The sequence below is a fragment of the Malus domestica genome, chromosome 04, assembly GCF_042453785.1.
Source record: "Malus domestica chromosome 04, GDT2T_hap1".
Taxonomy (NCBI): Eukaryota; Viridiplantae; Streptophyta; class Magnoliopsida; order Rosales; family Rosaceae; genus Malus; species Malus domestica.
The window spans coordinates 20,133,676-20,205,764 of record NC_091664.1 but is presented as its reverse complement, the minus strand read 5'-3'; the positions used below and the strand labels follow the sequence as shown (position 1 = coordinate 20,205,764).

The 72,089-nt window shown below is 36.5% G+C and overlaps 5 protein-coding genes and 1 pseudogene across 12 annotated transcripts; 3 read left to right on the top strand and 3 right to left on the bottom strand.

Moving 5' to 3' along the window:
• Positions 1-11,073: 11,073 nt before the first annotated feature.
• On the top strand, positions 11,074-15,718 carry LOC103433373 (ras-related protein RABE1a). The gene is made up of 8 exons (XM_008371624.3): positions 11,074-11,505; positions 13,070-13,142; positions 13,238-13,338; positions 14,267-14,332; positions 14,621-14,718; positions 14,804-14,866; positions 14,957-15,049; positions 15,431-15,718. Exons 1-8 carry the CDS (start codon positions 11,433-11,435, stop codon positions 15,509-15,511), a joined length of 648 nt encoding a protein of 215 aa, XP_008369846.1. The 5' UTR covers positions 11,074-11,432; the 3' UTR covers positions 15,512-15,718.
• A 7,354-nt stretch (positions 15,719-23,072) lies between these two features.
• Positions 23,073-26,209, top strand: LOC103433374 (WAT1-related protein At2g37460). 2 transcript variants are annotated; one of them, XM_008371625.4, is made up of 8 exons: positions 23,073-23,379; positions 23,602-23,842; positions 23,933-23,995; positions 24,081-24,197; positions 24,313-24,550; positions 24,702-24,863; positions 25,504-25,655; positions 25,765-26,209. In XM_008371625.4, the coding sequence occupies exons 2-8, from the start codon at positions 23,652-23,654 to the stop codon at positions 25,931-25,933; spliced, it is 1,092 nt and encodes a 363-aa protein (XP_008369847.1). In that variant the 5' UTR covers positions 23,073-23,379; positions 23,602-23,651; the 3' UTR covers positions 25,934-26,209. The 2 variants fall into 2 exon arrangements, with proteins under 2 accessions (XP_008369847.1, XP_008369848.1); XM_008371626.4 differs by having other exon boundaries at positions 23,326-23,495.
• Positions 26,210-26,214: 5 nt separating this feature from the next.
• LOC103433376 (uncharacterized) lies at positions 26,215-29,543 on the bottom strand. 5 transcript variants are annotated; one of them, XM_008371627.4, is made up of 6 exons: positions 29,111-29,543; positions 28,637-28,797; positions 27,095-28,354; positions 26,946-27,014; positions 26,661-26,859; positions 26,215-26,557 (listed from the first exon to the last, which is right to left on the bottom strand). In XM_008371627.4, the coding sequence occupies exons 2-6, from the start codon at positions 28,637-28,639 to the stop codon at positions 26,487-26,489; spliced, it is 1,602 nt and encodes a 533-aa protein (XP_008369849.3). In that variant the 5' UTR covers positions 28,640-28,797; positions 29,111-29,543; the 3' UTR covers positions 26,215-26,486. The 5 variants fall into 5 exon arrangements, with proteins under 5 accessions (XP_008369849.3, XP_017187109.3, XP_017187108.3 ...); XM_017331620.3 differs by having other exon boundaries at positions 27,095-28,345; positions 29,111-29,375; XM_017331619.3 differs by having other exon boundaries at positions 29,068-29,369.
• A 415-nt stretch (positions 29,544-29,958) lies between these two features.
• On the top strand, positions 29,959-30,078 carry LOC114824636 (5S ribosomal RNA; annotated as a pseudogene).
• Positions 30,079-33,684: 3,606 nt separating this feature from the next.
• LOC103433377 (type I inositol polyphosphate 5-phosphatase 8) lies at positions 33,685-40,945 on the bottom strand. 3 transcript variants are annotated; one of them, XM_070820609.1, is made up of 11 exons: positions 40,600-40,945; positions 39,431-39,511; positions 39,224-39,308; positions 39,059-39,127; positions 38,587-38,671; positions 37,772-37,876; positions 36,685-37,168; positions 36,252-36,448; positions 36,022-36,133; positions 35,771-35,919; positions 33,685-34,613 (listed from the first exon to the last, which is right to left on the bottom strand). In XM_070820609.1, exons 2-11 carry the CDS (start codon positions 39,458-39,460, stop codon positions 34,382-34,384), a joined length of 1,548 nt encoding a protein of 515 aa, XP_070676710.1. In that variant the 5' UTR covers positions 39,461-39,511; positions 40,600-40,945; the 3' UTR covers positions 33,685-34,381. The 3 variants fall into 3 exon arrangements, with proteins under 3 accessions (XP_070676710.1, XP_008369851.3, XP_070676709.1); XM_008371629.4 differs by having other exon boundaries at positions 40,496-40,944; XM_070820608.1 differs by lacking the exon at positions 40,600-40,945 and adding an exon at positions 40,022-40,470.
• A 19,419-nt stretch (positions 40,946-60,364) lies between these two features.
• LOC139195049 (uncharacterized) lies at positions 60,365-61,650 on the bottom strand. The gene is made up of 5 exons (XM_070820229.1): positions 61,552-61,650; positions 61,437-61,447; positions 61,077-61,354; positions 60,915-60,969; positions 60,365-60,692 (listed from the first exon to the last, which is right to left on the bottom strand). The coding sequence occupies exons 1-5, from the start codon at positions 61,648-61,650 to the stop codon at positions 60,365-60,367; spliced, it is 771 nt and encodes a 256-aa protein (XP_070676330.1).
• Between the last annotated feature and the right edge of the window lie 10,439 nt (positions 61,651-72,089).

Below are 72,089 nucleotides of genomic sequence, written 5' to 3'. Positions count from 1 at the left end.
CTACTAGGCTAGTAAGGCCTTATAAGATGCAGAGACACGATACTCCAACATTGAGAAATTGGCTCTAGCATTGGTTATGTCTGCTCGAAAACTTCACCCTTACTTCCAAGCACACTCAATCATCGTGCTTACCAATCATCCTCCTTGACAGATACTCCAAAGTCCTGACACTTCCGGGTGAATGATCAAATGGGCGATAACATTGGGTGAGTTTGACATCTCTTACCAACCAAAGCCAACTGAGAAGGGGCCAAGCAGTGGCAGACTTCATCGTCGACTTCACATATCTTGTTGACATTGTTTCTACGCCTAAAGAAGTAGTTTCATTACTCTCGGAAGCTCATAAAATAGAACTAACAACCCCAACATGGAGTCTATATGTTGATGGCTCGTCCAACCAACAAGGTTGTGGAGCAGGACTAGTCCTTACGGCTCTTGACAAAGTGGCGATGGAGTATGCTCTTCATTTCAAATTCAAGGCGTCGAACAATGAGGCCGAGTATGAAGCCCTCATAGCAGGCTTATGTTTGGCCAAACACCTTGGGGGTTAAACGAATTGATATTTTCAGTGACTCCCAATTGGTGGTTAACCAGGTCACCAACAACTTTGACGCTAAGGATAGCTCCATGGCAGCATATGTGGCACAAATACAATTATTGCTCTAACACTTCCACTACCAAATCACCCAAATTCCTCGAGCAGCAAACAGTCATGCAGATGTTTTGGCTTGCCTCGCCTCAATGGTGGAAGACAAGATTGGGAGAAAAATTCAGGTTGAATTGTTAGCAGCACCAAGCATCATCGCTGTGGAAGTGTGCAACTTATAACAGGGGGATAGTTGGATTACCCCGATTTATAGATTCCTTGCTCATGGCACCCTTCCAAATGACAAAGTCCAAGCTAAGCAGATTCGATACAAGGCTACCCGTTACTTGATCATTAATGACCAACTCTACAAACGGGGTTTTAACCTACCATACCTAAGATGTCTTACGCCTGCAGAGGTGGAAACTGTCCTTCAGGAAATACATGAAGGAGTCTGCGGAGATCATGCTGGATCTTGATCCTTAGCACACAAGGCTTTTCGCCAAGGATATTACTGGCTAATACTCCACCAAGATGCCATCAGAATATCCCGCTCATGTGATAAGTGTCAACCATGGTCTAAAATATCCATAATATCCTGATATTTCCATCAAAATTTCCATGTTTTTGGACTACCGATATTTCCGATATCATCGATATTTTAGACCTTGTTAAGTCACTCATGTATCTTACCATGCAATGTATAAAGTGTAAAATATTATACTAATTCATTATATATAAATGATTATGGTGTGTTTACACTTCTTTCATTAATTACTACATATTTTCTACACTCACAATGTTTGCCAACTCGCTATATAATCAACTTAAATAAGTTATATCTATCATGCAATGCATTTCCTTCCAATTTTTTTGTGATAAACTAATAGATAATTGACTAAATAAACATTGTGCAAAGTTTCAATAAAAATTTCCAAGTTTTTCTTACAATTTCCGTCGTTTTTATTCAAGTTTTATCGATATCTATAATATCCCGATATTTCCATCGAAATTTTCGTGTTTTTGAACTACCGATATTTCCAATATCATCGATATTTAATACCTTGGTGTCAACGCTATGCAACTATTCCCCACTCCCCTCTCGAGCTGCTCACTCCTATGATCAGCCTTTGGCCCTTCGCCCAATGGGGACTTGATTTGATCGGCCCAATGCCTGCAGGGAAGGGCAATGTCCGCTAAGCAATCGTTGCAGTTGACTACTTCACAAAGTCGGCCGAAGTAAAACCCTTGGTAACCATTACTGAGGCAAAAATAGAAGACTTCGTATGGAAGAACATCCTTTACAGATTTGGCATTCCCAATGCGATAGTCACTGACAACGGGCGACAGTTCGACAACAATAAGTTCAGAATGTTATGCTCTAAGTTCAACATCAACTTATGTTTTGCCTCTCTAGCTCATCCCCAGTCTAACGGACAAGTTGAAGCCATCAACAAAATAATCAAGCGAACTTTGAAAACCAGCTTGGACAAGGCTAAAGGTTGTTGGCCAAAATTTGTACCCCAAGTTCTTTGGTCATACCGCACTTCATATCGAACATCAACAGGAGAAACCCCATTCTCACTTGCCTTTGGTACAGAGGCAGTTGTCCTGGTTGAGCTTGAGCAAGCAACGTTCCGAGTCCAGAACTACGTGCAAAGCGAAAATGACAAACAACTTACCCTCAACTTAGATCTAGTCGAGGAACACAGAAACCTGGCTCACTTGAGGAATGTCGCCTACAAGCAGCGCATCTCCAACTACTATGACTCAAAGGTCAAACCTCGTTCTTTCAAAGTGGGGGACTAGGTATTGAAAAAGAGATTACTCAACGATAGAGTCCTGAGTGAATGAACACTTAGTCCAAACTGGGATGGACCGTTTGAAGTTGTTGGCATTAGTCACCTTGGCTCCTACAAGCTTAGAAGCTCCGATGGCAAGACCCTTGGCCATCCATGGAACGCTGATCACTTGAAGTACTATTACAAGTAAACTCACATTGTACAAGTGTTAAGCTTCAGCCGTTCAACATCCTATGTAACGAAGACTATTTGGCATGAATTCAATAAAGAGGTGATTTAGACAACTCGGTCCTAACCTTCTTACATTCCTAGCAATGAAACACTCGGGTTCAAAGCTTCAACATGAATGCTTCCAACAGGAAATCAAGTCTAAGTATATGTCAACAATACTATACAAATAAACAAACAGTACTGGACAGAACTAGTACATCAAAGTTATGGCTTATATCTAAATAAAGGATTTGCTCAAACATAGCCAAGCATTCATCAATGATAGTGCAAATACTTGGTAATTAACAACAAACTAGTACATCCAGAGTATATGGCACATGCCACACAAACAACAAACTAGTACATCCAAAGTACATGGCACAAGCCACACAAATAACAAACTACTACATCCAGAGTACATGGCACATGCCACACAAATAACAAACTAGTACATCAAGAGTACATGGAAATTATTGACATACCTAAAACTACTTGGTTGCATGGCAACCTTCAAGTCCTTCCAATGAATGCTGCCAACCTCTTCCTTGTACTTTTTCTTACGGCTACAGCTAGGGCCACCTTCTTGGTCAGTAGACTCCATGGTTGGAGGAAATATGGGATTGATGGTAAGAAGAGGAGGCAACAGTCGTCTCTCCTCCCCTGCAACTATGGCAGCAGCACACCCGATGGCCTCAGTTTCAGCCTTCTTTGAGGCAGCAATCTTGATGACCTCTTCTTGCGACTAAGGTTTAAGGGTTGGCCGCACCCGGTGCTTACGAGCTCCCTTGTGAAACAAAATGTCGTCTACGGGAACTAACATGGGTGATTTCCCTTTCTTGGGCTAGTCTCCCCTTTCTTGCCCACTTTCTCCACTGAACAAGAAAAATCAAAGTAAGGAATGCAACTTTGTAAAAGAAAGAGGGGGCGAAATGAAAGACACAACTTACTTGCTCGTCTCTGGCACTCCGACACTAGGGGCTCGAAACCGTACTTTCGAAATAAGGGTCGTAGCTTGCCAAATGTCTATCCTCTTTGGGCACCCTCAACACCTTCTCTACGTCAGCTAGCTTCTGTCCAGACAGCTTGATGGTCCCTCGCGTCACTGCATGAAGAAAAAAATGTTAAAAGCAAGAGAAAATCACAACAAATAGCAAATAATGCAAACAATGGATACATTACAACCTACAGTCTGGAAGTGAGTAGGAACACACCACTCAGGCGTGACACCTTTAGCATAATACCACAAATCATAGTATGTAACATATCAAAGAACAACGAAGCACAATGTTATTCTCAAGTCACATTAATCAATTACTCTAATCATAATAATCTCAATCATACCCAACATCATTCCACAATCACATCAATTAATTAATCATGAATCAAAGATACATGATCTTAGCATTTAATTGTTTAATCAATGAATGCAGTAACATATCATTTCACAAATTTAACCAAGGAACTCTAACAACTCTGAAGCTATCTCGATCCAAACTCAATAAAATCCAAGGTGAACACGATCCCAGACCATCTCTCAACGAAATCACGAAGTATGAGGGATTCCAGACCAGCTCTTAATGGAATCCAAGTGGATACGATTTCGAACCATCACTCAACGGAATCGCGAAGCACAATGGATAACCACCACTAAATGAAACCCAAGTTAGATACGATTCTGAAACATCACTCAACAGAATCACGGAGTAGAAGGGATTTCGGACCATCTCTCAATGGAATCCGAGTAGATATGATTCCGGACCATCACTCAACGGAATCGCGAAGTAGAAGAGATTCCGGACCATCTCTCAATAGAATCCGAGTAGATATGATTCTGGACCATCATTCAATGGAATCGCGGAGTAGAAGGGATTCCAGACCATCACTCAACGGAATCCAAACCAGGATACGATTCCGGACCATCACTCAACGAAATCCAGACCAGGATACAATTCTGGACCATTACTCAACGGAATCGCGGAGTAAAATGTGTAACACCAATCAATGAAACAATACATGGATCAAATTCTTCAAGGTACAAAGACTTAATGAAACGAGAATGAAATAATGACACGAGGGTTGAAACATGTTTCAAAGTAACAAACCCCATAATAATGGGTTAATGGTCCACTACTAGCCCTCGCATTTCATCACATCAATCCAATCATACAATACAAACCATATTTCCAATGCACAAGTCAAATCATACTTAATGAAAATAGATCAATGACCAAAAATAAAATAACACTTCAATAGAATTCACATTTAATTAACATGGATCTATGGCATATATATATATATATATATATATATATATATAATTCACATTTCAATATGAAATTCAAATCACTTTTCCACAAATAATACCCATCCATGAATCAAATCACATTTAATAAAAATAGATCGATGGCCAATTATAAAAGAATCACATTTAATAGAAAACACATTTACAAAACCATGTCATAACCACAAATGATATTAATACCATCACTCAATTAGTAGTCAAGAAGATTAGAAAGGAATTTGGAAAGAAACTAGGTGTGGCAAAAATAGTACTCTGCTTCTCCACAAAATCTGCAGAAAACAGCACCATTGGACCAAGTTTAGGCTCCCTTTGGAACATTCAAAACTAAACTAAATCATGTAATATTATATGGGTTTTGAAGCTTGTGTTCTATACTTTAAAAGAATACAAAGTTTGTAGAAAACGGAGCTCTAAATTGGAAGTTATGCCAAAAGAAAAGCGGAGTCTTGAAACTGGACACCCAATTTTCTGTTGCTGTTTGGCAGCTCGCGACCCAAGTTTAAATAAGGTTTTGATCAACCAAAACTCAATGGATCTGAGTGAAAACAATTGGGTTACGACTATGAACATATGTAGAAATTCAGAGCCAAAGAAGGCTACTCAAAACTTGAGTTTTCTTTGCAAAGAAATCAATTTTCTGTAGCTCACGTAATAGCCCACTTCCAATTCACATAACAAATCCCAAAATACTTCCAAGTAGTCCAGAAGTCATGTATACAACATCCAAAACTAACATGACTCAAAATTAACAAGAAATTGACCCTTTGAACCAAACCCTTGATCAAGAAATTTGATCTACACACCCAATCTGAAATACCCAACTCTAATTCATGTTTAGACTAGTTCATTGAATGGTAGAAAACCCTAAACAAAACCAAGAACTCGAAATATATCATGGCAGTTTCAATTCAAATATATATGTAGCAAGTGTCAACAACACCGACTAAAACCAAAAAAGAAATTGAAGTAAAAGAACCTCATGTTCATTCATTGAATCTGATCAACATACACCACACACAAACGTAGAACAACAAATATTGTAGGACATGTGGAATTAACCCATGGATATCAAACACATTTTAAAGCCTTCCATCTGTTATGCTACTCACCATTTATATGTATAATCTCTTGGTAGTCTTGCTAAACTGAAGGGCATCAGAGTGATTGGACCAACATGGAGTCCATCGAATCTGCATCGGCATCAATCGAAAGGTGAGAGCATGTGAACTGAGAGAGAGAGACTCTTCCCCCTTCCCCGGAAGAACAGAGATTAGAGAGAGTCATTCCCTCTTTTTTTTTCCTTTCCGTCCACTCCCCCTCATTCCTTCTCGATAGTTCTCCTTTTCTCTCCTTTTTCTGATGGTCCCTTGCCTTTCCCTCTCTTTTTCTCATTGGGCCTCCTTCCCACAAAGTGGGATTTTAATTAATTAAAAACTATAGTTTAGTAAATGATTTCAAATGTCCATAACTATACCGTTATAATCCGAACTCGCAAATAGTTTTCGCCCATACGTTCGTGGTTTCAAGATCTATTCGAAAACGTTACTTGTGACCTCGAAAGGTCAACGAATTTTAAATAATTATTTTCTAAACTTCACTTTTGGTAACTAATTTAATTGAAATCTAAATTCAATAAATTAATATAAATTTTCAAAAAATAATATAAAATCTCAATAATGCAAATACGTAGATTATATTAGTGAAATCCGGAAACGGGATTTCACATTATTCCCCCCTAAAAAGAGTTCGTCCTCGAAATTTCCATTATCAAATCACTATCCACAAATGCAACAATTCAAGAAAATAGTAATGCACAAACAGGTTCAGATTTCAGCCATAACCAGATTGAGCTAACTCAAGTTCAACCACATTGTACGTCAACTCACAAATACAATCATCGTCATCCCATTGCACAATCACAAAGAATGCCACTATTAACAAGAATTCACCAATATATTCATGATTCTGGCAACCAAACCAATCAAATTTGTAATTACAAACTTTCCCCATCATTCCATTTATAGTGAATAAAGTCATAACCTCAGCCTATGAGTTTAGTCAAGCTCAAAATAAATAAATCAACGAAAATCATCATGATTCTCACCCATATACTTAGATTACCAGCAACATTTATTAGCAGAATAATTATAAGAATTTATAGCCATACACATTGGCAAAATAATTATTAAACATCAAGTTGCAATCCTTATTGGCTAAATAAATACTAGCATAATAACCACAGTCATTGGTAAAACCACTTACCATCATTAACTATACACAGTCGTTATCACGATTTTTTTTTTCAAAATTTCTAGCCACACTCGCTAGCAATACCAACCTTAGAAAATTTTTGCCATATTTATCATTAGCAAAACAAATATCATATATTCCAGCCATAACCTTCATTGGACAAATAGATATCAGAATTCCAAGCCAAACCATCAGAATTGGCAAATCAAATATCATAATTTCCACCCAAAAGCATTGGAAATTCAAATCACAGTTACTCACCACTATATATTAAACCAATCATAGCCTCGGGTTGTGCTTTCATTCTCGTTTGTAAAATCATCGTGACTTTTATAAATACTAAAATTTCCAACCATAATTATCATGGCCATAAGATTTTAAAATTTCTAGTCATAATCATCATTGGCAAAACAATGATTTCATCACCTTTTTCTTTTATCCCCATAAGTAACTAGTAGATTGGAAAAGATTGTAATATACCAGGCCAATACACATCACACATATTTATCACTTTAATAATTCATTCTCACAGCTCACACATGGAGCTTCTTCCCGGAAACATTGGGTCCTTGTGCCCACCCATCCATTGCTCACATTCCACGGGTCATTTTACCCATTCCAACAGTCCTCCACATTCCACGACCTTTTCGCCCGAATCAACATCCACAATATTTTCCACCTTATTCAACATTTCTCAATTGCACAGATATAATACGACTTTTCTATATACTTATCACAATTACACAATCATCTTAACATTCAAAAATTTCAGATTGCATAACATAATATCAACCTAATTAAAGATTCATACCAGATTTTAATCAAACACTCATCTTTAAAGCTATAATATGAAATATGATATTTTAAAAAAAATTTCTTCTCCCATTCAATCATACGAACACAACCATTTCACAATCATCCATATCCATGATTTAAATGAAAGGCATTCTAACTACTATTTGAAAGTAATAATGATGCATGTGAATTTCACACCACATTTCTAGGATTAAATAAAAATTAACCAGACCACTTATTCACATACTATCAACATTCATCAACTGAAACTCTGCTTCGGAATAAATTAGCACAATACATGAGCTTAACACAACGATACCAACTAAGAGCAATGTCACATAACAACACAATGCTTCAAACCAACAAGATCAAACACTTATGTAGCGTCCCGTCAAAGTTACACATGACATTACCCAAAAAACATTCCTACACTAATGTAAAGGTAAGAGGACCTAATACCTAAGCTCTGATACCATAAAAGTTGTCACGCCCCGATCCCGACATACGTCTAGGATCGACAAGTGACGTTACCAAATACTCATATCTCTTACATACCCCATCTCCAGAATGTGGCAAATCACAACTCAAGAATCAAATTGCAAAGTAATTTTTCGTTTACTTTATGGCTGCATCTAACCTCTTCGTTAGACTGCCTACGTACCCTCAATAGGGATCAAGCCATTCGTAGTTCCATAATCGTCAACTCTAATCTTTCCGTAAAATACTTCTAACAGAAAATCATAAGGCACCATATTACACATCAACCTTACGTCAACAACAATTATCATCTTTCATACACGCATGTAACCCATTCTCACACAGATGCTTTCCAATTCATCCATCATATAAATCACCCTGTTTCACATAATACCGGAAATCATAGTATGTAACATATCAAAGAACCAACAAAGCACAATGTTATTCCCAACTCACATTAATCAATTACTCTAATCATAATAATCTCAATCATACCCAACGTCATTCCACAATCACATCAATTAATTAATCATGAATCAAAGATACATGATCTTAGCATTTAATTGTTTAATCAATGAATGCAGTAACATATCATTTCACAAATTTAACCAAGGAACTCTAACAACTCTGAAGCTATCTCGATCCAAACTCAATAAAATCCAAGGTGAACACGATCCCGGACCATCTCTCAACGAAATCACAAAGTATGAGGGATTCCGGACCAGCTCTTAATGGAATACAAGTGGATACGATTCCGGACCATCACTCAACGGAATCGCGGAGCACAATGGATAACCATTAGATACGATTCTGAAACATCACTCAACGGAATCGCGGAGTAGAAGGGATTCCGGACCATCTCTCAACGGAATCCGAGTAGATACGACCATCACTCAACGGAATCCGAGTAGATACGATTCTGGACCATCACTCAACGGAATTGCAAAGTAGAAGGGATTTCGGACCATCTCTCAACGGAATCCAAGTAGATACGATTCTGGACCATCATTCAACAGAATCGCGGAGTAGAAAAGATTCCAGGCCATCACTCAACGGAATCCAAACCAGGATACGATTCTGGACCATCACTCAATGGAATCCAGATCAGGATACAATTCCGGACCATCACTCAACGGAATCGCGGAGTAGAATGTGTAACACCAATCAATGAAACAATACATGGATCAAGTTCTTCAAGGTACAAAGACTCAACGAAACGAGAATGAAATAATGATACGAGGGTTGAAACATGTTTCGAAGTAACAAACCTTATAACAATGGGTTAATGTTCTACTACTAGCCCTCGCATTTCATCACATCAATCCAATTATACAATACAAACCATATACCACACACAAACGTAGAACAACAGATATTGTAGGACATGTGGAATTAACCCATGGATATCAAACACATTTTATAGCCTTCCGTCTGTTATGCTACTCACCATTTATATGTATAATCTCTTGGTAGTCTTGCTAAACTGAAAGGCATCAGAGTGATTGGACCAACATGGAGTCCATCGAATCTACATCAGCATCAATCGAAAGGTGAGAGTGTGTGAACCGAGAGAGAGACTCATCCCCTTTCCCCGGAAGAACAGAGATCAGAGAGAGTCCTTCCCTCTTCTTTTTTTTTTTTAATTTTTTTTTCTTTTCCGTCCACTCCCCCTCATTCCTTCTCAATAGTTCTCCTTCTCTCTCCTTTTTCTGATGGTCCCTTGCCTTTCCCTCTCTTCTTCTCATTGGGCCTCCTTCCCACAAAATGGGATTTTAATTAATTAAAAACTATTGTTTAGTAAATGATTTCAAATGTCAATAACTATACCGTTAGAATCCGGACTCGCAAACGGCTTTCGTCCATACGTTCGTGGTTTCAAGATCTATTCAAAAACGTTACTTGTGACCTCGAAAGGTCAACGAATTTTAAATAATTATTTTCTAAACTTCACTCTTGGTAACTAATTTAATTGAAATCTAAATTCAATAAATTAATATAAATTTTTAAAAAATAATATAAAATCTCAATAATGCAAATACGTAGATTATAACAGTGAAATCCAAAAACGGAATTTCACAATATAGTTATTGGACTCACTTAAAACTACTAAACCATACCTAACCGGTAAAATTTTATGTTTCAAGTTTCAAATTTTCACACCTGCACCCATGGACCGTGCATGGCCTAACCAAGAGACATGGATGACGCAACTGACGATATGGCAACCAAATATCAACGTCATTTTAACGTTATATTGATGTATTAATACCAATTATTAACATCATATCACCAATGTTAATCAAATATCAGTGTAATATCTTTTTATATTAGCAACGTTACCATAACGTTGATACTCAGTAACACTGTCATGGTATGCTTGACTAGCATCACTATACAAATCATGTGCAACTCACATATAAAAGGAAGAAAATATTTTTTTCTTCCACACTAAACCTGAAAAAGTGAATGTGAAATCAATAAATTAAACACATGAAACTCAGATTTTTATAGTAAATTAAGAAATTTAAATGTGATACCAATACACTCATAAGTTCAATATATTAAACTTATAAACGTGAAATCAACGTATTGAATTCACACTAGTATATCAGTAATACTATATATGTCGATTATCAAATTCAACTTGCCTCGGACTCACTTAAAACCACTGAAAAATTCTAACAATTTCACAACATCTCCGACGCTCATCACGAGTACAATCGCGTGCTTCACATCCTCTCAGATCTCGTTCCCGTATAATCCAACGGCCAGGAACTCTGTTGCCCCACCACAATAAAAACAAATAAAAAAACAAAAAATCAACGGCCGACTGGTGCTGCTGAGTCTGCTGACGTAACAAGGACTCCGCTTCCGCTTCCCTCCTCTTTTCTCTCACATCTCCTTAGATCTCTCTCTCTCTCTCTCTCTCTCTCTCCTGATCTGGTATTTCTCTTCCTCCTCGAATCAAATCTCTCCTTTTTATTATTTTTGTGGCTTTGGGATCCTTGCCATGGCTGCTCCACCTGCCAGAGCTCGAGCCGATTACGATTACCTCATTAAGCTCCTCCTGATCGGCGACAGCGGTATGATTTTCCGTTTATACCCTCTCCAAATTTCTCATCTCCTGGACTGGAATCTGTTATTGCGGAGTCGTTTGATCGTATATTGTTTGGGAATTTTACGTTCTAATCTTAGGGTTGATTTAGGGCAAATGACGCGCATATTTAGGATATTTTGTGATTTCGATTTCTGTTTGGTAGATCGTATTTTGTTGCTGTTAATTCCAGGTACATGATTGATGTGCGTAATAATTGTAGGTGAAAGATTTAGGCTGCGATTTGGTTAGCCTCTTCGTTCGATTAGGCGGCTGAAATGGTTAGATTTGTGATTGATTTAGTTAGCTGAAGTTGTAGTTTAGCTTCCTTGGAGCTGCATTTCATGTGTTATTTGTATTTCAGGTGTATTCCGTATGCATTTTCAGAATAAATAGTTTCATTGTATTCGGGGGACTACAAGAGTTTGGAGCATATGCTCGGGTTTTTGTATTAAGCGAATGTCGCTATCTAAGGACTCCACTTAGCACAATTTATTTGATAATGAGATTGTTACCAGTGCATTATTCTTAGCAAAGTGTTGCTACCTTGAACTTCACCATTGGGGAGTCTCCAATAGTTGAGCCTAAATCTGTTACCTGTTTAATCATGTGGTGCCTTAAACATGTATATGCTGGTTCATTGATTTTCCCAAGGTGTCGTTCCGTTGAACTCCTTGGACATTACCAAATTTAAGGGACTGTTTGTTGCATTCAGTTGGGTAGTTCTATTTACTATCATCTGGCAACCAATGATTTGATTGTTTCAAGTGCCTTTCAAGGGTTACTAGGATCAAATGATTTACTTTCCGAATAGGTGGTCTGAGTTGTTAGATTTGCGATTGATTTGGTTAATTGAAGTTCTAAGTTAGCTTTTCTTTTAGTCAAAATTTCATGTGGTATCTTTATTTTGAGGTATATTCCATATGCATTTTCAAAGTAATCCTGTTGGGACTAATGGAGTTTGAAGCTATGTTTGCGTCAATCTATATAATGAATGCTGCTTTCTTAGGAGTCCACTTAGCATAATTCCTTTGATAATGTGTTCGTGGTTGTATGGAAATTTTCATCAGTGCATTATTTTTAGCAAGTTTGCAAGGTTGAACTTTACCACCGGGTGACTCCTTTTAGGGGACCACACCTTGAGTAGTCTCCAATTGGCCAACATATGCATATTTGAGAAACCGGTTCAATCTAAAAATATAAACTAATGGTTGAAACGCACTAGCTGTGTGAAGTAGTTTTGTAAACATGTATTTGTTAGTTCATTGATATTTCCCAAGGTGTCCTTCCATCTGACACCTTGGACTTCTTTGTTTTTCAAATTTAAGAGAATGTTTGTTGCGTTGGGTTGGTTAGTTCTATTTAATATCATCAGGCAACCAATGATTTTATTGTTTTCAAATGCCTTTCAAGGGTTACTAGGATCCGATGACATATCTTTATTGATTAAGGATGTCGAGCATGTCCACAATTCTGTTTTATGTTTCCTTGTATACCACATCCATTAGTTTGAGTTTAATTCCTTCTGTTTTCTTTGTTATGCGACTTTGCAGGTGTGGGTAAGAGTTGCCTTCTTCTGCGTTTCTCTGATGGGTCCTTTACAACTAGTTTCATTACAACCATTGGGTAAGAATTATTTGTGCTTGAATGTGCTTGAGGTTTCGTTATTTCTTCTTTCTGCAGTGGTTTCTGAATCTTGCCAAGTTGTAATTCTTTGACAGTATTGATTTCAAGATAAGGACCATAGAGCTTGATGGGAAACGAATTAAATTGCAAATTTGGGATACTGCTGGTCAAGAACGGTTTCGAACAATTACAACTGGTTAGTTCTGTGGCTTCAAAGTGTTTTTTCATTGAATTTGAATGTTTAACCATGTCCAACTTTCTCCTAAATGGAAGTTTGATTATATGCTGCTTACAGCTGTGTTTGCAAGCTTGTTGATCAGTTATGCATCTTCACGAAGGAGCATGTTTTAACGAAAATTGCATCTTGATGTTTCTAAGTTAGAAGAACAAACTATCTTCAAGCTCAGATGGGCTTGTATCTGGTTCGGAAATTCAATTGGAGCTGTAAATTTGATCAAGTTAATTGTTAAAGAGTAGGTTGGAAGCTGTTACTACTAGTGTCCCCTGTCAAAAAAGGGGCATGGTGTCTCTATAGTCTTGTGTGTTTACAGTGATACTATGTTTGGATTGACTCCACTGGGATCAGTGTTTTGTTAGGTGTGCACCAATCTGTTGGCAAGACCGCTAGCAAAAAAACTTAATACTCTCACTAAGTGGGTTTTTGGTCTAAATTTAAGATATTTCCATATTTGTTATATTGCTGGCTTGTGGCAATCTGAATGTGAAGGGTCTTGTATGATTCCAGGGCTTCTCTGTTGCCTTCTTGCTACAGTTGTGAGACATGCACGGAAGAACTATGTAAACATGATGGTTAGGGCCATTTCAATATGTTGGTTGTAGGCCTTATTTTTCTTTCAGTTTTTAATTTTTGTGGGTCACACTGGTGTGCACATTAAATGGTCAGAGTTGGAATTGGACCTTAGCTCATTTAGTTTATGCAGCAGCTCTTACTTTTGTCTTATGAGTCCTAATTTTTGGTCGCCCATTTGAGTGCGGCTCCAAAATACTTCTAAAGCTGTTAATGATGTTGAGATGTCATATTACTTTTAGATTGATAGTTTTTGGAATCTTGCCTTCATTTCCTAAGAATTTTGATAACCTTATTAATTATTCCGTCTCTGCAGCTTACTACCGTGGAGCCATGGGTATTTTGCTCGTGTATGATGTCACTGATGAGTCATCGTTTAACAGTAACTTCTTCATCACTTACATCACCCTATGCTTACATTCATCATGTGTCCACTCCCTAGCTTTCTAGATCTCTATTGATCTAGGTTTTGTTAAAATGATGACAGTATATTTCTCCTTTTCCAAAAAAAAAAAAAAAAAAAAAAAAAAATTGAAAAAAGACGGTATATTTCTCCTGATATTAGGGTTGTACACACTGTTGGAATTTATTTTAATTTCTTAGGGTCTTTTTACGTTTTTTGGTTATTACATCTGCATGGTAATCAAGCTATATTTCTACCTGTATGCAGACATTAGGAATTGGATTCGTAACATAGAACAGCATGCTTCTGACAATGTCAACAAGATCCTTGTGGGTAACAAGGCTGACATGGATGAAAGCAAAAGGGTTTGTTCCCATCCCCTCTTTGTATGTTTCTTGAGAGTGATTCAGGGTTCTTCAATCTTGTCTTGACAAAAATGACTTCTCTCAGGCTGTCCCAACTTCAAAGGGTCAAGCACTTGCTGACGAATATGGAATCAAATTCTTTGAGACTGTGAGTTTCTCTTGGTGTCTTCTAACTTACAAAGTAGTTGATTTTTTCCCATTTTGCTGAAAAGATGCTGTGTATTACTGTGTATTACAGAGTGCAAAGACGAATTTGAATGTGGAGGAGGTCTTCTTTTCAATAGCTAGGGATATCAAGCAAAGACTCGCCGATACTGACTCGAGGGCTGAGGTATAATGTCCATGTCACTTATATTGCTGCATTTCCCTCCTGATACATACGTAGCTTGTTTCCTTTCTATAACTAAATTATTGGTATTGGTCTCATCTTTTTAACATAATACTTCAAATATACTTTTTTTTTTTTTTTTTTTTTCTCTAGAAACACTTTCTGTTTAGTACTTAAACGGAAAAGAATGTCTTTTCTGGCTTAAAGAAGCTCTTTCTGTTCAATAATTAAATCAAAGTTGGTAGTGGGCGCATAGATCAGTTGGTTGTCGGTCACCCCCAAAAGTGCCGAATTTGTTTCTTCATTATTGAGCCTTTGCTACCAACTAGAGTTGAGTGGCACTGGCAACCGTTTGATTAAACCCAATTTGTTGGATTTTGGCAGCCTCAGACAATCAAGATTAATCAACCAGACCAGGGAGCTGGGGCTGCTCAAGCTGCCCAAAAATCAGCGTGTTGCGGTTGAAAACTGTGGCGAACATGATATGATGGGTAAATGTTCAAGGCAAACGCAACCACCGCGCTGGGGAGAAAAACTGATTTGTCACAACTATGTTACTTGTGCTTGTATCGCTTTCTTTTATCATTATTTGATAATTACTACTGATTTGGGTGCGAATGGTAGATCCTCATATTTTGGCAAGTCAATTATATATTAGTTGATTTTTCATGAGCTTTCTCTTTCTCCTTTCGCGCTCATTCCTTTATTTTCCTGGAGAAACCATGACGGAAATTGACTACCCTTTGTTTTAAAGTTTTGGTGCGAAGATATCCTTACGACTCCCTGTCTTTCTTTCTTAGAAAGCGAGATACATTTTGACTGAATTTGAGCATTATCTGTAGGGGTAGTCGACACACTTATTTTCACTTCTCACATATTTATCTTAATTTTTGCTGGTAGATTGAATAATTTGAAGAAGATCAATGGCAAAAAAATTAACAAGGGTGTGAGGGAGGTAAAAATAGGGGTGTGAATAGCACTATACTATTTATAGGGTTAGGATTTGGGGCATAGGTTTTTTATACATATTTCGACACGATTTTTGTGAGACCCATTTCGTAATGTATTTCAACGATTTAATCATTTATCTTTTATATCATACCTCAAAAGTCATGCTTACCGTTGGATTAAATTTAGTGTTTCTTTGTAGAATCCATCAATTCCAAATGAATATCTTAATGGTTTTGGATTTGTCTAATTTTTTTTATGAGGACGATTTATGAATGATGTACTAAAATAAAAGGGATTTAGATCGTTGAAATACATTACGTAGTGGGCCCTACAAAATGAGTGTCAAAAGTACGTGTTTTCGGATCTCAACTCTTTTTTATATGTTGTACGAGTGTGGACAACTAACATATGTTTTCATGCTGGTAGTGGTTGTTCTAAACCATTGATATTCGTGGAAGCGAATCCGACGCCAATCAATGGTTTATAGTCATGTACCAGCATGGACAACTAACGACTAAGATTAGCATTTCTCAATTATACTTAATGCTAGTTAGTATTTTGTTCTGGCCGCAAGTAGCGTAGGTGCGAAGTGGGGAGTCAAGGTAGGGTTTTGATTAGCAATCGTGGATCACGCTATGAGCCTGTGAAAGAAGGTACAAGGTGAGACTAGGTCGTCGTAATACTATTCCACATTGTCTTGTTTCAAATGTCCTTTCAAGACGAAGATCAATCTCCTCATCTTATCCCAGTGTCAACATCTCTATGTTTTCTTGTCTGAAATGCTCCATAAATTGCCGTATTTCAGTCACTTCACCGTGCCGTGCTGTGGCGTTAGACTGTTCTGGGTGCATTTGGCATGAAACACACACACACATGTTTTCTCTTTAATCTGTTTGGCCAAAGCTGGCATGGCATGGCATCAAATTAGCTTTACTTGATTTGGAAGATTTTAGGACTTTGGGGTTCCTGTCCTGATGTGTTGCCCATAGACGATAGAGCTAGCTAATAGATTTCCACTACACCGTAAAGCTGCATTATTTATTTTTTCACAAGTTGACCAAAAGATGCAATTGCTGATAATTTCATGGGCCATGGCCATTACCAGAAAAGCAAATAAAGTATAACAAAGAAAAAGGAGAAAACTACTTGAATAAAAAAAAATAAAGACGGAGAAATGCATTCCATTATTCATTCAGCGAGTGCTTACAAGGGCAATAAGTGAGTGTTTTTGCTTACTTTGGCAATGTGTGATTGGCGGAAGTTGATTTTTTTTTTTTTTTTTTTTTTTGCGGACACGAATTGACTAAAAAAAAAAAAACACAAGAAGACGAGGACATGAGCTGTTGTTGTTAGGGTAGAGAATTACCGAGGAAATATGATCTAAGTGATGTCCCTCATTTTTTTCCAGTAAGTCGTGGTACTACGTCCGTCGTCGTCATGGCGTGTCAATTATACAAAAATGTGTATAAATTGTGTCATTGGGAAAAAAGCACTCCAATAGTGTACAATGAGTGAACTCTTTGCCATGGCCTTTTTCAAAGTTATCATTTTTCTATCTTAAAAATCTCTTTTGGAAGTTTGACCATTAGGCTTTGTGGTTATCCTCAACCCTCACTTTCAAGACCTGCTTAAATAATTTACGTAAGCACCGACCAAAAGCAAAACCATTTTTTCACCTTTCATGTACGTAAGATTTGTCTACATGCTAAGGGCAATTGCTGTGTTTGTTTTTTAAAAACTCATTTGCTTTAAGAATAATCAACTGTAAAATAAAACAGTTGAACATTATTTAATATAAAATAACATAATTGTATATAATGACAAAAAATGGATATAATAATATAGGTGGTGGCAACAACAACATTGGCAGGGGCATGTGGCGGTGATGACTACGACAATGGGGGTATGGTGTTGGTACCAATAACATGGTGTGGTGCATATGTGAAAATGGTGCTAGAGTCAAAGACACAAGTGATGGTGGTTATGGTGGCAGTTACTGTGGTGGGTGTGGTGGTGGTGGTGGTGACGGTTGTAGTTGTGGTAATGGTGCTGGTGACGATGGTGGTCGTAGTAGTGGTAACAACGATGGTAGTAATGACGGTAATGATGTAAGGTTAATAGATGTAGTGATAGGCGGTCAATTTGTTCTCTAATGGAGAGAATGTGTGTAGAAAAGATAAATAATGTAATTTTTAAAAATTAATGAGGACATTACATGAATTTAAAGTATTCATTAAAGGTTCCACTCTGCTTTATATAAACGCAGCTTTTAAAAGTAATCTACAAGCTACTTGTAAAAACTACTATCTGGAGGTTGTTGCTTTAAAAATAAGTAGAATATTTTATTTTTATCAAACCCTTTTTATTGCTTAATTTTAAAGTAAAGCAAGTTTGGTGAAAAAGAACAATACCAAACGGACCTAAGTGATCTGTTGTATTGTCAGTAAATATATATTCCCATGTGGAGAAAACTTTCGAGTAATGGGTCATATGCTTATTAAGTGGATAAATGTTTTGTCCTGTCGGTAACATATCTCCTTTTATCTCCAAAACTCATTTCATCACTAGAGAATATCCATGTATATGACGGTGACACAATGAGATATATACCCCCTCATTTACAGATGTATGTAGTATATATATTGATCATACCAGGTAAATATCTTACAATGCAAGAATGGATTTGGTGTGTTGCTTGTAACTTGTAGCTTGCCTATCAAGCTGTTTAGATTTCCTTGTAACCTTACTTATCTTAGGTTTGTTGTGGTTCTAATATTATATGAAAAGTAAAAAAAATTGAGGTTTTACTATAAAATTAATTGGTAATATGGGAAGTAACCTAACTTACTTATAAGCCATGCAAGATCCCTCCTCTATTAACCTGGGATTTATTCTCAACATCTTGTATAAATTTTGTGTAATTGCTCAATGAACGATTGGCCTAATCAGTTAGTAGCTCGGATTATCCTATCATCTCATTCTCATTACTCTTTCTCATTCTCATTATTCTTTCACATATTCTTCTAATTGATCAATTACATGGACCAATCACATGAATATTGTAGACACAAGAAGATATATTCCGATTATATTTTGAGCGGATTCTCTCCATAATGTGAAATGGTCACGTGATATTCCCAGTTATAGGACAAATTCACTCCATTACGTGGCATGTTTAATAGAGAGCAAGGCTTTTCATGGCTGTGGTTTTCTCCTCGAGGGTGGGTATTTATTCAGAAATTAGACAATTTTTCCTCAGTGGGATTTACCCAAGGTAATAGCAATCACGTTGTTGTGGCTCACTCTTACTCAGATTCCACTGCCCACTTCTGTCATTTCTTCTTTGGCCCATATTCTGGATGGATGCTGTCATATATTCATATATCGTGGCACTTGTGAATGGAAAGATGAAAAATTAAAGTTGCAGTGGTACTCTCTCATATGTCTGGTCTTGTAGGGATTCTAATGCTGGTCTGCCTGCCATCAAATTCCAACCGATTCTTCGTTGCCTACTCAGATGCCACCCATGTTTAATTCCCCACTTTTCAACCACAAATATACTGATCACTCATGAGCTTGTTATTCTTTGATCTCTATGAACAAACCCTACTGGAAAAATTAGGAGGAAATTCTTTTCTATATTGAGAAAATCACTTTGCTAGTGGGTGTATTTACATCAAACAGAATCAATCATATATCACCAAATTGGGATATAAATCTAACAATCATGTTCTCCTGCACCTTATGGTCTAGGAAAATTGTAGTCACCTACCGTTCGATCTAATTCAATGGATGAGGTCATTAACTTTTGTTGTTTTCCTTTCTCTTGCACCATTGGATTAGATCAAATGGTAGGTGATGACAATTTCCTTGAATCATAGAGTCCAGAAGAACCTGACTTATAAATCTAATTCAATTGCTGATTAATTTACGTCTTCTTGTGTCAACTTGTATTCAAGTTTTGTTATGAAGAATGTTACGCATTCATATACTAGTGTAGTTGGAGTCTTGGAGGTGCTATGGGACAAGCAGAAAATTTGAACTTAGAATCTCATTTTAATCCAAAGAATGAGGCCATTTAACTTTTATTGTTTTATTTTCTCCTTCACTGTTGAATTATATCAAACGGTATGTTAGCATAATTTTCTTGGATCACAGTGTTGTGATTATTGTGTTTAAGAATGGGAAAAACAGAACAAAACTTGAAAAATCGAAAACAAAATACTAAGACAAATCACACCAAGAATTAACGTCGTTTGGCTATATGTGCCTATGTCCATGGGGCAGAAACAACAATCTTTTACGATATCGATAATGAGTACAACAGATAATCTTGCCAAATCTCTAGAATTAATACTTGACGAAAAACCTAAAAGAACAAGAACAAAAAAATACACTCTTTATCTTTTTTTCTTTTCTCTCGCACACACTTTGCTTTTCTCTCACTCTGAATCCTTGAGTGCTATACAACTTATTGTTTTGCTCCAATTCAAAACTAGTGCAATAGCCCCTTTATATAAACATATAAAGGTCTTTTTCAGTAAGGATTACTAATTCTAATTGGAATCTAGTTATGAATCCTTCTCCAATTGAGAAACTAACTCCAATTGGAAAAACAATATAAATTGGGCAATTTATATTAGGTAAACAATTTAAACTGGGTAAACAAACTTCAATTAGGTAAACAACTTCAACTCGGGAAACAACTTCAATTGGGAAAACAATTCCAATTGAGAAAACCACTCCAATTGGGAAAACCACTTCAATTGGGCAAACCACTATATCTTCTAAGTCTATAATTCCTAATAGACTTAGGACAACTCATCATGGGCGGGAAAATCCCAATAATCACCCCTCTAGACCATGAGGAAGGTGTCACAAAATAGGATTGCTCTCCTCTTGGCCAAGCACCATTGACCAAACTTATCATAATCAGGCTCTCCCAATTGAACTACTCATGATTAGACTCTCCCTAATCGAACTACTCATAACCAAGCTCCCCCTAATTGAACTACTTATGACCAGACTACCTTTGATTGAACTCTTTTTTAACCAAGATCCTCTTGATTAAACTTCTCTTGACTAGGCTTCCCCTGATCGCAACACCCATGAACAGACTCCCCTGATCGAACATCTCTTGACCAGGCTCCCCCTGATCAGAACTATCATCATCATTGGCAAAGGCAATTATAGACATCTTTGCCAGAAAACATCGCTCATCTTCATCTTGGTCCAATCATCATTAGACATACTCTTAACACCTTCAGTAAAGCATGTCTTCCTCTTGATTTCCACGTAACCCATTTAAAGTAGGTCGCAACCTCCATTTTAAACGAATATCAGCCAAACCAGGCTCATATATCACTTGTTGTGAATGTTGTGTTTAAGAATGCAAAAAACAAAACAAAATTCAAGAAATCGAAAACAAAATAACCAAGATAAATTACACCAAGAATTAACGTGGTTTGACTATATGTGCCTAAGTCCATAGTGCAGCAACAACAATAATTCACTCTATCAATAGTGAGTACAACGGATAATCTTGCCAAATTTCTTGAATTAAGACTTGACGAAAAATCTGAAAGAACAAGAACAAGAAATACACTCTTTATCTCTTTTCTTTTCTCTTGCACACACTTTGCTTTTCTTTCACTTCGACTCCTTGAGTGGTATACAACTTATTGTTTTACTCTAATTCAAAACTAGTACAATAGCCCATTTATATAAACATATAAAGGTCTTCTTCAGTAAGAATACTAATACTAATTGGAATCTAGTTATGAATCATTCTCCAATTGAGAAACTAACTCTAATTGGGAAAATAATAAATTGGGTAGACAATTTAAATTGGGTAAACAAACTTCAATTGGGTAAACAAATTCAATTGGGGAAATATCTCCAATTGAGAAAACCACTCTAATTGGAAAAACCACTTTAATTGGGAAAACCATTAAATCTTCTAAGTCTATAATTCATAATATACTTAAGACAATTCATTATGAAGTGTAAAAACCGAACACATAGAGTCCAAAATAACGGAGTTGGATCTATTCAACTGTTGATGATTTTATGTCACCTTGTGTCGAATCGTATTCCATCATAGATTGATATTGTTAGAAATGCTCTGACATAAGCAGAAGATTTGAACCTAAAATCTATTGTATGTATGTCAATTGGCCACAGTGCATATACCTGAGCATCATACACAGTACTCCCCATAATTGTTGAGTGGCACAAGGACCCACATTCTCTAAACTAAATGATCTAATGGGTTCCAGATAGGAGTTTGTTTAGCCATTTAGCTTAATAATAGTAGTGCCCAGTCTACAGATGAATCATGCTAAAGCACAAGGAAACAAGCCCATTGATTAAAGTTTGTAAAAAACAATGAATAGTGGGAACTTTGGATGTTCATAGTTTTTTACTGTAAAACTGGCCTTTTCTTCGGTTACCAATATTTCACACATTATTAAACATTATGAAATAATTAAACTGATATATATATATATATATACACACACTCATAGTGCTACCTCCAACTGAGTAATGCGAGCACATCTCATGTTTTCACCAACTTTCGTTGTCAAATAATGTGTTTGTCCACCATTTATTCAAATCTAATTCCGCTCTAATTTTTATTTACTTTTGATAAGTAAGATATTGACATGTGTACAGACACATCATCAGATGAATAACCTTGGTGAAAATAGTTGGCGCATCTAGTGTTAGTAGCTCAAAATTTATGCGATCGAGGAACAAATTCGAGACCATTACATAGGTTAGATTGAGAATCAACCATCCTGGGTATACCATAATAGGGGAATCCAATCGAATAATGTTTTCACCAACTTTCGTTATCAAATAATGTGTTTGTCCACCATTTATTCAAATCTAATCCCGCTCTAATTTTTATTTACTTTGGACAAGTAAGATATTGACATGCGTACAGACACATCATTGGATGAATAAACTTGGTGAAAACAGTTGGTGCATCTAATGTTAGTAGCTCAGAATTTACATGATCGAGGAACAAATTCGAGACCATTACATAGGTTAGATTGAGAATCAACCATCCGAGGTATACCAGAATAGGGGAATCCAAACGAAATGAATTCTGTTACACTTTTTCTTCAGTCATTTTAACGTAAAAGCAAAAGGTGATTGTGTGTTTTCAAGTGCGCAACTATACTTTCGCTTTTTTGATCTAATAATTCATGTAGAGATGGGGGGAATTTGCGTACACGGATTCAACAGTAGGGTTCATCGAACTATCTAAAACCACTTTCCCTAGACATCTATAAAAAAAAGAACTCCACTTGATCAGCAGTGACCCAAAACCCATGCAAAGATACCTTAATACTTAATTCGAGGGCACTAACAAGGTATCTTTAAGCTGTATTATTTGTTCAATTAGTAGTTCCTAAGTAAATCACAAAAACTCACTCATATCGAATATGAGGCGAAAAAGGGTTTTCGACAAATATTGACATTTCAATAGGTTAGTAGATTCCCTGTATTTTTAAGTCCCTGGGAATCTTTAGGGTTTGTGTGAACTAAAGTTTCTATATAAAAAGGAACATAGTTTCATAAGTTTTTTCATGCAGGAGAAGAGAAGTGTGTGCATATATTTTACAGTTGAAGTTTCCAGAGCACAATGAGCATAGTCGAAACAATGAAGGCTGCCAAGCCTTTCTTTGCTGTTGTTTTCTTGCAATTTGGGCTTGCCGGCATGGATATTCTCTCTAAGGCAGCACTAAACCAGGGGATGAGTAACTACGTGCTCGTTGTCTACCGCCACGTTGTTGCCACTGCTGTCGTTGCTCCTTTCGCCGTCATACTGGACAAGTCTCTCTCTCATGCACCCAAAACTCCAACTTAGAAGTTGTGTAATTGTGTGACTCTCGTTACTGAAGGGTGTTTGTTTTTCTTGAGCAGAAAAGTGAGACCGAAGATGACGCTTTCGATCTTCATCAAGATAATGCTGCTCGCTTTGCTGGAGTAACGCTTCTAATTGCTTTCTTGTTGTGCAAGGTTTCTCCTAATTTCTTGTAAATCATTATATATCTATCTATCTCTTTGGCAGGCCAGTTCTGGACCAAAATCTGTACTTTATGGGAATGAAGTACACAACAGCAACGTTTGCAGCAGCTATGTGCAATATTCTTCCCGCCCTTACTTTTGTAATGGCTTGGGTTCTTAGGTAACGTACGCTAATATGCACAAAGTATCTCTTTTTCGCCGAGATTATTTTTGTGAAATGTCTAGTTATTTTCGGGTTGGGATACACATAACAACTCGTTGTCTTTTACTCTCAGGCTTGAGAAAGTGAATTTGAAAAGCATCCGGAGCCAAAGTAAGTTGGTTGGAACTGTAGCAACCGTTGCAGGTGCCATGATCATGACCCTCGTAAAGGGTCCACTTTTGCATTTATTTTGGACCAGAGCTAGCCATGAACAGCATACAAGTGCCGCTACTAGCCTCCAAGATTCGATCAAGGGTTCCCTAATGATCACAGTCGGCTGCTTCTGCTGGGCTTGTTTCATGATTCTGCAGGTTACTGGTTCATAAATTTAAGTTTCCTTACATGTTACGATTGGTTGATGGTACTAAAATACATGATGGGTATAGTACGTTGAAAAATATCGAACGTGCATTATTTGACGAGAATCTTCTTAAAAATACGGTGAAAATTTTGTCTCTGCAGGCAATCACACTGAAAACGTACCCAGCTGAGCTCTCCCTTTCGGCTTGGATATGTGCGTTGGGCACACTGGAAGGAACTGCTGTAGCATTGGTGATGGAAAGGGGAAATGCTGCCGTCTGGTCGATAAAATGGGATACAAAATTATTGGCAGCTAGTTACAGTGTAAGAAAAATTCACTTCTAATTGAATTAGAGAAATTCTCTCCTGTGCTCATGGGTTGCGTATGACCCATATGTCAATACGTATTTTTACCATTTTGACAATATAATGACAATACAATAACGATACAATATTTATAATAATTCGGAATACGTCAATACGGCTCATGCACCCACAACCTGTGTGTGCAGGAGAAAATTTTGAATTGTATTAAATCCCCATCTGAGTTTTGTGTTTTACCAACTTAACAAGTGAAGGGCTGAGGACTGAGGGGTGAGGAGAAACTGGTTCTCATCTCATGCCAATTAGTATTCTTTGTTTGTATATTATATAAAAATGTCCTTTTGGAGAATTTACATAATCTCTATTACTAATCCACTCGTTTTTGCTCAATCCCCCATTGTAGTTTTTATACAGGCAAAGTTGCATTAGACGAGGGCTCTCAATTTAAATCTTTCACGGCCCTCCCTAAAACATTGGACCTTCAAATAATACACCTTATATAAACCATGGTTTAGTGTTGATTAGTTGTATGTCTAGTGTTCTTCTAGCCTTTTTTTTCTTCCCAAAGTTTGTAATTGTTGTATTTGTGCATATTTCCCTAAATTCTTATGGTCTTTATATTTACCCAATATCCATGCAGGGAATATTCTGTTCAGGACTAGCTTATTACATTCAAGGAGTAGTAATGAAATACAGAGGCCCTGTGTTTGTGACAGCATTCAGTCCCCTGAGCATGGTTATTGTTGCTGTCATGAGCTCCTTCATCCTGCGTGAGCAAATGTTTCTTGGAAGGTAATCCATCATGTAATCCTTCACAAATTACCACACTCCTGCATGCTTTATGTGTCAACTTTTTTAACAAAACGATACTCTAAACTACTATGATTTGACCATTTTACAGGCTGCTGGGTGCTGTGGTCATAATCGCAGGCCTATATCTCGTTGTCTGGGGTAAAGCCAAAGATTACGAGTCCCCGGAAAAAACAATCGAAGATGAATTAACGGCAACGAAGCAAGCACAAGATGAAAAAGCTCTTGAGGCCATCACAATCGCACCATCTTGCAAATGAAATGCAAGGAGATGGAAAAGAAAACATGACAAAAGGAATCCAATATCTATATATCTCTCATACGAACATATTCTAAACAAATTTCACCGAGCGATGTGAACCTTGGAGATCGGTTAGCAAAGTTGGTCACTAATTCAGGCCCTGCTTGTGACTAGTGTTTAATCGGTCATGCCGAAGACCAATTTTCTTGTAGTAATGTTTTAGGTTTCTCTTTGGTCTATCTATTTACATCAGTTTGCATAATAACAATAAGAATGACAAAAAATCTTTCAGAAAGCAAGTACTAAATTATCTTAAAATTTCATTTCCTTCAAGACTGTTACAAAATACAAACTGCAACCCGTCATCATATGTCAAACGACTAAAAACGGAGGTTCTATTCTGGGCGTAAGGTTCGTCTCAAAGATTTACAAGAACTACTTGTCCTTGACATAACTACCCTGAGCCATTGCGTTAGTGAGGAAGTCACCGTCAGTGAGTAGCAAGTAACAGCCAAAAACGATTACTTGTATTCACAAAACAAAAGATGGTCCTGCCTCCGAACAAGCTTGCTTCATGAAAGTTGCTTTCCCTCTTCCTTGCCATATATACGCTGAAGTTCACGTGTTGCTGCCAAAAAGGATTCTGACATGGAGAAAGAGGAGCAAACATGAGAAGAAAACATTCGTAGCATAAAACAAGCATACCAGGAAAATGGGAAAATTTGGAGTGTCAAATGGTGTATCACCTTTCCAAAGGTGGAAGGATTTCTGATTGATAGGCGAACCAGTAATAGTCTGAATAACTTCAAACAGCATGTTCTGCGGTGTGCTCCTGAGCTCTTGAACAATCCCATATATAGTTTTGCCATTCTCAAAATATATGTGATTATTCGGGTGTTTTGTTTTGCAATCAGCGTGACGCTCAAATTCATATGCATTGATTACCTAATAAGCATTGTTGATTCGAATGGATCACCAAATTGGCCTTCAATATGAAAAAAGAAATAAATAAAAAAACAGAACAAACTTGCCTTTGAGAAGTTGCACGACTGACAGCCACATAGATACCCAGAACCTTTGATCACACCCTGCAGCTCCTTCTAAAATGCATATGAAGAATATATGTGTCACCAAAGATAGCCTAACCTGGAAATGAATGCATGAGGACAAGGATTTTTACCTCCCGTGACCAGGCCGTATATTTTACAGGAACTCCATCCAGCATACCTGTTGACAGTAAACTTCGAACATTTGATGGGAAGTTGTTCGGGGGAACCTTCTTAGACGTTTTATGTTCAACTTTCTTTTTCAAAACATTTTCATTTCCAGCAGTTATATGAGGTATATTAACAAGTACACAGGACTTTGATTTGCCCAACTCTCTCTCATTCACAGCTTCTGTTTTAAAAAAAGGTTGACCCATCAGAAGCTCATAACCAGAGATTGCAGAGGTATTTGCATCATCATCATCACATCTGCCAAAGGATATGATAGTACTCTCCCGCTTATCATAAGAGTGACCAATCGATAACATATTGTTGTCACCCTTGCTGTAGGCATGACCAACGGATATAGTACTCTCTTCCCCTTTATTGTAGAAATGACCCGTTGACATGGTACTTTCCTCTGCGTTGTTGTAGGTTTGGCCGATAGAAATGATATTATTGTCACTTTTGTTGAATGTCTGACGCACTGATAGGGTGTTATTGCTCTCCTTGTATGATTGACCAATCGACATGCTTTCATCCCCCTTGTTAAAGGGTTGCCCAATTGAAATGAAGCCGTTATCTGCCCTGCTGTAGGTATCACTCATGGATATGAAGTTGTCATCCCCCTTCTTATAAATGAGGCCCGTGGATGCTGAGTTGTCGTCAGCCTTGTAAGCGTGAGCCGCCAACACAGCATCATTATCTGCCTGATCATAAGCTTGTCTGATTGAAACAGGCATGACATTCTCAGAGTCCCTTACCTCGCTAACTTTGACTTTTCTAAATCCACCGTAGTTAGGACTGGATCTAGGATCTTCTAGTGTATTGGACATAGATAGACCAAATGAGTAGTCATTCCCAAATAAATCCTCACTAACTTTTCTAGCCAAATTCATCTTTTCCGTTCCAACAGACGGAATGCTCCTTTCATCAAAATTCACAGCACGGTCTGTTTCAGAATCAAATAGCCTTTCAGTGAAATGGCCAGAGAATGATTGAAAACTAGGAACATTTCCCCACGGAGAAACATTTGCAGTTAACATTCCCGAATACAGATTGTTGTGCGGAACTTCAACCGCCTGTTTCTTGTTGGGGAACAGTACTTCAGGACCATCCATGAACCACTGATGAGAACGCTTAGGCTCAATTCTAGAAGAATTATCATACAGCGCCTCACCTTTGTTTAAACACCCAGTACCCTTTGCCATCCAAAGTCCCTGATTCTGAAAAGACTGTCACAAATACTACTCAGAAAGACGACTTCACTACGTAACTAATTTACATATACGAAAATAAGCAAATTCAAATCTCTATTTTGGTTTTAAATACCAAACTAATACTAACAACCTTAAATCAAAAGCGAAACACATCAACCAGCTATGAGAACTAAAACTTAGAACACATATGCATTCGAAAACCTAGCATCCAAACCAATAACAAAAGCACATTGCTAAAAACACATGCAAAGATCTAATCTCGGAAGCCAAACTTCGTTAAAGAGACATCAAACCTACCATTTCTGTTGATTCACTGCAAACTCCACTCCGCCGGGGCTTTTGCAATTGCCAGGGACCTGGTTGAACAACTATTTACACTCCTATCTACAAATCTCCTTCCACCCACGATGCACATTGACATTCCAATTCCAAGATTAAACTTTCTGCCCTTAATTTATCTGCCAAACAAGATTAAACAAATAAGTAAATCTGTAAACCCAATTAATTAAGTATAAACACAATTAATTAATGATCCACTACAAATATCAGTCATGCTCTGTTTGGCAACCGAGAAAATGTCGAAAACGAAGCGAAAATCGAACCTCTAAATGCAAAGATTATCACTTTTTGAAAACCCAGAATCGAAAATCGCTTATTTAATAGCAATGCAACCAAACAGGGACTTAACAGCTAAACAGGAAGCGAAGCTCTTAACCCTAAGACCCTACTCTGTAACGCATCATCAAAAGCAGCGGTATTTTCAATGAAAACCTGACAGTGGGATCCGTAGATGGTGAACGATGAACTTCCCGGCGCCTAAGTGGCCGGAGAACACGCCGGATAATGTACGGACGGAGATCTTGGTGAGATCTGACAGTGAGAGGGACTTGGATTTTGCAGTCGAGTGAACAAAAGAATACAAGATGATGTGAGTGACCTGCCGGATCACTATGCGTGGAAATTGCATCGGGGCCGTACACGTGGCATTGGGACACGAACCGTTCTGAAACGGTTGGACTGAGCTGCAGTTAGAACTTGGAAGTTAGAAGTGTTTGAACAACTTATATTGTACGAGTAAATCATTATTTTTACACCTAAATTTTTTTTATGATGTTAAGAATACAAGAATACTTGCAAGTTTTTTTTTTTATATATATAGCATTGTATGCATTATAACAATATCCCATAGCAACAATAGGTGCGTACCATGATATGACGATGTCTTGAGTTATACATAACATCTGTCCATATCTCATTAGATTTGTAAGAAAAAAGGTTGTCCCACCTAGGGGAAATATATTCTTTTGCATTTTTGGGAATTATTTAATTTTATGGGAGGAAAAATACTTTGGTGAGTGGTAGCACTATATGACTATGCACCTTAAAATAGACATTCCAGCTTTGATTGGAATTGGAAGCATCTCCTCCATTACTTTAGATAATTGTTGATGAAATTGAAACATCTAACTCTACCTACTATATTAAGGCTTAAGGGGGAATATGAAGCTTATAATTGGTGGCTAATGAAAGGGTATGACCCTAAGTATAACAGGAAAGATTTTTCAGTGTGCCGAGAACACGGTCTGGTACATCAAATGTAATAATATAATTGGTTGGAAACTTGGAAAAAGAAAATTTTCACATGCACCGGATTCCATCAGAACTCCGAAGTTAAATGAGTTTGGGCGAGAGTAGTACTAGGATGGGTGACCTTCTGGGAAGTCTTCGTGTTGCATCCCCCTGCCTTTTAACTCCACATGTGTAAGTTTATCTTACATTGCCGGTCCCAAACCCGGATAAAAGAAGAGAGGAGGGCGTCAGGTAGTCGACAACTAGCACTCCTAGGTTACGTCGAATCCTTATGAAAATGAATCCAGAACGAAATCGCGCTAAAGCTAGGGCGTCACCAGTAAGTGGCGCGCTGTGTGGCCCGAACACAATGATAAATGAGCAAGGGTCACTATATCTCCATCGGCACCCAGATGCAGTGTTAAATGAGCAAGAAGGTCATAGAAACTTCTTTTTGAACGACTCCACTCAAAGTTGTTTGGAAGCATATGCTCCTATCAATTTTACACAGGACACACAAAAGAAGTACTTGAATCCTATTAAACGAGGAAGGGTGAAGAAGCTAGGACAGAAGGGTAGAGTTCAAGAGAGTAGAATGTGTTTATGAACGTGGAATATAGGAACCTTAACGGGAAAATCTATGGAAGTAGTGGAAGTTATGGTGAGGAGAATGATAAGTATTATGTGCCTACAAGAAACTAAGTGGGTTAGTTTTAAGGCATAAGATCTAGAAAACTCAGGTTTTAAATTTTGGTATTCGGGCACAAATAGAACAAGAAATGGTGTTGACATCATCGTGGACAAGACCTTGACACAAGATGTTGTAGATATCAAAAGGGTAGGAGATAGGATTATGGCAATCAAGATTGTAATAGGACAAGAACTCATCAATGTGATTAGTGTGTATGCACCTCAAGTAGGGTTGGATACGAGTTTGAAGGAGAAATTTTGGGAAGATCTTAGAGACTTGGTGCAATGAATTGCTCAGACGAAGAAGGTATTTATAGGATGAGATTTAAATGCACACGTAGGCAAGAAGACAGGCAACTATGGAGGTTTTCATGGTGGCCATGGTTTTGGGGAGAGAAACGAGGATGGGGAAGCCATCTTGGATTTTGCAATGGCATATGATCTCTTCTTAGCCAACACCTTCTTTAAGAAGAGAGAAGAACATGTGATCACCTACAAGAGTGGGTCGGCAAAAACACAAATAAGATTTCTTCTAATGAGGAAAGGGTATTGTATAACTTGTAAGGATTGCAAAGTTATACTGGGAGAGAGCTTGGCTAATCAACATCCCTTGTTGGTGATGGATGTACATATCAACAGAGAGAGAAAAAAGAACAAGGCCTAAAAGTGCCCAATGACTAGATGGTGGAATTTAAAAGGATAAAAACAAGTCATTTTCAAAGAGAAAGTAATCAACCAACGTGTGTGGGATAGAAATTGGGAAGCTAGCCAAATGTGGGATTTCATGGCTAGTTGTATCCGAAAAGTAGCAAAAGAGGTATTAGGAGAGTCCAAGGGCTTTGCTCAACACAAAAGGAATCTTGGTGGTGGAATGATGAGGTACAAACAAAAGTGAAGACTAAGAAGGAATGTTGTAAAGCCTTATACAAAGATATGACCGAGGAAAATGGTGAAATGTATAGAATAGTGAAGCAAGAGGTGAAGAAAGCTGTGAGAAAAGCTAAGCTAGCGGCTTATGACGATATGTATAAGCGATTAGATACCAAAGAAGAAGAGGTGGATATCTATAAACTAGTTAAAGCAAGGGAAAAGAAGACAATTGACCTAAACCAAGTGAGATGCATCAAGAATGAGGATGGAAAAGTTCTTGCTACAGAGAATGTGGTCAAAGACAGATGGAGAGGTTATTTTCTTGATCTTTTCAATGAAAGACATGAAATGAGTACTTCTTTGGGAGAGTTGAGTAACTCAGAAGAGTGTAGAAACTACTTCTTTTACCGCTGAATCAGGAAGGAAGAAGTGGTTGTAGCTTTGAAAAAGATGAAGCATAGAAAAGCAGTGGACCCAAATGATATACTAATCAAAGTGTGGAAAGTCTTGGGAGAGACGAGTATAGCATGGTTGACAGACCTTTTCAATATGATTTTGAAAACGAAGAAGATGTCAAATGAATGGCGAAAGAGCACTTTGGTGCCTATCTACAAGAATAAGGACAACATACAAAATTGCATGAACTATAGGGGTATTAAGCTAATGAGTCATACAATGAAGCTCTAGGAGAGAGTCATTGAGCATAGATTGAGGTAAGAGACACGGGTTTCGGATAACCAATTCGGGTTCATGCCAGGGCGCTCAACCATGGAGGCAATCTATCTCTTACGAAAATTGATGGAAAAATATAGAGATAGGAAAAAGGATTTACACATGGTCTTTAAAGATTTGGAAAAAGCATATGATAGGGTCCCAAGAGACATTTTTTGGAGGATTTTAGAGAAAAAAGGAGTACGAGTAGCATATATCCAAGCTATAAAGGATATATATGATGGAGCAAAGACTACTGTAAGAACTCATGAAGGACAAACCGAAAGCTAACTGTTGGGTTACATCAAGGCTCATCCTTAAGTCCTTACCTTTTTGCATTGGTAATGGATGAGTTAACAGGACATATTCAAGATGATATTCCCTGGTGTATGCTTTTCGTAGACGATATAGTGTTGATAGATGAAACTCAGAAAGGAGTAAATGCGAAGCTTAAGCTTTGGAGAGGAATGTTGGAATCTAAAGGTCTTCGCCTAAGCCGATCAAAGACAGAATATATGGAGTGCAAGTTCAGTGCAAATTGAGGCCAAAATGAGTTAGGGTGAGGATTGGAGATCAGGAAGTACCAAAGAGCGACCGATTTCGCTACCTAGGATCTATCTTGCAAAAGAACAGAGAATTAGATGGAGATCTCAACCATAGAATACAAGTTAGATAGATGAAGTGGAAGAGTGCATCCGACGTGTTGTGTGATCGCATTATGCCACTGAAACTCAAGGGAAAATTTTATAGGATGGTAATAAGGCCGACGATGTTGTATGGCACGTAATGTTGGGTGGTGAAGCATCAACACGTACATAAAATGGGTGTAGTAGAGATAAGGATGCTTCATTGGATGTGTGGGCACATAATAAAGGATAAGATGAGAAATGAGGACATCTGAGGTAAAGTATGAGTAGCCGAAATTGAAGGAAAGATGAGAGAAAATCAATTACGGTGGTTTGGACATGTGTAAAGAAGGCCTACTGACGCTCCGGTTAGAAGATGCGACTACGAGATAAAGGTCCAAGGCCGAAGGGGTAAAGGAAGACCTAGGAAAACTTTGGAAGAGACCCTAAGAAAAGACTTAGTGTACTTGGATCTAACGGAGGACATGACACAGAATCGAGCGTAATGGCGTTCTAGGATTCATATAGCCGACCCCACTTAGTGAGAAAAGGCTTTATTGTTGTTGTTGTTGTATTATACTATAACACTTGGTGTATCAAACTATATTCTCGACACACTAATTTTTTTTTCTTCTTATAATGGACTTTCCAACAAAATTGGGTGGAAATAATTGGTCCAAAGTGTTTCCATTAGTGTCTTGGTGGGCATTTGCCTTGGCTCTGAAAGTTCCATATACTATTGTGTGTGGATCGTATTGTTACTAATTCACTTTTTTTTTCTTTTATTATTTTTAATTCACATCGTATTGTTATTAATGTATTTAAGTTATAACACGAGACATTGTTATGAGTTAGCAAAAAAGCAATGGTGTTGGTCACTTTTAACAAACTTTGAGTGTCTTTATAGTCCTTTGTAATTCTACAAAATTACAAGAAACCCAAAAAATCACTGCCTCAGCTCTCAACAACAGTCGTCACTCAAACATTCGAGTTTGAGCTGTTAGTCATAGCCGCTACAAAGGTTCTTCACAACAAAGCCGATTGTGGTGTTTTGTTAAGTTGGATGGGGATCTAGCGCTACAAAGTTGGTGAGTTTAATACGGGCTAGACCGACTATTTCACTAGTAAATTGCAAAAGCGAACAATATGGGGAGCAAAGACACTACTACAAAGCCACTACCCCCAGTTCCCTTAACATAAACATTCATTCAAAACTGTCCTTTTTTCTACACATTTCAACTCTTAATAAACCTCCTCTCTCTGTTCCCTCTCCCCCTGCTTAATCTCAAACAAAGATGCATTCTTCTGCAAAAAGCTGATTAACCACTTACAATTCAACTTTTCGCAGAAGCTGCTTTCACTCACCATCCCCACTTTCCCCAGTCCTTAGCAGTTTATGTGTTTCTGCTTCTCTGCTCCACTACAACTCAAACTTCATCATCATCATGCCTTCAAAAATTTAAGCATGCCTTTGTGAGCTTAATATTTCAGTCCCAACAACTGTCAAAAAAAGCCAGAAACACCAGCTTCTGCTTCTGGTCTTCAAAAATGTGGGCTGTGTTTGGCAGTAATTAAATCAGAACCTTGAGATGGTGTCTAAGCTTTTGGCTCTGGTGAGTAGCAAAAGCTCTTCTGCCTGCACTTTGGCCGATGACTTGAGCACGCAAGAGTTGGGCTTTTTCTTGGCAGCCCAGTCTAATCGGACTGAAAACAACGAATAAACTGGTCTGTGGTCTGAGAATTTCGACTCCCCTCTCATGTAACACATTTGTTTAAGCCCTTCCCCCTTCCATAAAATCCTGTCACACCTGCCGTATATACATATCAAACCACATTAGCTTCTTTTCCGAACTAAACTTAAGAATATAAGATCGAACATAACTATTTGAGTCACATTTACTGATTGTAGCTGTGTCTACGACAAACATAAACTCAACGTATGGAAGTGAGAAATTAGAACAATGCAGATGTTATGAACGCTACTACGCTTCCTAAACTTAGTTTTTCAGGTTCGTGTTGGTTTCCAGAGGAAAAAAAAGATACTACCGAATTCATACAAGAGATTATATCTTAAACTAATTTAAAACTGCGGAAAAATATATTCAAACTCGAGTGCATAAAAGAGCATCGCTGCTCTATTCAACGCAGTTATGCCGACGTCCGCAGTAGCAAAGGTTTAAATAAAAGCAACTTGTTTTGAATATGATAATACAGACATGATGGTCTGTACAAGTCACATGTTCAATTTTTTTAACCAAATGAAGGAAACAGGTCCATTTTTCACCTGCCGACTCCTAAATTAAGCTATTAATCTAAAACATAAAATGATGACCAAAAACTAATATCGGTTTCATGTGAACAAAATTGATAATTACTTAATTAGAAAGTGATATCCTATTTAATTATTTATTTTCTCTGCTCTCACAGTAATGGTCCCAGCTTAATGATGCTTAAACAGTTAAATCCCACCACCGGCAACACCAATTTTAGAAAAAAATTAATATAGGACGTAAAAGTTCAGCTTTATTTGGATTAATTCAATTGAATAGAAAATGTGAAAAAGTCAGTACTAATAAAATCAATTTGAAAAATAATTTAAAACAAAATCCGGAACTGCAGCCTGGAGTCAAACACAGATTCAATAAAATTTGACAGGTCAGTTATGGGACTAAGAGGATGATTACCCTAATTGAATATGGAGCTTAATAAAGTTGATTGTCCTTAACTACATGATGTACTACATTTACTGCCTACATTGTTGATGAGTGATCTTAATGCTAATATAACTCATCTTATCTCTGATATGGGTGAAACGGGTCTCGCCTACGTATGTTATTAAAAATTCATATAAAAAAAATATAATTACATTATGTTTGTGTAATGATGGTGATCACTACCTTGCTTGCTCCTGTATTTCAATAAACTCGATGAAATGCGTAGTAAAATTTGATGCAAGGAATCTTACCAAGCAGGAGTGCGTTTCTTCTCTCTGGAGTTGGAAGATTGGGCAACGTAATGATCAGAATTAGCCAGGTATTTGTAGGTTGGAGCAAAATATATCCTCCCTTCCTCCCACCCTTTAAACACTCGACCGGCTTGCTGCTCTAAAATTAGCTGCCAAGAAACAACCAAATCCGAGCGTAAGATTCAAAATACCAACAATACCGTTTTGGATTTGAGATGTTACAGTAGAACGAACTTACGTTAGTATCTTACCTGATCCTTCTCAAGAAGTGCCTGCCAATCGTGCTTCTTTAGTAGTTCATGTGTGTCACTGCAGCAAGCAGTTGCCAGCCGATAATTTAAATCCCCAAGCCAAATAACCTTGCTGCATTAGATTAAAAACAGGCAAAATTGTCTTAGTTGGAGGATTAAAACAACTGTAATCTATAATTATTGGCAATTAAATGAACAAAAATAAGAGAGGTTAGGTTTCGATGACTTACTCATGGTCTATAATGCTATCAGGAGGAAGCAGTTGTCCCCTTATTCTACATGAATGAGAAAAGCTTGTTTTCTTTAAGATTTCCATGACATCTGAGTTCCTTCTCATCTCATCCCCTTCTTTCTCCCCAGAGGTCAAATGTGCACACACGAAACAAAATGTTGTTCCGTGCAACGTCATGCTGATTGATACTGAACCCTGTTGCACGAAAAAATTATATAGCTAAGAGCGACTAACTCAACCACAATGTTGTCATATGTGCACTACTATATATATTTGTATCATCTCAAGTGATCGACCATCTTTTCAATAGGAGTTGGACCAACCATGCGGGAACTACACAGGTCATCCCGCTTCTGTTAAAGCGATGGTGGTACACTGATCATATGCTCAGTTCGTGTGGTATAAGTTTTGTGTTTTGACATTTAACTAACCTTGTTTCCAAGGTATCCCATTATGCCTGTACCGACACACGACACTTTCGTGTCGCTAATGTGTCTACAAAGATCTGCACGAACCCACACGCACAAAAATATTCCAACCATCTGCTTGCTTGCTGATAGGCAATAACGATGTCCTTGCCTTGGACTATTGCCCTTCCATGGACACATCAATGGCGACGCTGGTGAGTTTTCTCCACTTGAAGTCGATGCTGGATTCAAATTCAGAAGTCTTTCAAAGTCCGCATCGCTAAGCTCGTCTTCTAACGAAAGCAAGTCGGAGAAGCTGAGCCTAGGCTTGCATTGCTGGTCAAGCTGTGAAGAATGTTCTGTGTGGGTGGCACTGCTGTAATAATGCGAAAGTCCAGAGTCATTCTTGTTCAATGCTTCACGAATAAGCGTCACCCACTTGGCAGCTGGGGCCTTGTCCTCCGCACCCAATACGTTACCGGCATTCAAAGGGACAATTTCTTGGAACCTAATTAAAACACACAAAAAATGAAAAAAAAAATCCCATTTAGATAATTGGACATAAAATATTGTCAGATTCTAAATGTATATCATTTAACATCGTAAACCATGATTTAACATTGAGTAATGCTAGAGGAATCAATTTTTAAGATCAAATTTGTAAATCATGCGATATGTCACAAACAAGAAATACGCACATTAACCAACAGTTAAGTACTAGTTCAATCATCAACCACCACTTCTTATGGTTTACGAAATTTGGACTCAATAGTTGCTCTCTAGCATTACTCTTTAACATAGTTGCTCTCTAGCATTACTCTTTAACATCATAATCAGATAAACAGTCTGACAAGAAAATATTATCCGTATACTACGTAACTAAAACTTGCAACAAGAACCCAAATATGTAAAGAATATTGGATTGGATCTAATGAAAGAGCACATTATAGATTGGACCACTAATTGGCACAAACTCTTCTTTTCAATGTTCAGACTATTATTATTAAAATGACAAGGAAAAATACAAGAAAGGAGTCTAATTTGGAATGCAAATTGAGAGGAGAGAGAGAGAGGGGGAGAGAGAGGAGAGAGATGCAAAGCAAAGACTTACCCAAGAACATAGATGTCTGCGGGAGAAGGGGACTTCAGCCACTCCCCCATGTTCAAGCCCTCGTGGGGTGATTTCCCTCCAACATTCCATGTCCCCACGAACATTCTAAATATATAAACGACCTCTTTAAGTCTAGCCTCACAAAAACTTGTGTGAAGAGAATCATTGTTTCAAAAAGACAAAGCCCTACATTTTTGCAATTATGAACACCACACAATCTAAGAAAAGTTGCAGCCACGTATTTATTGACCTAAGTATGTACGTGACTGTTGTAATTGGTTAGCAATTGCTTGCATAAGCAAGTCCGGCTATAGCATAAACACATGAAAATACTGTCATCATTACTCATTGAATGACACTAAGTAGCACATTAAGTGGTCCATTTGACACATTCAATGGTGTGTATAAGGGTTTATACACTACCAATTATTTGTAGGTATTCACACTTATCACTTATTTATGCCCTAAAAGTCTTCATTTACACAATCATGATATAAAACTTGGGTTGTGATTTTCACACACCCTTAACTACTTTTCCCACACCCCTTCCTATTTTTTAATAGTTAATTGGTATTCTACTATTTCATCTTACATATATACCATTCCTACTTTTTTATGGTAATTAATGAAAGAATAAATAGGGAGGGGAATGTATGAAAGATTAAATAGTAGGATATTAAGTACTAAAAAAATAGGAAGGGGGTGTGGGAAAAGTAGTTAAGGATGTGTGAAAATCACAACCCTAAAACTTACGTGAAATTTACGTATTTATACCCTAGAAGACGACAATTACACAATCGTGATATAAAACTTACTTGAGATTGAGATCATTGCTGAAAGTTGATGTCTCCATCCCAAAACTCGGTCTATGTGTTGTTTTCCCCACCAAGGTACACCCATCTTATAAGAAAAATAAAATAAAATAAGATTAATCCGACTAAAACCCAAAATTAAAAAAGCTTATTTACTTTGAGAAAGCATATAGCAACGAACACCTAGTTACAGTTCATGTTACTGCACCACAATAACTCCAAACTCCATCATCCTAACATCCTTCACCGTCCACGTGGCACAACCAGAGTTACCTCTGTACTATTCCATGGGGACCCAACCAGAATCAAGGGGAGCCCATCATGATTCATGACCCAGCTCGTGTCTAATCAAAACTAACAACAAAAGCCGTGGATCGGACGGCTCCGAGGATATCAGGGCGCCTGTGCAAGATGGAGGGGAAAGAGCCCAAGGTGTACCTAGTACGAGTACAGTGCCGTTGCATGGTAAAATTACCTGAAAAATCGTCCGGTACGCTGACACAGCGGTCTTGGTCCGAGCAGCTCTTCCTTCTCCCAGTCTCGTCTGACACAACAACCAAACAAACAAACAAACTTCAGATCGGAAACCACCGAAAACACCCGATACGAAACGAGACACCACGAAAAACCGAAATCTTACATTTCGGAGAGTAATCGGAATGAAACTCGTCCCCTTTGCTTGGTATGTTGAGCCATTTCCTCGCCACTACTTTCGGCCACGAGGGCTGTAACAAAACAATTCCGATATCGGATTTTAATTTCTGTTTCGATTTCGGTTACAGGCACCCTATCTATTACAAATTTACGATAAACAAACAAATGAATGGCCAAAAGATGAATCGGGTACCTTGGAAATCTTCCTTCCGTCGGTCCGCATTGCTCCGCCGTCCAGTCACCGGACCAAAATCCAATCCACAACTCTGAAAATCTGGATGGAGAGGAAGGCGAGTTTAGTAGGTGTGTTAAGATAATCCGAATCTAAAAACACATTAATAATTTACTTATTAAGAAAAAAATATGATTAGGGAAGTGAAAGTCGTCAAGAAAAACAAAAGGGGTGCTGAATCAAACGAAAAATAATATAATTTATTGACACATATTTCCAGCAAGAGGAAAACGAAGGTTAAATTAGTGTCAACTGGAGCATTCAACGGCAATATAAAAAAACCCAGTTGCAGGAGATATGGAGACAGCTTCGGAATCAACGTAAGCTTGAGGAAATGAAATTAAAATTAAAAGAAAATAGAAAAAATTACAATATTAGAGAAAATGATTTTTGTGGTAATTATTAAATAAGGGAGAGAGAATAGGCCAGGTTCATCCTTTTGGAGGAGGAATAATTATTTACAAACAAGAACAGGGACCAAAAGGGTTGGCCTTTTTTTGAGATCTTTAGCCACGGATCAAATCCCAATAAAATATGTCACAAAAGGTTTACCTTTTGTCAAGTCTGGAGTTGGGTTTTACATGGGAAACATAAAGATTTGGACTTTGAGAACCAAGATATGAGAGAACGATGAGAAACGACTGGAACCCAGAAGCTTTTTTTTTTATCTGGGGAATTTGAGATTTGGGTTTTGTAATATAGGGAAGGAGTCACAAGATCTTGGTGATTAGAGAGACAACAATGGTGTAATTAACAAATGAGGCACATAAACGGAAAAAAAACAGAGCTTCACAAAAATAGTGGGACAATAAAACAGAGAGAGAGAGAGAGAGAGGGAGAGAGAGAGAGGAGAGAATCATAAGGACTGAATGATTTCAGGGACGTACTGTCAATCGCATTGCTGATTAGAAATGGGATTTATGTCACAAATCAATAATTAAAACAAGCACAACAGTATATTTACAGAAAATTAAAAAAAAGTTGAAATTTTGGGTTTTGGGTTTACGGGGGAAACGGAATGCTTACAGGAATGAATCCAGAGGAGATGATGGTAAAATTGAGGAAGGTTGAAAATCTTTCGTTGTCGATCAGGTAAAGAAGGTAAGAGACAAGTCAGAGAAGCCAAAGACCTGATGTCCGCGGGCTCCTGCTTGTTTGCATCTTTTGGTTGGCTGGGAAGAGGAGAAGAGAGAAGAAGAATGCCGGGGAACTTGGGGGCGTTCCTCGTAAAACCAAAAAGGCAGCAGTTTGGCTTCTCAAATTTATAACCATCAGAGAGAGAGGTTTTCGTGTGAGGAGACTAGACGAGGGTGTCCAACTTTGAAATCCAACTTTTACAAAGCACACATTTTCCGTTTAGATATTTTAGTCATTTTGTTAAAACATGAGTAATGCAAAATTTACGGTGTCTAGTGTTACTAAAATTTTAGGGTAAATTACATTTTACTATCTCCACCTTCAGTTTGGGATTGAGTCGATTTCAATTTCTTAGATCTTTAAAATATTTATATTTCAATTTCATACCTCAAGTACTATTTTATTTTAATATAATACATCCGTTACATTTTTCATCAATTGATCCGTTAACAACTAACGTAGCTGCTACATTTGTATCACATGACAAACAAAATAATTTTTTAATTAAAAAGAAACCGAATCTTCTAAAAAAATATAAAATTAAAAAAAAAAAAAAAAAAAAACTGAAAACGCAGAACCCCTCCCCACCCTTCTTCTCCCTCCCGAGCCTCTCAACCACCTCCCTCTCCTCCACTCTCTTCACCTCCCCTCTCATCCAAAAACCCACCCCACCTTCCCCGAGCCCTTTCTCCTCTTCACCCCCATCCCTTCCTCCCTCCTCTCATTTATTGAGCTATTTAAATGAGAGATTCTATGGAATTGAAGATGGTTCAGACGATGGTGCGCGTCAAGTTCTACGACGCCAACCCCAAACAGGATCGGATCCCCAAGCTTTCCGGCCGAAATTCAGCAATCATAGACCTAAGTTTTGGTCACATTCTCCATTGAAGATGGCCCAACTTCGACAACCCGCTGCAACCCAACCCACGAGGTCACCCACCTTTAGCCCTCGCGAATTGAAGTTTTCGATCGCCACGACGCCAGCCATATTCCACAATAGCAGTAGCACTTCACAGCACTCCACAGACCTGTCGCTGCAACCCATAAAGCTTCAACCCGCGGTCCGTACCACCAGACTCCAGCCGCAAACACAATCGAAATTTCAGTCAAGTCTCCTCTGCGGCAAAGGAAGAGCTCAACATCATTAAGATTAGGGCAGCAACAGCTTCCAAATGCCTCCGAGTTAAATTGATATGTAGATGGATGATGAAGTTGTAACTCGGAACAGGATCGTTGAACCATCGGACAAGTGGGACGAAACTCGTACCAACTCGTTTTCTCCGCCTCATCGCTGAAGTTCTCCGATGAAGGCAGGCCCAGCTCGTCGTCCGAAACTTCTAGCAAGTATCCAAGGTCGGGATTTGACCCGCCGGACTCTAATGTTAGGTCAACCACTGGCATCGAAGGTAGGGGTGGGGTGGGTTTTTGGATAGGAGGGGAGGTGAAGAGAGTGGAGGAGAGGGAGATGGTTGGGAGGCTCGAGAGGGAGAAGAGGGGTGGGAAGGGATTGCGGGGGAGGTGGAGTGGGGTTCTGCTTTTTCAATTTTTTTTTAAGAAGATTCAAGTTTTTTTTTTTTAAATTAAAAAAAAAAAATTTGCCACTTGGCACAAATTTGTCAACTTTATGACATAAATGTGGCAGCCACGTCACATCTTAACGGATTAATAGAAGAAAAATGTAACGGATGTATTATATTGAAATAAAATAGTACTTGAGGTATGAAATTGAAATGTTTTAAAAATATTGTAAGAAATTGAAATCGATCCCAAACTTAAGATGGTAAAATATAATTTACCCAAAACTTTACTAAATTATATGAGGTTGTGCGCAAATTCCACCGAAACTTAGGAGAGATTTTTTTAGTATTGCGGGAACATGGCTGATACATTAATGTAATAGTACAAGATTAGAAACTTAAACAAATATTCAACCAATTGTAATATCATACTTAATATATAAAGTCGTATTTTCGATACATTGAAAATTTTCCCAAAACAAAGGGTTGTTTTATTCAGTTTTGTTGAATACATCCCACTTGCTAAATGCACCCTACATCCTCATTTTTATTTAGAATTTATCTTAGTACATCTCCATATACTTTTTCATACTATCCACATACTTCTAAATACAACCCACACTCTCATAGCAGAACATTTCTGCAGTAAATGCCTCAATTCTACTATTATATATTGGAGTAAATTGTACAAATGGTCCCTCAACTTTAATCAAATTGGAGCAATGGTCCCTCAACTAAAAATCCATTACCATTGGTCCCTCAACTTATCAAAATGTGTAGCTATAGTCATTTTCATCAATTTTGTCAAAATTTTGTCAAAATAAGCTATGTTGGAATGACTATTTATATAATTAGGGTCCCTTAACTCATCAAAGTGTATAATTATGGTTCTTTTCGTCAACTATGTCAAAAAATTTGTTAAAACGAGTTATATTGGAAGGACCATTGCTACAATTGGATTATAGTTAAAGGACAATTTCTCCACTTGAATTAAAGTTCAGGGACCAATGGTAATGGATTTTTAGTTGAGGGACCATAGCTGCACGTTTTGATAAGTTGAGGGACCAAAGGTAATGGATTTTTAGTTAAAGGACCATTGCTCCAATTTGATTAAAGTTGAGGGACCATTTGTACAATTTACTCTTATATATTGATCAACCAAAGCAGCATCATCTACTTCACTTTGACACGATGAATTTCGACTTTAGCTGTCCATTTTTTACAACAATTGGAAAGGATAAAAATAAAGGGTACAAATCATTGAGTCTACAACAAGCAATTCTTTCAACAATTCTCTCCCTTTCGGTGAGAGTCCTTCTCTCAGGCTGAGAGTGCTTCTCATCTTCTGTGTGAGTGACCGGAGCTTGTAATTTCGTTCAACCGCTGGCCCTAGCAGGGCCTGAGTCGATGGCAACACCTCATATTTCTTCCATGTGTGTTTTCTGTTTCTCCCTTTTCCTCTGCTTCCACCTGTTTCCGACCATTCTTTCTTCTTCCTCTTGCATCGGATCTAACGGCACCTTGGCCTCCGTCGGAAATTTCTCAATTCCTACCATCTTTTTCTCTCCCCATGTTGCCTTCCAACCAAGGTTCTAAAAGTCGCTAGGCGCTAGTCGGGCGGCGGGCTGGGGCCTAGCGCCTAGGTGGCTAGGCGGGAGCCTAGGCGGATTAGGCGGATTTAAGTAAATCTATCATATTTCAGGTAAATAAGTGTCTACTTCTACTTGAAATATATATAATTTCATCATAAACTACAAAATAGAATGCATATATATCATGAAGTATTGGAACATAATGAAAACATGTGAAATAAGGATATAATGTTTATTCATTCAAGTATGCAACAAGTCTCTTACACTTTATTGGAAAAAAAACAAAATGCAAAATGAAAGTTATGTATTTTCTGTCTAAGTGAGTTGCAACCTAGGCGGGTCTAGGCGGGTGCCTAGGCGGGCTAGGCGGATGCCTAGGCGGGCTAGACGGGTGCCTAGGCGGTCTAGGCGGTGGGCTAGGGCCTAGGCATTAATCGGGGCGGTGGGCTGGGGCCTAGCGCCTAGGCGGGGCCTAGGCGGCGCTAGGCGGGGATTTTTAGAACAGTGCTTCCAACATCCATGACTCTTTTCAGCCCATCTTCTACCTACCCCCTTGGGTTCCAGCCTCTCTTTATCCCCTTATTTTTCACATCTACAACTATTTTTTCTAACCTCATTTCGCGGCTCTCCTGGAAGGTGTTTAGAGCGTCTGCTCAGGTGGTCACACCACCACCTTCCATCTATGTGCTTTTGTTGGCACGATTACTTGTGGGATGTTCCTCCCATGAGTTTCATTTACTTGATGGCTGCGAATTTGGAATTTGTGGGATGATGGAAGAGGGTTGAATCTTCTTGATTTTCTATTTGGAGGCTTCGTTTAGTTGGATTCCGGTGATTGCAAGAGGCGGTGGTGGTTCGTGGTCGGCGGTGTTGATGGCCGCTGTTCTTAGGGGGTTTTTGTTCTTCTTTTGCTTGTTCTTTGCTCGCTCTTTGGGTTTGGGCGTTTTGTACTGGGATTCGTTTTGTAGTTCTAGGCTCTATTTGTAATTTAATCATGTTTGTAAATGTTTCCTATGTTGGTAATGAAAAATTTACCTTTTTATCAACAAAAAAAAATCATTAAGTCATTAGGGCGAAAATACAAACAACCAATTTTTAATAAACATTCAATTGTTTCTCCTAGAGCTATAGGAAGAAATTGCAGTAAAATCGCAGGCAATAAACATTCAATCTGAATACACGTAGAAAATGATTTGGGGTGTTATAAGAAATAATTTTATTTTTCAACATTTTATGGGGCTTAAATACTCTATTTACCTCGAATTCCCTAACTTTTACAAATATTTTAAAATCAATTTATAATTGAATACACCTAAAATGTTATAAATTCATTTAAATTCTAATTGAATACATCTAGACTTTTAGAGAATCACTTAAAATCCTGATTGAATACCTCTAAATTTGTAAAATCAATTAAAGTCTTTCAAAATCTCAATTGAATACAACCCTTAATTTTTTTTTCAATTTCTCATCTAAATTCATAATTGTGTGAATACTTCCATTATTTTTTGCTTAAATTAGTTAAAACATATCATTAGTAATGCATGTGATCCCTTTTTCAAATATTTTTTATTTTTTTACATTTAAACCCCGTATGACTTGGAATAAGAATACTAAAGTTTGTGGGACAAATTTTCTGTTCTCTCGAATACTTGTACTCAATGAGTTTCTTAGTCCAAAGTCATCTAGAGGTCATGGATTGATCAAAATACACTTGAAAATGATCTAGTGCGCAACAACTGATAACTTTCAGTGGAATTTCTGACGGAGATTTATATATGGGGTACATTAACACTAAAGTTAGTCTGGGGCAAGGGTGTTGAATTGGTAAGACATAATTTAGTTTCAAACTTTTGATTCATGGAAGTCGAATTTAAAATCTTTCACTTACAAATAAAAAAAATATCATTAGATCTTAATATTAAGTGACTAATTTTTTAATTTACACACACCTTTAGGTAATACTGTAGGTTAAACCACTATTTAAAATCTTTCACTTACAAATAAAAAAAATATCAATAGATCTTAATATTAAGTGACTAATTTTTTAATTTACACACACCTTTAGGTAATACCGTAGGTTAAACCACTATTTGAAAGAAGGGATTCTAACACTATTTGAAAGAAGGGATTCAACAATTATGAATAGAATACATACACAATTTATGTAGAATCTAAAATTCGAAAAACGTAAAATTGGGTCATGCATTATGATGAGTGTTCATGCTAGCAAGGATGCAAAAATATCGAGATAAAAATCATTGTTTTAAAAGAACTTGATTGCATGATGATATGGTTAAGCTAGTTTGATGCAAAAAAAGCTTCAACGCTAGGAGCGTACTAATAACGTGTTATAGCCTATTTTATTTGATAAGGGGAAGGGGGCCGGCGGCAAGGGTAGAGATAGAAGAGATATGCTTGTAAAATCGTAGGGAAATTGTGTGTTGAGGATATGTTATCCTTTTATGTAATGCCTTTGTTTATAGTAATAAAATGAAAGAAGAAATTCTTCATCAAGTAATACAAGTCCATATAGAAAAAAATAATTAGAATCAAATATAATCTAAGATTTACACAATCATATTTAAATTATAAAAGTTCACAACAAACAATTCAATTATAAAATTTATAAGACAAAAGATATGATAATTATATATAAAATTGACTAAACATTATCCTATTTTAAATATGTGGTACCTAATTTTTTTTTTATGCCTTCTTTACTCACCAATCATAGATTGAGCCTTTATTAGCTGTCTAATCTTTTGATTTTGATGATTTGCCCTTTGATTTAGATGGTTTTTAAAAATAAAAAAAAAATTTGTCTTTGCCTTTGTCAAATCCATACGCAATGGCAGTCTACCGCCAGTTGATGGAACCGTACGCAGGATTTAAGATCCATCTCAGTCCCATTTATTGTTACTGTGTTTCTGTGAAAATTGCTGATGAAATGATTATAAACGTTGAGAATACAAACAATAGTTTAGTACTAAAACACAGGGAAGAAGCTCGCTATTGATCTGTGTGCGCCTCAGATGCTAGCACAGCTCAAGAGAAAGAATCATTGATGGTATCATATTGATCAAAAAAATAAAATGCAACTCATACGATTATTCAAATAATATGAGTCATCCTTGATTTTTTTTTAAATTCGTATGTTCATTTAGCATATGTCATCCATTAATTGCATAACAAATATAATCTCAGTGAACACAATTCAAGTAATATTTTATTTTTCATAGATTAATTAAATTTTCAATTGAAAATTTTATCATGCTTTGATGTACCATTGACCAAAGAATTTACGGTTAAAAGTTTCTTACTACAAAATTCAGTTATCAATAATCTAATAATAAAATTAACTTCATGTTTATGATCATAATCTTTCATGATATAAAAATCATTTCTATCGAATAGAATAAAAAATATGGTTTTTTTGTTATCGAACTGTATACAATTAGATGGTTGAAATCGGTAAAAGTATTACGAGCACTTAATCTATTTGCAACAGTTGGTGGATTAAATGACCTTAGTTTTATTTGATTTTTACCTAGATGATTTTTACCGAGTGATTTATAACATGATGTTGGAGTGAGTTTTAGGTGGATTAGGAATTTATTTATGTTTCCTAGTTTGGTTGCAACTCTCTTTAATATTTCTTGAATCACAAGGAGAATAGCGGTGTACATATATTTCCTCCCAATGGGAGAAGAATAACAAGAATGAGCAATTAAATCTTAAAAACTATACTTTTATTATGGTATTAGAGGTAGGGAGCGAGCTTCTACTGCCACGTGATGGATAGGTCACCTTGGCCTCGCACCATAATGGTGCGTCCCTTGGCCCCGCGTATAAGGTGAGACCCATTGGCTCTACGTGGTTGTCGATGTGTGGATCTCTCACTTGTGACCCACTAATTGGGTCCCACGTGAGGGTGCGCATTGAAATATCTCACACCGACCGTATCTTTGAGAAAATAAGAGTTTAAATGTTTCAACCCCACTCCAACTAATATCAAGGTTTTTTGTGATAAAACCCTACACCTGACGGATTATGCACGTGGTAATTACTAAGTTGAAGACAATATTGATGTTGTTAGAAGTGAGTCTATAACACGTCTCTCTGATAATCCTACATATGATAGTTCCTATCATATTAATCAACAATAGTTAAGTATTAAAACACAGGGAAGAAGCTCGCCATTGATCTGTGTGCGCCTCAAATGCTAGCACAGCTCAAAAGAAAGAATCATTGATGGTATCATATTAATCAACTAAATAAAATGCAACTCATACGATTATTCAAATAATCATAGGTCATCCTTGGTTTTTAATTGTTAAAATTCGTATGTTCATTTAGCATATTTCATCCATTAAATGCATAACAAATATAATCTCAATGAACAAAATTCAAGTAATATTTTATTTTTCATAGATTAATTAAATTTTCAATTGAAAATTTTATCATGCTCTGATCTATCAATGACCAAAGAATTTCCAGTTAAAAGTTTCATACTAGATAATTCACCTATCAATAATTTATAAAAATAAAAAATAAATTTGACTTCATGCTTCTAATTAGAAATTTTCATATTATAAATTACTATGTAAAAATAATTTCTACCAATATAATAAAATATGAGGTTTTTATCGAACTGTATACAAATAGATAGTTGAAATTGGTGACAGTATTATGAGCACTTAATCTACTTGCTACAGTTGATTGATTAAACGACCTTGGTTTTATTTGATTTTTTTACCTAGATAATTTTTACCGAGTGATATATAACATGAATAGGGTTACGATTATAAACAGTTCCTATCATAACCATTGAAGCTTTGTGGGTTACGATTATAAACAGTTCCTATCATAACCACTGAAGCTTTGTGAGTCGACACCAAAGTGTTTTGAGGAGTTCCTCCTCGATTCACCTTGAGTTTATAATCGTAACCATTTATATTACAAATCTCTCTATAAATATCATTTTTACAAAAAAAATGATATTAAAATTAAGATTTTTTAATCAATTAATTGTAGCAAATAGATAAACAATTATACATCTTTTTACTAAAATCTTCCATCTATTTTAATACAGTTCAATGACTAAACGATGTCATATTTTATTCGTTTGTTGGCAAACATGCTCACAAATGCATATCAAAACTACTCACGAATTGAAATTCAACCAAATACACTCAATTTGGATGTGCTACTACCAAAACACCATTAATATAAACAAGTCCCTCCCTTTCTTATGAGTCGTAACCTCTCCAGTTCTAATCTATAGTTTTCACTCTCCATGACTCCCATCTCTGTCGAGACTCCAGTTTATGTGTCTCGTTTCTCAACTCTCACTCACAATTACCCCTCTTCTCTAGGTTTTGTCATTTTTCAAGACTTGTTTTCTTCTAATTTTTTAGTTTAATCACTCGCTAATTCTCACTTACGTCTCCAAATTTTGGTTTGGTTTATTTTTATTTTTGTTCGGGATTCTTCTTAGGTCAAAGGTTAGGTCGTTGGCCTGCTGGGATACATCTTCAAATTTATTGTATCGACTGTATATTCACCATATATAGCAGCCCTTCATTTGGTGTTACTTCATGATATTGCCTCGTATGTGAGATAAACCAGTAGAAAGCTTAGAAGGGTTTATGCACTACGAAGAATAAGGAAGGTGACGAGAAAGGAGGAGAAACTTGGGAGCTGGGAGGGGAAAATGGAGAACTTGGGAAGAGAAAGGGGGATAAGACCATATACGTATCAAGGTTATTTTGGTAATAGCACAATTCAAAAGTGGTTGCATTCGGTTGAATATTAAAGAGAGGAGCTTTGATTTGCATTTGCAAATCGGGAGTCCAAAAATTTATTTTTATTAATTTTTTTATAAAAATAGTATTTACAAAGTATTTATATATGAACATTTTCAATTATAAATATGAAGTTTCTTAAATCAGTCTCATGGTTAATCACAAAACTTCACAGTATTAAAGAGTCAAGTTAATTTCTTGTTATTTGATGCGTGTGTGAAAAAAGGTTGCCGGATGACGGATGGGTTCCGTAATTAATCCAAGGGAAAATTTAAAAAAGGTTTAATTTTGTAGTCTATTTTTTGAAATAGATTTAATTTTTAATAATTTTTTACTTTTAAAATAAGTTCAATTTTTTAGTCCAATTGAATTCATATAAAAAACCCCTTAATCCAAATCGAACCCATAAAAGGAAAGGAAAATGATTGTCAGTCTGGGTCATAACTTGCAACTCAACTCGAGGAGAAGAAGGGAAAACTTGAGGGAGAAGATAGTGATCAAGACGCTGACATACAACTTCTGTAGCTGCAGGAGCTGTTCACATTTAAATTAAATAAAATGGTGGCTGCAGGCATCTACAGCTCTGAGAGATATATATATATATATATTTTGATATGACACTTAGTAAATAGGTCCCTATGCATCAAACTTTGAATTAGACCTGGCAGTTTTTGATACGATACGGTGACACGATACGAAAACGACACGAAAATAACGGGTTTCGGGTCAACACGATAACTTATCGGGTCACTATCGGGTGACCCGTTAAGAACCCGTTAATAACGGGTTCTTAACAGGTATACACGCGGGTAACACGTGGGTAACCCGTTTCGACCCGTTAAGAATAAAATTATTTTAATAATTTTAAAGTTTAATTACTAAAAGATTTATTATAAAATACAATAGTCATATTAATATATACAATATATTCTATATTAAATATATAGTTTTGTATTATTGTTCTATATAAATTTAAAAAAAAAATTAAAAAAAATTAGTCATTATTTATTTTTATTATGAGAGTTCCTTATTATCATTACTAGGATAAATTTTACATAACATATTCTTGTCCAAAATTAAAATATACTAGTATAGTATTTGTATATGCAAGAACTAAGAAGACATACATACAAGTATGAAAAATGTGAAAGAATATATAAACACTCGGGATTTATCATTATTCCTCTACGAATAGATAATTGTTACACTTATATTATCGTTTAGATTTTTAAAATCCTTCAAACCCTCATGAATAATGTTTTTTATTTGAGGGCAAAATTAATAAAATTAATAATAATTATTGTAGAAGTGTAAAAAATGTAAAAATATATATATACAATCACTCATATATAAAAAAATGTAAATGCTTTAAATTAAAGATCAAATTTATTCATTACATTCTTATACGGTTGAGGAGTGTATATGTACAAAATCATCAAAATTGAAGCTAAAATAACCGTTAAATTGTGATTTTTCGTTTATAACCGTCGAAAACTTTTGTTCCGTTACGTAATCTCTGAATGTTTGTTTTTTACGATTTTTTAAGTTTGCAATCTCGGAATGTGTACAAATAAGTTTGACGGTTGGATCGCTGAAAAACGTTTCATAGAATGCATATTGCGTCAAAACGGTAGATTAAACAAACACTTAGAGTTAATATTATACTTCTATTAAGTATAAAATAAGATTTTGTGGTATCCACTAGTGTAAATACTTTAAATTAAAGATCAAATTTATTCATTACATTCTTATAGGGTCGAGGAGTGTATCTGTAAAAAATCATCAAAATCAGAGCTAAAATAACCGTTAAATTGTGATTTTTCGTTTATAACCGTCGAAAACTTTTGTTCCATTACGTAATCTCTGAATGTTTTTTTTTATGATTTTTTACGTATGCGATCTCGGAATGTGTACAAATAATTTTGACGGTTAGATCGTTGAAAAAAGTTTTGTAGAATGCATATTGCGTCAAATCAGTAGATTAAACAAACACTTAGAGTTAATATTATAAACTTCTATTAAGTATAAAATAAGTTTTTGTGGTATCCACTAGTGTAAATACTTTAAATTAAAGATCAAATTTATTCATTACATTCTTATAGGGTCGAGGAGTGTATCTGTAAAAAATCATCAAAATCGGAGATAAAATAACCGTTAAATTGTGATTTTTTGTTTATAACCGTCGAAAACTTTTGTTCCATTACGTAATCTCTGAATGTTTGTTTTTTACGATTTTTTACGTATGCGATCTCGGAATGTGTACAAATAAGTTTGACGGTTGGATCGTTGAAAAATGTTTCGTAGAATGCATATTGCGTCAAAACGGTTGATTAAACAAACACTTAGAGTTAATATTATACTTTTATTAAGTATAAAATAAGTTTTTGTGGTATCCACTAGTGTAAATACTTTAAATTAAAGATCAAATTTATTCATTACATTTTTATAGGGTCGAGGAGTGTATCTGTAAAAAATCATCAAAATCGGAGCTAAAATAACTGTTAAATTGTGATTTTTCGTTTATAACCGTCGAAAACTTTTGTTCCGTTACGTAATCTCTGATGTTTGTTTTTTACGATTTTTTACGTATGCAATCTTGGAATGTGTACAAATAAGTTTGACGGTTAGATCGTTGAAAAAAGTTTTTGGACCGCCAGCAATAGATAATTTTGTAGTAGTAAAACCTTAAATTTATTTAACCGTCGATTGTCATTTACACTTTATTCTTTTTACTGAATTTCATTTTTAAAATTTTATTTTTTGAAAACATGATCATCTGGCGAATGTAAGAAGATGATATCACGTTTCGATATTTACGGTTAACTGAAATATGAGTCAATGTCATATAATTTGTAGAATCTTTATAAACATCAAGCAATATTTTCACTAACCGTAAAACTCTAAATATAATATCAACGATCCAAACCGTTCATCTACCTACACCCTCTAATAGATCATATTTTCAAAAAAGAAAATCTAAAAAAACGAAATTTGATGAGAACAATGAAGCATAAATGTAAACAACAATCAACGGTTAAATTTTGATCTATGATTTATATGATTATAGTGGTGAATTTCGAAGTTAAGCTCTTCATGAAAGTTATAAAGTTTGTCATTACGAGTGTTTATATATTTGTTTTCTATATTTTTTTACACTTCTACATTAATTAAAAAACTATTAAAGACTTTAGGTAAGCGAAAATATACTTAAAACAAAATTGCGTTTTTATGTTTTGGATGTGATAATATGGAATGTATATACTTATTTAGTATTATGTTTTTCATTTGATTATTTATTGGTTTAAAATATATTTTCCTTAACGGGTAACAGGTCGGGTCATATTACCTGTTAATATTATCGGGTCGATTTCGGGTCGGGTCATTTTACCCGTTTATTTTAACGGGTGTTACACGACATGACCCGTTAAGATATCGGGTATGACACGAAAACGACACGAACACGGAAAACACAACACGAATGCCAGGTCTACTTTGAATGCCACTGCCTGCCAGCAGTAAAGTTGTTTGTTAGTGTAGTAGATTACGAGGGGACAGTACACTGGTGTATGCAATTAGCAGGCCCGGTTCAGAGATACGTGCCCTCATTTTATATAAAAAAAAATATTTGTTTTACACGTAAAACATCAATAAAATTATATTTAAAAAAACATTTCAAACTCAGTAATTTAGAAATACAAACAAACTAATTTATTTTGTATCGAGAAAAGAAAACAAAAAAACTCCAAGCTTACAAGTATATAGATTATGAGTTTTGTCTTTCATATGAACTTTTAAAATATTTTTGTATAAATCGTGAGGTGTTTTTTCTTATTTACTAACCTCGTCAATATAAGACTAAAAAAATAATGATATTTTTGAAATCTTTAAAGATATGTATATGTAATGAATGTGCACCAAATTAAACATTTTGATGACACATTATATGATTTGCAAATTTGGTTTAAAAATTTAGTCTACTCATTACTCTTTGTTTAAGATTAGACTTGAATTAGAACGAATGTTTAAAAATAGCAACAGTAACATCCCACATCGCCCAAGGGAGTGGATCCTGTAAGCCTTATATGTAAATTCTCATCTCTACCTAGCACGACGCTTTTTGGGAGCTCACTGGCTTCGGGTTCTGTCGGAACTCTGAAGTTAAGTGAGTTCGTGCGAGAGCAATCCCATGATGGGTCATCCACTGAGAAGTTCTCGTGTGAGTTCTCAGAAACAAAACCGTGAGGGCGTGGTCGAGACTTAAAGTGGGCAATATCGTGCTACGGCGGAGTCGAGCCTGAGATGTGGTGGGGGCCCGGGTCGGGATGTGACAATTTGGTATCAGAGCCAATCCCTGACCGGAAGTGTGCCAACGAGGATGTCGGGCCCCTAAGGGGGGTGGATTGTAACATCCCACATCGCCCAAGGAATTTGATCATGTAAGCCTTATATGTATATTCTCATCTCTACCTAGCACGAGGTCTTTTGGGAGCTCACCGGCTTCGGGTTCTGTCAGAACTTCGAAGTTAAGCGAGTTCGCGCGAGAGCAATCCCATGATGAGTGATCCACTAGAAAGTTCTGAAGTGAGTTCCCAGAAACAAAACTGTGAGGGCGTGATCGGGACCCAAAGCGAATAATATCGTGCTACGGTGGAGTCGAGCCTGGTATGTGGTGGGGGCCTAGACCGGGATGTGACAGCAACCCACATAGTTACTAGCTAGTAATTAAAAAATAAATTAACAATCAAATAAAAATTTGTAAAAATTGAAAAAAATAAACACATAGTATTTCGAACTTAGGACATTTCGTTAATTTTAACTTCAAAAACCATTGCTTCTAATAAAACTTATGATTATTTAGCCAAATTTTATAAATTTATTGTGTTATGAAAAGAAATTTGTAAACATTGGAATTTAAATAAGCACACATGGTGTTTTGAACCTACGACCTCTATATTAATTTCAAACAACAAAATCATTGTTTCTAGTTAAATTTCTTTGTCATTAAACCAAATTTATAAATTTATACTCTTATAAAAACGTATATAAATAGGCCACACTAATAATTTTGGTGCCCCTAATTTTTTTGGGCCTCAAACGGTCGCCTTGCCCGCACTAGGTCTGGGCCAGCCCTGGCAATTAGGATCCAACCATGAACCAAAACCACCCAACCCTAGTTTTTGTTTTTTATTCTAAAAATTATAATAAAAGAAGAAAAATGTTATTGATACTCATTTTTATGTCTCACATACTCTTATTACAATACACTGGTGCATGCAATTAGGATCCAATCATGAACCAAAACCACCAAACCCTAGTTCTTGTTTTTTATTCTAAAAATTATAATAAAAGAAGAAAAATATTATTTACACACTCATTTTTATCTTTCACATACTCTTATTAATATTTGGTTATTGATCTTCTGTCGATTCATCTGATCTGACAACCGAAAATCAAGAGGAGTGTGAAAAAAGAAATAGGTGTGTGAATATCCTAAGAAAAATGAATAGTTGTACGATAGTGAAGTTCAGTAGAAATATTCATTGTATGATTACACATTGTTCATTTCCGGTGAAACATATGTTAGGCACAACTTGGCAGTTTCTAACACGACACGGTAACACGATACGAAAATGACACGAAAATAACCGGTTTCGGGTCAACATGATAACTTATCGGGTCATTATCGGGTGACCCATTATTAACGGGTTCTTAACAGGTATACACGCGGGTAACCCGTTTCGACCCGTTAAGAAAAAATTATTTTGATAATTTTAAAGTTTAATTACTAAAAGATTTATTATAAAATACAATAGCCATAGTAATATATACAATATATTCTATATTAAATATATAGTTTTGTATTATTATTCTATATAAGTTTAAAAAAAAGTTTTAGTCATTATTTATTTTTATTATGAGAGTTCTTTATTATCATTACTAGGATAAATTTTACTTAATATGTTGTTGTCTAAAATTAAAATAAACTAATATAGTATTTGTATAGGCAAGAATTAAGAAGACATACATACAAGTATGAACAATGTGAAAGAATATATAAACACTCGTGATTCATCATTATTTCTCCACGAGTAGATAATGGTTACACTTACATTATCTTTTAGATTTTTAAAATCTTCCAAACCTTCATGAATAATGTTTTTTATATGAGGGAAAAATTAATAAAATTAATAATAATTATTGTAGAAGTGTAAAAAATGTAAAAAAAATATACAATCACTCATAGTGACAAACTTTACAACTTTCATGAAGGGGTCAGTTTCGAAATCCAACACTATAATTCATAAATCTTAAATTTATATTTAATCATCGATTGCCATTTACGCTTTATTCTTCTTACTGAATTTCATTTTTAAAATTTTCTTTTTTGAAAATATGATCATCTGGCAGATGTAAGAAGATGAATGGTTTAGATCTTTGATATCACGTTTCGATATTTACGGTTAATTGAAATATGAGTCAATGTCATATAGTTTGTAGAAACTTTATAAACATCAAGCAATATTTTCACTAACTGTAAAACTCTAAATATAATATCAATGATCCAAACCGTTTATCTTCCTGCATCCTCTAATAGATCAAGTTTTCAAAAAAGAAAATCTGAAAAAACAAAGTTTGATGAGAACAATGAAGTGTAAATGTAAACAACAATCAATGATTAAATTTTGATTTATGATTTATATGATTATAGTGGCGAATTTCGAAGTTAAGCTCTTCATGAAAGTTGTAAAGCTTGTCATTATGAGCGTTTATATATTTTTTTCTATATTATTTTTACACTTCTACATTAATTAAAAAACTATTAAAGACTTTTGGTAAGTGAAAATATACTTAAAAGAGAAATGTGTTTTTATGTTTTGGATGTGACAATATGTTATGTATATACTTATTTAGTATTATGTTTTCCATTTGATTATTTATTGGTTTAAAATATATTTTCCTTAACAAGTAACGGGTCATGTCATATTACCTGTTATTATTATTATCAGGTCGATGTCGGATTGGGTCATTTTACCTGTTTATTTTAACGGGTGTTACACGAAACGACCCGTTAAGATATTGGGTATGACACGAAAACGACACGAATACGGAAAACACAACACGAATGCCAGGTCTAACACAAAGTATATAAAATGATAGTGTTTATATGGTCCAAATAAGACAGGTTGGAGAGTAACCAGCATAAGTCAACCAATAGTGCACTAGTTCAATTTGATCAAGTCAATGAACCAATATCAAATTTATGGTGATTGTATTAAATACATATATTTACATGACTTATATCTAACCGTCAAATGATAATTGTATTAAATATATATAAGTATTGTAGTCGAATCCCACACGTAGAGACTAAATTGTAAGGTTAGCATCAGAATTGAGTGTGCGCAGTTAAATGAGTTTGAATCACGTTTGGACAAAGGTCCAATTCCCACCATGTAACCAAAAATGAAAAACTTAGTATATTCAATTTTTATTAGTTAGTTAGACTCAAAGAATAGAGTTAACCTGAGTTGAGCTCGAATTGTCCAAATTAATCAGGTTAGGCTTAAATAATGGTTTAACTCAGGCTTTATCCGAGAGTTCAACCCAATAATTCAACGTGAATGGAAGTAAATTACCTAAAAAATTGTGATCTAATACAAAAATTTGAACCTCAATCCAAATTTGATTGAATTGATGCTGTTGTCAACTCAAACTCAATTTATGCGTCTTTTAAATTTATTGGTGGTAGTATCAACTTAAATTTGATGGAGTATTGATCTGATTGTATCAATTCGAACGTTTTTGGTCAAAAATCAATTCTAACCTAAATATTTATCTTTTACAGTCAAAATAACTTATGTAATTGTTATTGGAAAATAAAACTTACTTAAAAAAGAACTGTTTTTCATGAAATTCCATCTGACGAGGACTTCTTGTAACAAAATGACTGCATGCTATTAGACCACGTTGATGATCCACTAAATTAATCATAAAAATTGTTTGGTCGATTCCCTCCACAATTCAGGCCAGTTCCTCTTGTTGCCAAGTGTATTGGATCCCACTTGTCCAACTCATCAAATATTATCTACCATTATCTTATTAAAACACTTATTTACTTCTTAATGGGGGTGACTACACTAGTACACGCTCGTGGCCTTTCCGTACCATTTGACTAGCAAATCACCTGCAGCAACAAAAGTTAATCAGCAACAGCAACCTCTTCAGAAAAAGTAACCAATTTAAATGGGATCGAACACGTGCCACTCCTAATGCTTTGGTCAATATTAGACAAAATTGGTAGAAGATTATGCAATATGATCCGTACTAATCCGTTGAAATCTCTCATTAGTTTTGTGCTAATTATAATTAAAGATCAATAAGACCAATGTCAAATTTAGATGAAGACCCTTTATTTTTCTAATGCTGTAGTCCTAAACCACTAGCGTTGGCACTATAATTAGTGTTATTATGCACATTTAAATATATATTACATACTATATACATGTACTGAAAATGTGGGGTGCTTCCGATTTGAAGGCCATGTGCGGTGGCACCTTTTGCACATTCTCAGGGCTGGCTCTTCCCCTTAGAGAAGTTCCATCGGGGAGAGGAGAGGTCGGCACCCAGGCTTTGCACTCCAGCCTAGCGAATAGGCTAGCACCCAGCCCGTGCTGGTCTTTAGGCCAACCCAAAATCGACAGAGGCGTGGACTGACCTGTATGACGCCATTTGCCAGACGCGTGGCAATCACGCACGAGCCTGCGCGAGTAGTTGACACAAAATTAGACGGGGGGCCGCATGCGCAGGCGCACTCAGCCATCAGATGGGGAGGCCACGTGTCCCAGCTTGGGCCGTTGGATTTTCAACAGCTAGTTTTTCTAAACCGTTGGATTTCCAATGGTAAAAAAAATGTGAATTTGAATTTGAATTTGGATCATCCGATCACAGATCAACGGTTCACGTTTGTCCCCCAAAAATTAAAAAAAAAAAGGCACAACAGTTAGAATTATGACCGTTGGCCACGTGGCAACTTATAGGTTGTTGGATTTGAATATTTTTCAAATCCAACAGTCCAGATTAATTAACTAAATTAAAATTTATTTAAAATTATGAAAAAAAATTAAAAAAATACATAAAAATTAAAAAAAAATTATTTGTTTTTTTCTACAAATACCTAACCTTCATCTTCAACCTTACACCACATTTCATTATTTTCTACACTTTCTACACTTTCTACATTTCAATATTTTCTACACTTTGAGAGAAAAAAATGACTTCGTGGAAGCTCATTGAAGATGTTACGTTGTGTGAATGTTGGGTTCACACTACTCATGACTCGATTATGGGTAATGAGATGGATAAGCGAGAAATGTGGAGTAAAATTACGAAAGCGTTTTGAGATTTACATGGAAAAGACGCCAGAAGTAGTCAAGGTTTTCAAGGTCGTTGGAAAAAACTCAGCACATCCTTTACTTGTTGGAAAAACGCCATCTCTCATGCTTCTGGTAATCTGCGTAGTGGGACAAGTTTAGCGGATCAGGTAATAATATTTTTATTTATTTATATGTATTCCACCCGCATCAATATTTTAATTTATTTATTTGTGTTACACCCGCATTTTATAATACTATCTTATCCCATATTTATAGACACTACAAGCACAAGCATTCTACAATGCGAAGAACCACAACAAATCATTCAACAAATGGGAATGTTAGGAAATTGTCAAAGATTACCCTAGATACAAAATTGTGGCAACCGGTCCAGAAGTTGTCATGCACGGCATGGGTCTACACAGTTCTCCAGGAGCAGATACGGCCGAACAAGAAGGCAACAAATTTGAAGACACGGAAGGGACGGCTGAAGAAATGCTGAAAACCCAACCGACTAGTCAGTCCCTCAGGCCTCAAGGTAAAAAAGCATCAAAGAAAAAAGGTAGTTCTTCCAAAAATGACTACACTAAATATATGGAGGAACTTGCTCACCAAGGTGAATTGAACATGGCGCAGGAAGTGGCTAGAGATAAGGAAAAAACTACTGCTATGGCAACAATATTAGTAGTTACTGATAGACGTGATGCAGCGGCTGAGAGGCAAAGAGAAATAGTTAATCGAGAGAACGAGATGATTAGAGATGCACTTAATCTAGAAAATGAGATGCTTATAGAAGAAAGGATGACTTAAGCAGATTGTAATACTATGAACAAGCCTCTAGTAGGACTGTCTCCGAATTCGAAATATTTTTGGACATCGGAAAAAAGAGACGTCGTGTGAAGGAGGCGTGCAAAAGATGCGGAAACAAGTCGAGGGGGTTATAGCTGCACAAATCCTAGCACCACATATCCTAGCTCTAGAGACTTTGTATAATTTTGTATTTATTTGTAGTACTTTATTTAATTTCTTATGTAATTTCGTCTTTATTTTTAGTACCTTATGTAATTTCTTATTTATTTTTATTTATAGATGTAATTTCTTATTTATTATTAGTACTTTGTGTAATTTTTTATTTATTATTAGTACCTTATGTAATTTATTATTTATTTTTAGAACTTTATGCAATTCCAAATTTATTTATTGTACTTTATTTAAACACATCAAATTAGATTACATAAACTCACCAAATAAACTTAAAAAAAACAGCAAATAAAATTACATAACCTCACCATATAAACTTAAAAAAAACACACTAAATAAGATTACATAAACTCACCAAATAAACTTAAAAATAAAAAACACCAATTAAATTTACATAACCTCACCAAATAAACTTAAAAAAAAATCACACTAAATAAAATTACATAAACTTAAAAAATACACTTTATTCTTCAACCACAAGCTCATTTTAATTATCTTCACCTTCTTGCAATCCCCACTGGTGCTCAATCAAGTCATTTTGGCCAGTTACGTGCCAGTATGGCTCTTGCACTGAAGTGTACCGCTGAACAATCAATTCATTGTAACGTCCATCCCATTCCAACGGCTCGTGTTGCACATGATCTTCGGTTCGATCATGAGCATAGTAGATACGTGTTCTTGAGTTGTTCATCAGATCCGGCTCGTATTCATCGACGGATCGAAGAGCCTCATTTTCCATACTCATGTTGTGGAGAATAATACACGTCATCATGATGGATCGAAGAGCCTCGACATCAAACATTCTAGCAGCAGACCTAACAATCGCCCAACGAACTTGCAGGATATCAAAACAACGCTCCACATCCTTCCCACACCCCTCTTGACATTTTGCGAAGTGTTATTCTTTTTCACTCTATGGATGTGGCACTGTTTTGACAAATGTTGACCACCTTGGATAAATGCTGTCTGCAAGGTAGTATGGTCTGTCGTATTTATGGTCATTAACCCAATATGTGCATTTCGGTGATTTTCTTTACAATAGTTCGTCGAAAACTAGAGATTGGACAAAGACATTTAGGTCATTCTGAGCTCCTATAACACCAAAAAAGCATGCCAAATCCATGTATCAAATGAAGCCACCACTTCCAAAATGATACTTTTGGCTCATTTTCTGTTGCCATAAGCTCCTTACCACGCACTTGGACAGTTTTTCCAAGTCCAGTACATGCATTCGATGCTTCCAATTATGCCACGGAAGCCTTGTATCTCCCCATTCCTCAAAAGCCTTCGCATGTCTATTGGCGTGGGTGCCCGGAGATACTCATTGGTGTAGAAGGCTTCAATTGCAGAGCAAAACCGCATCAGGGACTCTAGAACAGTTGTTTTTCCCATCCTCGCGATCTCATCCACTTGATCTGCAGATGCTCCATATGCAAGCATTCGCAAAGCAGTCGTAATTTTTTGCTCAGGAATAAGACTTAAAACATGAAAAACATCATCTTTTTGCACAAAGTATGGATTATGGTAGCAAATAGCACTCATGATTTTGTCGAACAAACCTCGTTGCATTCTAAAACAACATCTAAAAACATGATTAGGGAATACGCTGTTGGGAATAAAATAATCTTCCAAGAGAATTTTACCTTATCTTTCCATTTTTCTATCGAAGTTTACGGCACGTCTGAGTTTGGCTATCTGATCCACAACTTTCATGACACGGTGGGAATGTGAGGCCCTCTGCCTTCTATGGTCATCATCCTCATCCTGCTTCATTGCGAAAGCCTTATCTCCACTTCCACCTTCCTCGAGATTGACCAATTCTTCCTGTTATGCCAACAATCTTTTCTGTTGCTCCTCAAATTGTTTATACAATCTCCTTGAAGAAGACATTGTAAAAAGAACTCAAGATTTGAAAACGATGAAGAAGGATTCTGAGCTAAAAAGAAGGATTGAATTTGGTGTGAGGATGGATGTAGAGATGTAGGGTTTATATGGACAAAAAAAGAAAGGATGAGGTTCTGGACAATGCCACGCGGCACTACGTGATTGGTTGAAAATCTTATCGAAATCTTGGCTAAATTATTGCAAACAGGAAGTGACACGTGGCGCGTCGGGATTGGTTGAAAATCTTATTGGAAATCTATCCACAAAATAATACATTCGGATAATGACACATGACGTGATAAGATTGGTTAAAATCTTATCGTAATCTTGGCTAAATTATTGTAAACAGATAGTGATACGTGGCGCGTCGGAATTGGTTGAAAATCTTAGTGGAAATTTATTCACAAAATAGTATATTCAGATAATGACACGTGGCGTGACGAAATTGGTTAAAAATCCTATCCGAAATTAAAACTATTTTATTTATTTATTCTTGTATAAAAAAATTTAAAAAATTTAAAATGAGCTGGGTGCCAACGTATTTTGTAGGGGTGAAGATTGTTTGTGCCAACGCATTTGTTTAGGGGTGGAGGTGCATTTGGCCTATTACTGTTCCTTAGGGTCTATCACTGTTCACTGAGTGGATAAATGCGTTGGGTATTGATGCATTTTTTTAGGGGTGAAACTGCTCTTTTACGAACAATGACAAATTAACACACTATGGATTAGTTTAAAGTTATAATATTATTTGTTGAAATGAAAAGGTGGAAAAAAGCCAATGGTTGTTGGCAAGGTGTCCCGACTGAGTTGAGCCAAGGCCGTGTGGCCTGCACTCAGTGGCTAGAAATATTCGATAAAATCATGCCTACAACCTAACCCAATATACTGGAAGATAATTAAGTTTTAAAATGGCAATAGATATCGTTCTAGGGCACCTTGAGGGAGACATGGTGCACTGGAGCCTGGAGGTGTTTTGATTTATTTACCTGAAGAAACAAAAAAGTTGGAGTGGAGAGGAAAATGGTAAAGGGTGTGTACTTTAATAGGAACTCTGATGGCATCAACCTGATGTTTTCTTCCATAATCGGTTTCATTATTAAATTACACTAGCTTGCTTGTACAAAAGTAAAATCAAGATAATTTTAATAAATCAAATTTGTCTCCTTCGATACAGAGTATGTATTGTTTATTTTTTTGCATACAATGTATTTGAAATTAATGATTAGAAATATAATGTTATATTAGAAAATTTCAAATGATTATGCACTGATAAAATTTTTTTAGTGAATTTTATCAAGAGACAAATAAAGAATTGAACTTAAGACTTCAAATACAAAATAAATACGATTTGCTTATGTGACTAAATATATCAAATTGGTATTTGCCCATTTGAAAAATATGATTGCTAATGTAATTAATAAACTTAATGCATGTATGTGACATTAATGTCACATCCCGGCTTGGGTCCGTTCCACCACCGTAGCATGATATTTTCCGCTTTGGGCTTACCATTCCCTCACGGTTTTGTTTTTGGGAACTCACGAGCAACTTTCCAGTGAGTTACCCATCATAGGAGTGCTCCGGCCTCCTTCTCACTTAACTTCAAAGTTCCTATGGAACTTGAAGCCAGTGAGCTCCCAAAAAACCTCGTGCTAGGTATGGATGAAAATATACATTTAAGGATCATTCTTCTGGGCGATGTGGGATGTTACATTAAGGCCTAACATATTTGAAATACAATAACTACCTCAATCCATAAGAAACTCTGTAAAAGCTCCGCTCAGTGTTGCCATAGTAATGGGTTTTCTTTCAGTCAGGATGACTAACTTTTTCATGGAGTTTTAACTTCAAAAGTAGTCATGTTTTTTTAGCTGGCACTTCGTAACCAGTCATCAGTAATGCTAATGAGACTCTTAAATTGGGATTCTTATAGACATTTTGTCATTTCACAGTTTAATGCTAAATTGAAGAACATTGTGTTCAAAATATGAAGTGACAGAGAATCTATAAAAAATAAACTTTTGAGAGAGTCTTCTTAGCATTTATCTTTAGTAATATATTAATCTAACCATACATTGCTTTCGTCTTCTCGCAGTGTTACATAATCAGAAGCAATCTTTAATTAAGAAAATATAATATTGAGTGCCCGTAGTAATGTAACACACGTAAATCATTCATTTACATGACAACCTTTTTGACGAGCGCAGTAGCAAGTCCTCAAGGCCGGTCCAGTGTTTATCCTTTAGAATCTTCCATAATCTAGATTTTCTGGTCATTAGGAAGAAACTATTTGGATATTAGCCTCAGTGACATATAAACTTCACCATCCTTCCAAATTGCGTGACGCTAGCATGCAACTACTATAGTTAAGTTTTCACAAAAAAATTAGTTCAAGATCATGATATTTACAGTTTATTGATATTTATTTAAAATCTTGAATGTTTTGTGTCAGATATATGTAACTCGTTTAGTCCATTTTTCTTATACTTTTAATAATATTTTTATTTTTTTAATACGGATTTGATTATAATTGACACAACACAACACGATTAAAACAAAGGTTTGAGACTTGCCACATCTGGTCCCATGCTGAATTCGGAACCTATTTTTCACGGCCACGGGCTGACACTTGACATGCAAAATTCAGAAGAAATGGCAATTCGGCATGCAATCTTTTAGCCTTGTAGGATGATTAAATATGGCGCAAACTGTTCGCAAATATGAGTGAGAAGAAGAAGCCGAAAGGCATTAAGCCAACGGAAAGAGTACTATAGATACTGATAATTGCTTAACATAATCCGAGGATTAGAAAGTTCCAATTTTATACATTGATGATTTGTTGTAGCAACATTTAAAATTGTATAAAAGATGTTGCAGTTTCCAAATGTAGTGTAAAGTGTATGGTAGTGTTACGCAATGTCAACACGTTTCTTCGGACTGGATATGTTATTTGTGAATGTAAGCTTCTTTGGGTGAAGAACAAGGGTCTAGAATTTTCAAGATGTCACAAACTTTTGAGCTCAATGATATTATTAGGGTTTTCAAGGGCACCTGGACACTATTCCTACGATCATTGACTAGACAAATGGAGGTTTTTGAATTTTAACCTCTATGCTTACGTGGAGCAGTTGGATAGTTTCCAATTGGCTTCATAGTTTGAGTATTTTCAATGGTGAAGAGAATTCAGCATGCAAACTGTTTTTAATGTGTGTTACGCAGGCAGAAATGACTCCAATGGTGTAGACATTTTCTTTTGTGTTTTTAAAATTAAAATACACTCATACAAAATGAGGAAAGTTCAAAGACAATTCACAACCTAAAGTAAAAGTGCATCTCAATAGAAAAGCAAAAACAAAACAAGGTAAGAAGAGAGTTGAAGTTCCACCATAAAATCAATTGGTAATATGATAAATAGTCTAACTTTTTTATAAATCCATGCAAAGTCTCTCATCTCATTAATGTAGGATTCATTTCCAACAGTAATATGATCCAAAAGTGAGCCCCATAACAATCTTTAAATTGAAAATCTTAGATCTAGAAACGAGAACCAACCTCCTCCACCAAAATAGCCACACAATGATCGCCAAGCGACTGCCTCCAAGAAGAACTAACGAATCAAAAGGATGAACAGAAAATGGGGTGGCAAACCAGTTGCGCCCGCTCCCATAATTTTATTAAACAGTGTAAATTGTACTTTAACAGTCACTGAAACCCAAAGCAAGCCTCCAATCAAAATCCATGGAGGAAGAACCTGAGGAGCCAAGTAGCTGGAACAGGTGGGCAATAACTTGCGCCTAGGAACATCAATTTGGATAGAGAAAGGCTTGAATCCCTAATATGAGACAAGATCTGCCATTATTTGAGACATGGCTCAAAGAAAATGAGGCAATAATATAGTAAATGAACTACAATAGCTATATATACAGTTTTTATTTTTTTTAATTTTTTTTTAAGCCTCATAGCCAGGTGACATATTAGTTATCAAGATTTTCTCTTCCACATTTTTTTTCAAATAGTTATCCAGAAACGGCTACTAAAGATATGAACAGCCTCTTCAACGATGAAAAATCGTTTGAAGATTGTCACAAAAAACTTTAGTGACCATTTTATATTTTCTTTATTTGTAAAATTTATTTCAAAACTTAATAAGTACGTGAAGCAAACTGGAAAGCCGTGCAAGGAGTTGATGACGTGGTTTTTCAGCCGAAACTCGAGATTACAATATATGGCTCTCTTGGGAGGATTAAGATTAACCTATAGGAAGTATTAATTTTATATTTCAATTTACAGGGAAAAAAATGCATGTCCACCATTTTCTAATCATGGAATTGGATATTTGAACAGGTGAGGTTGGTATTATTTCGGATATCAGTCAAGAAAGATGGCAACCATGCGGTGATCACCTTTAGGCCATGCTTGGAGAGGATCATCGATATATGCATGCATATGCTGCTATGGAAAGTGGATTAGTTAATTATTATAAAAAAGCTGCCATAACAACACTTAAAAGACGACCAAACTGTTGGTTCAGCACTAAACATGATTAAGGTTAACTTTCCTAATCATGAGGCTCACGAGCCGATCATATTTAAGTGGAGGGCCTTCCACAACATTACTTAACACGAATTTTAATTAATAAATAATCATTTTGATAAAAGGCCATGGGCCACTTCGAGAACAATCATATTACAATTGCTTCTCTGGGCCTCATCAGATGCTTTTAAGACTGTTAATTGCAACTTAAATCATACCTAGTCCTCAATATAGTACCCTTCAAATAAATGCATTAGTTTCACCATGATCCACAAAACATTATCATAATTATATCATTAATAGGTTAGTTACCACCTTAACCATATATACATATTTCGGTCCTTATAAAAATATATTTGTTGTCTAAATAAAATCAAGATATTTTATCTTGGATAGTATAGGCACGTAGAGTATATAATGGGTGAATATGCACATACATACCTCTTAAGGTAAGCTTTTGAGGTTAGCCAAAGTGATGAAGATATGTACGTACGTAAGATAATGAGTTGGAATTGTAATAGCTAGAGTTCAATTATCTCCCATGTAACAAAAGGTATAAAAACTATATACCTCCGAAGACCTATAAAAACCTATGAAAATGAAAAACCTATAAAAAATTTATTTTTAGATTAAACCCTTTGACCAATATTCCATGTAAGCAAACTTTCTTTCTACGTGGTGAAGAGTCAGCCCACATTTATTCATCCAATTTTCCTCCCTATTGAAATACCCACTGTGCACTTCAATATTTTCAACCGATCCTACAAACTGTATTTACCCTTAGGAGGAAATTCCTTAATTTTAGCTTTGTAATTCAATGTAATTTATGCCAAATGAGTTTATATCAGCAAGCTGCGATTTATACAATATTTGCTTCCCTAATTGGTTGTCTTCTTCAACGCAAGGAACAAGATGAGGCCCTTTGTTCATTCTTCTCCTACTCCATCTTTACGTATATGATTATACTAATCTTTTCATCTATATTGTTCTCGGTACAAATGTTTTTTTTAGTGCAGTGGTTTCCTTCCTTGACACACCTCGACCCGGAATGTCCACTACGACTCTGAATCGAGTTGTGCTGGCCGACACCTGGAAGGTGACGAAGCCATAAAGTGTAGTGATGTGGAAAATGTGAATAAACTTAAACCTAAAAGTGCCTAAATACAAGAGTGCGCTGTGAGTGGGAATGAACCAATTTCACTTGTGATGTCAGAGCATAAGTATAGTACAATAAGATAGGGTGAGAATTATACCATCGAAGGTAATCGTCTACACCAAGATTTGCCAAGAATCCTCGTCGATACGAAAGTTGAGCTGCTAAACCCTGGAGGGGGGCAAGACAAAGGTGAGTGGGCCTGAAAATAAAGTTTTATAAAACACATTTATTTTCTGAACATGCTAACCCCTCGCTGTAAAACATGTATAGTTTCCATAAAATCATACTACGTATAATTAACATGGCGATGGGGATCAGGTGTCGGTGGCTATGAAGTTGGATATGGCGAAGGCCTATGATCGTGTTGAATGGAGCTTTCTATTGGCAATGATGGAAGCTTTGGGTTTTCTAGATGAGTTTCGGAATAGAATTGCGGAATGCATTATGACGGTTACTTATAGTGTGTTGATTAATGGTGCTTCCACTGGGTTTATTCACCCGCAGTGAGGGCTACGACAAGGGGATCCCATGTCTCCGTTTCTATTTTAATTTATGTTGAAGGGTTCTCGGCTTTGCTGCAGAAGAGGGATGAGTGGGGTGCGTTGGATGGGATATGGGTGGTGCTTGGGGGAATGTCATTATCCCATTTATTTTTTGCTGATGATGCTGTTATCTTCTGCAGGGCAGAGGAGGAAGAAGCTTGCGTGGTCATAGATGTTTTACAATGCTATGCGGAAGCCTCGAGGTAAATTATAAATAGGGAGAAGAGTTCGTTGTATTTTGGGGCTCGATGTTCGCGGATATAGAGAAAGGCAATTATTTGTTGTTTAAATATCACAGGCAATGAAGAATTTGGTAAGTACTTGGGGATAAAGGTGCATTTTGGTTCTTCGAAGAAGGTGGTGTTTGAAAGGGTTCAGGAAGCGATGGAAGGGCGAATAAATGGGTGGGCGGAGCAGTTTCTTTCCCATGCTGGCAAAGAAGTGCTAATTAAAGTGATTGCTATGGCATTACCAAATTATGCGATGTCGTGTTTTAAACTTCCGGTGAGTCTGTGTAAGGAATTGGAGTTTGCTATTGCTAAGTTTTGGTGGCGAGGGAACAAGGATAAACACGGCATGCATTGGATATCATGGGAGAAAATGAAAAGAAGGAAAAAAATTGTGGGGCTCGGTTTTAAGGACTTAGTGTCCTTTAATTTAGCTTATTTAGCAAAGATTGGATTGCGTATCTTGCATAATTCGAGTTCGCTTCTGGGACAAATTCTTAAAATAAAATATTTTCTAGATTGTTCGTTTATGGAGGCTAAGGGTATATGGTTTTCGTGGGGATGGAAAGGTATTATACAAGGACGAAGGATTCTCGAGAGAGGCATGAGATGGAGGATTGGTGATGGGAGTTGTATTCAGATTAGCCATGATCCGCGGCTTCCTCGACCACATACTTTTAGAGTTCGATTGACTCCGAGGTGAAGGAGCTGATTGACTCCGAGGTGAGGGTTTGGAAGCATGATTTAGTTTAACGATGTTTTGTGGAGGAGGAGGGTAATCTTATTATGGGATTACCAATGAGTATTGGAGGTTGTTCTGATAAAGTCATATGGCATTATTCCAAAGATGGTGATTATACGGTTCGAACGGGGTACGATGTTGCCATGGAAATGCAAGAAAATGGGGAACTTGGAAGGAAAAGGACAGGGAGTAGCAACCGATGGGAGGACTGTGATCGGGTCTGGAGGGAAATTTGGAGTTTGGTTATGCCAAATAGAATGAAATTTTTTATTTGTCGCTGCTGCAATGACTCATTGCAATTAGGGTCAACCTTCTTCGACGACGAATGTGAGTAAATGTGTGATGTATGGAGCTGCGAAGGAGACGGAGAACCATCTATTTTTTGTATGTGAGTTTAGTCATGTTTTGTGGTATTGTTGTTCTTTGCAGTTAGATATCACGACTATTATTGGGCGAGATTTTCATGAGACTTGGAAGGGGTTATGTATGAGATTTCATGAAAATGATATGTTGCAGGAGTGTGTGTTTATTATGTGGAGAATATGGAAGAGTAGGAATGAAATGGTGTTTCATAAGGTGTTAAATGATCCCATGGAGATGGTTCACTTGGCACGCATAACTTTTGGAATTTAGAGTTTGCACCTCTGCGGCAAAACATGAATATGGGGGGAGTGAGGTCATGGCAGGGGCTGTATTTGCTGGACAGCCAGTATGATGGAAGCGGCCAGGTTTTGGGGTGATTAAGGTCAACTGCGATGGCGCATGGTGCGCTAAGACATGCAAAAGTGGATATGGCTAGGTAATGCGAGATTTTGCTGGGTTGTTGTGAGTGGCTGGGGAGAGATGGTGGACTTTTTTTCAACACAGCGGCTATGGCGGAAGTTGCGGCAATTCGTGTGGCATTATTGGTTTGTCTGGAGTTGGGTTATAAGGAAATGGAGATCGAGTCTAATTCTCAGGTGATAATTAGTATGATTAATGGGAAATATGTGGTGGATGTGACTTTGGAATGCTATATTCATGATATTGGTCAGTTGGTATCTAATTTCAAGGGGTGAGGTTTGGGTTTGTCAAGCTGAATGGAAATGCCGCTGCTCATGATGTTGCCTCATACGTTGCCTCACTTGGAGGTACCTTCCGTTGGAATGCTATTGGTCCAGAATTTTTATTTAATGTTCTTGCTGAAGATGTAAACATTCCTATTAGAATTTATTAAAGTTTTCCATTTGACAAAAAAATAAAAAAACAATAATTCCAGAAATATGCCAATCACAATATCCCAACAATAGTATAATAAAATTAGATGCTAATCGATCTATGTTAGCACACAAGTCGGAGTTGCCTAATGCAACCTGTACGACAGGACTGGGTGTAATCATAATATATGCTATAGTGCTACAACCACGTGAATATTGGCGCTATTCGTGATCACATATGAGTCGGAATTGCCTATTGCAACTTGTACGACAAGATGTCGGAGTTTCCTATTGCAACCTGTACGACATGACTAGCACTTACTTAGATCCAAGGTGAGCGTACGGTGCGGATGTGAATATACACGTGAAAGATTGGCTTTGGCCCTGGGCGATCATTAACACCTAGTGTAGCAATGATAAATAGACTACATAAATATTATCATGCCATAACGATTTAATCATTCTAGGCAACACAGTAAACTTACTTGCGCATCCCGTAGAATTATTTTAGCATTTCACAACAGTACAACATTTCTTATAACGTTATTTAATCATGGCATTCATATAGCAAATTCATCATTAGATGCATACATGGAAACTATACAAACATTCAAAGAACACGTCACCAAGGATTTCGAAATGATTGATGTCATCGAAAGGCGTAAAACAGAGGTGAGGGGAGACAATAGTTCGGTTGTCAGAAACTTTATTCATATTCAACATCTCAAACTAAATTAACTTTCCTTGGTCGATGAGTGAGGAAAAACACTATAGAAGATCGCTAACAAATTGTCGATAAATTCGACAAGACCAAAGATATCTTGAATTTCACAACACTTTGTGAGAATTTCAACTTTCTTCCACTACAACCTTTTGGGGAAAATAAAAGAATATCATCTACCAATATCACGTCTCCCAAGAAAAGTACCATTTTAAACAACTAACATTTGAGAAATTTTGTATAAAGCTGAATGTCGATATTTAGGAAGTTTGATCTCGCTGCTGAAGTAGGTGGGAAAGTCGTCTGTAAGACTACCATGAATTCAATAAGCTACGGAAGAAAACTCGAGTTCCAAAAGTGGTCGGGTAGACCATCAATTCAAAGTATGGGTTAATGGTTTTAACCCTCACCTGATTATGTTGCAAAGATCTAGGTACGATCCTAAGGTTCAGCCTTTTGCCTTCGTGGATAGGTTTGAGGTTCCCTAGGTAAGGTGTTTCGTCGGATAAATTTCCAATCGGTAAGCTTCCGTAACTAAGTTATCTCAATTGTAGGAGTTGCTCACAAATACACAAGGAAAATTGGTGTAGGACGAGAAAGTGGATCGATGGCGTACTTGACTTCACCATTTGGTGATATCCTAGGCAAAATTTTAGAAATAACGCCAAAAAAATACGTCCTCGAAATGTACCATACTACTACCTTTCACTACGCCACTTGCTAATAGATCTTCATAGCTTTCCTGATACTAAATTCACTATAATAGTGAGAAATTAACTCGTACTTCAATTCTATTGTCTACCTGTATAAGTGATTGAAAATGTGGCTAGTCGAAAAGGTTTTGCTTACCTAGATAGGTGATAAGGTAGAAACAACCATGAGTTTACTGTCCTAACACAAAACTTGCTCCTAAGTTTCTACGATTATTTTCTTTGGCTTGGATAGTCATTGTTAATCAGTCTAACAATCGCGCTGCTAATTAACGCACATAAGATATTTTGATATTGTTCGTTACCCTGAAACTGTGAACCGGCGTTTTGGCATAAAGGTATCACTCCAAATACTATCGTGTGGCCGGTATCAGAAATCATACCGCCGAAATACTGGTTGACAGTTCTTGAATGGACAATATCGTTATTTAGTAGTGCCATTGTAGGCTGATTACAAGTTAGAGCCCACTCGGGTGGATGGTTTCAGATGATTGGTAAGGA

Coding starts and splice junctions, on each gene's coding strand:
- LOC103433377 (XM_070820609.1), bottom strand. CDS start 39,460: ATGCGGACCGACGGAAGGAAGATTTCCAAG. Junction 39,309..39,430: donor ACGGAAGGAAGATTTCCAAG/GTACCCGATTCA, acceptor GTTTTGTTACAG/CCCTCGTGGCCGAAAGTAGT. Junction 39,128..39,223: donor TTCCGATTACTCTCCGAAAT/GTAAGATTTCGG, acceptor TTGTTGTGTCAG/ACGAGACTGGGAGAAGGAAG.
- LOC103433373 (XM_008371624.3), top strand. CDS start 11,433: ATGGCTGCTCCACCTGCCAGAGCTCGAGCCGATTACGATTACCTCATT. Junction 11,506..13,069: donor CCTCCTGATCGGCGACAGCG/GTATGATTTTCC, acceptor GCGACTTTGCAG/GTGTGGGTAAGAGTTGCCTT. Junction 13,339..14,266: donor GTTTCGAACAATTACAACTG/GTTAGTTCTGTG, acceptor CCGTCTCTGCAG/CTTACTACCGTGGAGCCATG.
- LOC103433374 (XM_008371625.4), top strand. CDS start 23,652: ATGAGCATAGTCGAAACAATGAAGGCTGCCAAGCCTTTCTTTGCTGTT. Junction 24,198..24,312: donor GTAATGGCTTGGGTTCTTAG/GTAACGTACGCT, acceptor TTTTACTCTCAG/GCTTGAGAAAGTGAATTTGA. Junction 24,551..24,701: donor CTTGTTTCATGATTCTGCAG/GTTACTGGTTCA, acceptor TTGTCTCTGCAG/GCAATCACACTGAAAACGTA.
- LOC103433376 (XM_008371627.4), bottom strand. Junction 26,860..26,945: donor AGTCGTGCAACTTCTCAAAG/GCAAGTTTGTTC, acceptor AATGCTTATTAG/GTAATCAATGCATATGAATT. Junction 26,558..26,660: donor ATCCTTCCACCTTTGGAAAG/GTGATACACCAT, acceptor TCTCCATGTCAG/AATCCTTTTTGGCAGCAACA.
- LOC139195049 (XM_070820229.1), bottom strand. CDS start 61,650: ATGAAGCAGGATGAGGATGATGACCATAGAAGGCAGAGGGCCTCACAT. Junction 60,970..61,076: donor GACTTGGAAAAACTGTCCAA/GTGCGTGGTAAG, acceptor TTGGTGTTATAG/GAGCTCAGAATGACCTAAAT. Junction 60,693..60,914: donor CTAGTTTTCGACGAACTATT/GTAAAGAAAATC, acceptor GGCGATTGTTAG/GTCTGCTGCTAGAATGTTTG.